The sequence below is a fragment of the Symphalangus syndactylus genome, chromosome 4 (assembly GCF_028878055.3).
Source record: "Symphalangus syndactylus isolate Jambi chromosome 4, NHGRI_mSymSyn1-v2.1_pri, whole genome shotgun sequence".
NCBI classification, from domain to species: Eukaryota; Metazoa; Chordata; class Mammalia; order Primates; family Hylobatidae; genus Symphalangus; species Symphalangus syndactylus.
Window position 1 is genome coordinate 144,563,883 of NC_072426.2, and position 72,089 is coordinate 144,635,971.

Sequence of the window (72,089 nt, forward strand, 5' to 3'; positions counted from 1 at the left end):
TTTAAATCATTGAGAATCGTAACTTTAAATTGAAACTTCCAATTGAAAAGCACTTTAAACTTTACTTAGGAATACAAATTATTCATTCTTAAATTGAGTTGAAAATTTATCTGTATGGATGTCATGGGTTTTGTCATTGCAAAGTCTAAGCAAAATTGAAAGAGCATGAAGTTTCTCCTTTCTTCTCTCGCCTTTCTATATTTCTTGCCTATTTCTTGAGACCCTAATTCCTGTATTCTCTGTATTGTATTCTACATTTTTAGTAGCATTACCCTCCCGATATTTAATGTGGAATTTTAGATGCTCAGAAGAACAAAAAGTCAATTATATAGTTTTAAGCACTAACAACCAGTCTAGGTATAGTACATTTTATATTTGAGTTGGGGTCTTTTGCCTTCAATAAGACTGCAAGGGCTGTTTGTAGTGCTCATTTATAAGGCTAAACCTAGTCTTTGATTTTAACCTTTATTATATGTCACATATATGTGGACTGAAGACAGAAAAGAATACTACTTAACAATGAAATTAAAATAAAGAAAATAAAAATAGGATTTAATCTCTCCACATAGGAAAAATTGTTAAAAATTTGGTGTGTAAACTTCTTATTTCTTTTTCCAGTGAGATACAAACACAGACTCAGACACATATTTATGGTAAAACTGGCTTCAAGGTTGTTATCTGTATGTCTAACACTGCAAATTTAACAAGATAACATAAGTCACCTTTAGGCTAATAAATATTCATAAACTATATTTTACCTTGAAGGACTATGTTATTATTTGGAATCTAACAAAGTCCCTAGAACAGGACTTCTTATTTGTACAAAAATACTATTATTCTATGCATTGCTGCTAAGAATGTCTTTACAGCTTATTCGTGTTCCACTCCTTTCACATATTTACTTCAGAAAAATTTTCAAAGTAAAAACACAGTTGTAAATCAATATTAAACCTATCTTTTTATCCCTTTGTAAATAATTTTGGGGATGATTTGAAGATAATTGCACATTCTTATTATAAAGTCAGAATTTTTCCACTGAAATAATTCATTTTACCCTTTAAGTTTTGGTCATTTAGTACATGGTTACTTTAAAGAAGAGATTATGAAAGTAATTCCTGGATTTTGATGAAAGCATAATTCCTACACCAAGTTACAAAGTCCCATGCTTGAGTAAGAGTTTCTTCTTTCAATATACACTTTCCTATTCCAGAATACATGCTGTTAAACCCTTCTTTTTCATCAGTAGAAACAGAAATAGATCACATAGAAAAGAATTGCTTGATTTTATTTTGCCTCTTGTGAATCCACTCTTATGCTTAACCTCAATTATAAGGAAGTCATTTTTAAAAACATAATATCTTCCTTTAAAATTTGAACCCAAATGTAAAGAATTTTTATTTTATTTCACATAATATCTTTTGCTTATATCTAAACTAACATACAGGTTGAGCTGTATTGAACAAACCAACATTATTCAGATTAAAAAATAATTGAAATTAGAAGACAATCACTTCATTTTAAATAACTGAGCAATTCTCCTTGGTTGTGAACGTGTGTGTGAGAGTGTTCCTAGAGATAGAAGAGGAGGGTGTTCATGGGGAGAAAGAAACAAAGAGAAAGTAATACCATACATGAATTAAAAGTGTGTGCATGTGTGTGTGTATGTAAATTATTGAGTATACTCAACAGTTAGAAACATAAATTTAAGTGAAAATTAAAAGTTTAAATATGTTCTAGATGTAAATGTAATGATTAAGACACAAATAGAAGCTGATAAAAATTCAATTGGTGCATAATGGAAAGAAAAGCAATAAAATAAATTAGTTCACAAAGCTGCCTGTGCATTCCAAAGTCACATTAGATTCCACGTGCAGCTTTCTTGAACGCTCATATTATCTCTGCACTCTCCATTTCCATCATGAAATCACATATGATGACCACTATTATCTCTGATTCCAGGAGAAGAAAGGTTTGATTCCTTAATAAATTAAACTGATTCCAAAAATGATGAATAAAAATGAGTCTTACCTCCATAACAGAGCAATGAGTATAACAAGAGAGCTCTAAGGCGGCAACTGCCTTGATGTAAGTTGGGTGCTAGTCCAAACGCTGGGCTGAGTGAGGGAAGATAAGTTTCCCTGAGACAAAATTGAAAAAATGTTGCCCTGAGAAAGTGGAGTAAATATTGAAAAACCAAACAAAACAAATCTACAACACAAAATAAACAAAATCAATACAATCAAAAAAAAAAGAAAGAAATTATGTTATTTTCTAGTAGAGTATATTTATTGAACAAACGGAAATGAGTGGCACATTCATTACACAGGAACTGTAGCTTCTTCTTGATAAATGTGGAACCAAACATAAACAAAAATATCACAATCCCAAAGCTGCAAACCACTACCAGGAGCCTGCACCTGGAATGCTTTGACTTTGGGGACATATTAGCACAGAGCAACCAGAGAACTTTGCTGTTATAGAGGCTATGAGACCATGAGATATGGGAAATAAACACGGAACTATTTTCCTGGAGGTAAATGTACCTTTAGAAATTACAGAAATTAAAATAAGGAGTCTAAGGAAAAGTTTTATTATAGAAGAAAGACTGAACTCTTAGAGATCAAACCACTATCAAGATTTAATAAGAAAAGAGATGAATGTTTTGTTTTCATATCAAAAAGCATGATAAACAGTCCCAACACGCTTAACAAAAGAGGTCAGCAAAAGGATTTGAGTACCTGTGGATTCGTTAGTAAGATACTAACTTAACCCACATTGAGACTATAATAACTGAAATCTCCCAAAAGAGAAATTGTATTTATAAAATGGTTGAATTATACTCTGAAGGCTCTTGGGCTTAGAAAATTATTCTTGATAAGAAGAAGTTGAAACTAAACAAATAAACTTAACAAGAAGACGAGAGAAAGGTAGACAGATCTTACAGTAGAAGTATGGGAGATCTGCATGAAATAGATTCATAAATTGAGAAAAAGGAAGGACATGGACTATGAAGAAGTAAAAATGCCTGGAAGATGGGGAATGCATAGGTTAAGACTGAAATGGTAAAAGAAGATATGGTTCAGAGAAGGGGAGCCAAGTAGGATTATATCAGAGTCCAAAGCTAATTTAGATGATGGAGCAACTATGAGAAAATATGTTCTGGAAGGATCTATTCCATCATCAAAAGCAGACATCTACTTATAAAAATATGACAATAGGTGAATTACTCCCCAAACCACACTGCCTTTTTCTCATATTTAAATCTATTAATTTTATTTCCTTTGGTCCCTATATTCCTGACACCATAATGCTGAGCCAGATGTGACCTCAGCCTTGAAGACCCTCTACTTTATTATGAACAATGATCATTTCTTGATAATTACTTGAAAGAAATAATTTCTTGAAAGTGATAATTTATGAAAGATTACAATATTTTTATAAATCTAAGTTACAATATATAACAGAGTCTCCACTGCTGCTGTGTCCTGCATAAGGGTTTCTTAAACCTTCGCTGAAGAGTGAAAACCCAACTATTTGTCTCTCTCTTTATTCTCTTTTTTTCCATTGGCAGAGATTGGTAGAACGCCTCCAGCTTGGACATGATCTTGCATGTTTTCTCGTCTGTTCTTTTGTTCTTACTCTTATGTCTATCCAAGCAGTCTAAATGATTCTGAACTCAGATTTCAGCATAGGGGGAAGAGATGGTGAAAACAAAAAGGTCCCATGCTCACGATTTTGTCAAGTTTAAGCATGTATCACAAACGATGCCCTTCTTGGCCCAATCCCGTGTCTCAGAGCAGTCTGCAATGAGAATTTAGGCAGAATCCACACTTACCAATAAAATAACTTTTTCTATATTAACTTGGCAACTCTGTTGTGCTTGTATTTTCCCAAGGGTTTTCATAGAAGGGATGTCTGTGGCCTAAGGTAGGATTTGATGTTCTTTGCTCTTCTCACTATAGGAATATGGCTAATTTACTATAATCGCTCATTTATTTTTCTACATTTAACATCCTGATTTATTTCTTCTCAAAGAATCTTCAAAAATTACTGATATTTGATTAATTGTCTTAATCTAAATATTCTTTGGAACCATAGGACTAAATTAATCCTAGTCAAGAAATTTGAGCTCTATTTGTAGGTACTCATTTTACTTGTCACTTTTAGATCTTCTTTCCCTAATATAAATGTTTATTTTGCCCAGTTCAGATGTAAATTTTAAAAATTCCATGTATTTATTATAAAGTCCACTCTTAAAATGGCAAAGTAAATATAAAATAAGTATATTTGATGGTGAAATAAATCAGATTTCAAAAAAATGATAAATTTGAATGTAACAGCTCCAGTGAATTTAACTAAAAATAACTCATGTCTTTAGCAGAGCATTGAATTAAATTGTATTTAAATAACCAATTACTACTGTATGACAATCGAATGACTTTCCGTCACAAATAGCTTTTAAATTGAAAAATAAAACTAGATACCAAACATAAAAACATGCTAAACATTGCCAATAAACAAATACGTGAAAAGTTAAAGTTACCAACGTGATGTGTGTAATCTAGGCAAGTTTTAGTATGGTTATTGCTATGTCAAAAACAAAATCTATAAATTAGATATTAAAAAATAAAGCTGCAAAGGTGTACATTAACCTAGCAATGATTGTCCTATCTGGTGATAGAAATCTTGGTGATGTTTTTTCTTCTCCTTCTCTTTCTTTTTCTCTTTCTCCTTCTCCTCCACTTTCTCCTTTATTCCTCTTCTATTTTTAAACTGATGATAGTGTGAATTGTTTTAGTAATTAAAAATATATACATTTTAACATCAAGAAAAACAACAAAAAATAATTATCGCATTACCTTTGTGCAACAGAAAAAAATTGGGGATATTATCATTGTTTTGGGTTGCTTTTTCTAGGTTTGGTAAAATTCTTAAAACTTGAATGCCTAGGCTTTCTTCCTCTTTAAGGTGTGAAGTGCTTTAATTGATCAAAGAATATAAAGAAAGAAAAAATATCTCGGTGCATGGCTTTTAAAAATAAAATTAAAGTAATGACAGCACAATCTATGCATTTATTGATTTTTTTCTCAAATTTACTAATTGCATGTCAGGTGCTACACTAGGTTCCTGGAATTCAAAAAGGTATAGCTACATCCCTGCTGAAAGATCAGATCCAACCAGCCTCTTGGATGTCTTACTACTCAAAAATGAACCGTTAGTTTCATCAGCAGTTTATTTGTCCTTATTAGTAAAAAGAGCCTTCTTTTTCTCTGCTATATTTATTTTTAGAAAATATACAAGTTCTCTATTTTTATTTAAAAGCAAGTTTTTAACATTTTATTTTTTATACTATAGATATTATATGTTCTTTAATTATGCTATTGAAAACTTCATGTCATTAAACATAAAATTGAGTTTAAACCATGTATCAGGATATAATTTTGAACATCAGCATACATCTTCTTCCCATCGTTTTTCTGCCTTTCCCTCCCCATCATTCAAGCAGATAATCATTGCCTAAATCAAGAAGAATGTACACCAGTCCCTCTGGGTTTTGGGTTCCAAAAGCACACACAATTAGGAAGATTCTAGAAAAGATGTGTGGTTAAGTACAAGAAGTTTCAAGGCCATGAAAATGTCTTGGCCAAATAGAGTAAAGAACGTAGCTTTATCTCTGAAGTGTGAGATTCCACAAAAATGGGAAATGAATGAGGAGACAGGATTGGGCTGAGAGTAATGCTGGCAGGAGTTTAATACTGAAATTAATTTTATCATTTTAAATAGCCTCCAGTTCCTCTACCTTGTTTCCTTTCACTAATTGATATCTCTAACTCTCAGTACACATATTGTGCATAGGAGGACACCAACCCAGCTCTAGAACTGGACACGGGATCAAAATCAGACTATTGTGCATTTGTAGTGCCACTGACTGGCTCAGAAATGGTTATTGGCTCAGAAATGGTTATGATCTCAGCCAGGTGAATAACAAACTACCAAGAACCTTTGTTAAAACAATTGTCAAAGAGAATTTCTCTCTCCATCAGGATAACTTAGGTAAACATAAAGAGAAAAAAATCTGCCCACAGATTCAGCCAAACAAGAGGAGAGCATATCTGAGATGGTGAAAGAAAGTGAATCAATCCTGTATTATTTTCTGATTCAGTCACACCTATGGGAGAGAAACTGGTTTTATGCACTGGTAGCAGTGAGAAAACAGAAACCCAGGGAGAAGATAACTCTGTTCTGTCTGTATTCTGGCAGAGTCAGAAAGTGAAATAGGTAAGTAAACACACAGAGAACCATAGAGCCAAAAATGCAATGCCAACTATTAAAATGAGCATCTCAACAGACTCCTTCAAATCTAAAATACCTGTGCAATAAATTAATAACTCTGAGAAAGTGTAATGACAACAATGGATGTGGGCTGGAAACGAAAAATAAATTGTAGAAAAAATAGTTTACCATCGTTGTACACGTGAGTTGACTAAGATTCATATACAATACATATTGTGTAGCCTATCAGGTTGAATGAAATTCTGAAATACTTCAGAAGTTTAATATTTCTCTGAGGGCATTTAGCATTTCACATAAATAGTTTCGACAAAGTTCTTTCTTGAGGCAAGAGATAGATTAAATGTTCTTTTGAGATTCTTTTCAGATTAATGGCTCAATAGTATTTGCTTTTATGTTCAGTATAAAGGTTAGTGCTTATACTTCAAAATCAGTGGCCTTTATGATTTCTAATATTCTGTGACAGTATTATTATTTATGTAGGAAAAACTTGAGTCTCCTTAAGCACAGCATAATAAAAGTTATGCAGTATAGAAGAATTAAATTTTCTTTTTCATCTTTGGTCACTATTGTTTTAGATAGCATGGCATACTTGTTCATAGCTCATCCAAAGCAAAATTGTGTAGCAAGTGAAATCGGTAAGCTTTTGTTGACTCTCTTTGTTTAAATAACAACTAGGCATCTATAATCACCATGGTGACTTTATGCTCTCTTCATTCTGACAAGGGCATGTGATATATTACATCACAATTAAGAGTCTGAAAAGACACAGAAAGACAGATCACAGTCCATACTTCCAGTTGTTAGCTGTAAGACTGGGAAAATTATTAACTCTGAAATTCTATGTCTTCATAAGTAAATTTACATAAGGGTTATTTCATTAAATAAAGTAAAAATATGTAGACACATTTTAGACCCCTTTTAATTTCATATACTTCTTAATCAAACTTTGCTGAACCTAAACTAATTCATTGAATTCAATATTAGATTAAAACAAAATCTCAGACTGAATCGTTTTTAAATAAAACAACCTAATATAAAAAAACCAAAATATTTCAAAACAATAACATAATGTTAAATGCTTTTTAATTACATTTAATCCTCATAACATTTCTCATGGGTTAGTATATTTCTGTTTTCCATATGGGAAAACTGCAGCACAGTAAATTTAAGTAACTTTGCTTAAGGTCACACATTTAGGAAGTACCCAAAATAGGATCTAAACACAGGCTAAGTCCAAAACATTAATTCTCAACTACGCTTTGCTATAGTCGTAGTTCTACTTATAATTGACATGACATTGAGATGAACCATGTATTTCCTCCCTGCTTCAAAATTCTTGTCTGTAGTATAAGGGACTGAGACAAAGTAATCTCTAAAGCACCTTCTGGTTGAAGAATTTCATTCTATAAGACAATAACTAAGCATGTGAGTGATTCATTAATTATTTATTCTCGCTCGCTGTCATTCTCGCTCTCTCTCTCAGCCAAGCCATAATTCCTATGTAAAAGGCATATAATCTACTATGATTCACTAATTCAAGTCTGTCTGTCTTTTCTGTTTCGAGGGTCATTATACTCTTCATTATTTAGAAGAAAAGTTGTCTTTCCTTAAGTCTGTTGCTAAACCTGTCCTCTCTATAATAGGTTCTCAGCCAATTACCTCTTTATCTACAATACTCTCTTTTCTGCAGTTGCTCTTTCAGTTCTTTCACTGCTGACAACCACATGAATCTGGGTATTAACATCCCACCTTCCCTGCAAGGTGCTGCTGGTCATAATGACATCAGTGAAGGATGATGTAGGAAGTGATGGGAAGTGAAGAGCTGGCAAGTTAAAGGGAAGTGCCATCTCTTCACTTCCCACCATATGAGCATCTGGTCTGTGCAAGAAAATTTACTGACTTACAGATATTAAGATAATTTGTACCACAGGGAGTGCTGTGAACTGACTTGGGTCAATTGTGAACAGACAAATTATTCACAAGTTTGTTTTAATAGAATTCAATAGATTCGTAATTAGAGTTAGGCGAGTCCTATAGCTTCCTCCCTCCCCGACCTCCCTCACAATCTCAAAATCAAATGAAATTTTATAAAAGCAAATTATGCCACCATAAATAACATTTTTATCAAACAATCTCCAAGTATTCATATTGTTTTCTATGGAGGCCCGTTGAAACTTTAACTCCTTGGTTTTTGTTTGTTTGTTTGTTTTGGTGCTAACAATGACCTTACATGAAATGAGCTCTTGAAATAATGGTTATAATAGTTTACTGACTAATTCAGCTAACTTATGATATTTGACAGCACAATCTTCCAAGGGTACCCTGTGGGCCGTGAATTGAAATTCAAATGGTATAGGTTGCAAGGTTCCCCAAATTCTAATACTCTTGCACATTCAAGCATCAAAGTATTAGTATATTTCTAAGCAATCAATACATCTGGGAACATTACTTATTCCTCAGTAAAAAGTAATTTCTCATTTTTGTTGTTAACTAACAGTTCCTTTGTGCATGTGAGGGTAATGTAGCTTTAGATATTTAGGGCCTTCTAAATAACCTAACCACCCCTGGAGTATGAACTGCTGATTAGAATACAGCATATGTTAGCAAACAACAAACATTTGGCAGAGGCTTTGAAGTTTTATGTTTTGTCTACAGCTTGGGTCTCATCTAGTTGTCATAGGATTCCCTCACTAGCCTATTCTTCAATTAAGAGGAGTCACAGATAACTGTGTCATCTCTCTTTACAGAGCATATTTCAAGATGAGAAGTAGGGACAATTGTTCTTTTTCTTTAACTTTCATTTAATTTGTTTATGACATAATAGAGTAGATAAATACATGTAGATAAACTGTGAAAGACCTTTACATGAAGTATATAATTAATACAACAGGGCTTTAGTGATGATAATGGAGCCAAACCATGGAAGACTGAGGCTGACAAGTCACAGATGTTGAGGAATCTAAGAGCTGTAAATTAAGAAAGATGTTGAAACAATCAGATAAAATTTAGACGTTGAAAATTACATTTATAAACAAGAATAACTTATTCAATATAGTTCTTTATGTGCTCTATGTAATTTATAAAAATACATTTTGAAAGATTAAAATCATTTCTTAAATTATACTAAGTATTCTTGTAAGCCCACCAGCCAAAGCACACTGGAGACGCAGCCAGAGTTAAATAAATTATTTTTATTTAGCCTCTTTAACAGTTTATTAACTAATTTATTCAACAGTTAAATAAATTATTTTATTTAGTATTTCAGAAGAGGTCTTAGAATTATCTCACAAAATGGAGTGAGGAGACACTTTTATTGGATTTAGTTTTGCAGTGAATGATTCTAAGGAAGGTAAAGTGAAGACCAACTGTGTTTTGGATGCTGTCAAGCAAACAGGGCATTTAGCAATTAGATAGTTCAGCAACATTTATTTAGGAGATGAGATCAATGAAGTTAGACCAAAGTGTCATTGGTTCAAAAAAAAAAGAAGCAATAACTCAAAAGGAAGGGTTGTTATTCATTTTACAATCATGGAGGGTTCATTGGAGAAGCATTGTTTATATAGCCTTGTTGAAGTCTCATGGTTAACATTGCTTTATGTCCTGTTAGGAATAGCACAACCTGTTTATCAACAGGGGTGGCTTTCACTTTTGAATATTTATGCTTCTCCCTAAATGACTCAGGATGGCCATTTACTCATTCTAAAATTGTTTGCTAGAAACTTATTATATGTTAGGATCTGACTAAGATATAAATCCTGCCCTTCAAAGGATGTTTACTCTACCAGGGAGGAGAAAGGTATTGATGGCAATTATTGTAGTATATTGGCAGTGGGAGCATTCAATGAGAGCATTATTGCTGCAAACTGACCCAGGCCAATTTAGTGGTTCAGCAAGCCACGGTTTCCCTTGGTAAGATCGTTAGGCTAATAATGGATAGACATCTTTAAGAACCGCATATCCAAGTGGAATGCCTGAGTAAAAGTAAGTCTAAGGCCAAATTTCTTCCAGCATACAAACATTACTAGGAATCTGGAAAAACAGTCATATACTTATTCTACATCTCTGAGAATTTCCATTTGCTGACCAAGGCACCATAATTTAAGCATTTTGCACAAGGATGACTTGGAAGTAGGTGAGAGAATCCATAAACAGAAGACCAGCCAGAGTTGTAACTCTGTGAAGTGGCAGATCCTTTGTGAAAAGGAGGGAGGCAGAGCCAGTAGGACTCTGTACTTTGAATAGTACTCCAACAGCATTGGTTGGGCCAGATTCTACACATTTCCATGCACAGCTTGAGATACATGTATGATATTTTCTACCTGTTAAAACTCTGAATATTCACTTCACCATAAAAATCTTCTAACATCATTTCTACTAATGAATAAACTAAGGTGCCAGATTTATTAACCAAGTTTAAACAATAGATTGCATTAACTACATTGCTTCTGACTCCATTGATTCATGATTGGAGTAAGCATAACACTATAAAAGCATTGGTTTCTGATTTGGTTACCTTAAATACTAACTAACCATGCCTAGGTTCTAGATTACAGGAGACATATACATACACACACACACATATGTAAAGCACACATATATACACATATACTCAAATGTACATGCACATATATACACACATACAAATGCACATATATACATATATACACACACATATATACACATTATTTCTCTCTCACATGTGAGAAAATTGAGGCATAGTAAATTTAAGTAACTTTGCTGAAGGCCACACATTTTGGAAGTAGCCAAAATAGAATCTAAACACAGGACTGAATAAGTCCAAAACAATAATTCTCAACTAAGTCCTTTGTGCTAGCTGTGTATATATGTGTGTACAAATAGATATATGTCTGTACATGTGTGTATATGTATATTTGTGTTTTTATATATTCAAATGTACACATATTTGTATATAGGTATGTATATCTTTATGTGTATAAGTGTGTGCATATACATATAAAATATATGTGTATACTATGTATGCACATGTAACATATATAAACATGTATACACACAGAGAAAAATATATATATACATGTATATACACAAGCTCTATAATTTAGATGTCTCTTCACAACTTACATAATCTTATCTAAGACTGTGTTAGATAGTCTTTTCTTAGATATCTTTGATACTTTTCGAAGTTTTCAAATAGATATTGACCCTAGTTTCAAAATCCCAGAAAAAGCCTCACCACAGGTAGGCTCCTTCTTCCAGTCTCTGAAATCTCTTATTCTATTTTCCATTGAATTTTCTCTTTCCTTCATTTGACCTTTCCTTTAACAAAGCTTAAGAGAGAGGACCAATGCCCTTCAAAATCATCAAACCAGTACTCCAGGTAGTTGGTACCAATCAATGATTGTTAGGAATCAAGATGAAAATCATTTTGATTATTGGTAGAGCTGATACGATCAAATGAGTATGTAATATTTCAAAAACGTTTGTAAAATAATTCTTGGATATATTAAACTTTAATCTATTTCTGTAGCCTAAAATATGGTTCCAATGTGCCAGTATATTAAAGAGCTTTACAAAACACATACCCTGGGCTTCCTTTGTAAAAAGTAAGCCAAATGTGTTCCTCAATGAGGAGCGAGTTCTAAGAAATCTAAAATTTATCCCGCATAACCTTTTAAGTAAAAACCTTTAAAGAATATTTTCCCCAAGTTCTTTTGGCCTTTTGTGAGTTTCTACTACCTTTTATGCTTGACACATTTTCACTATGTGTTTGCTAAGTTGTGCTTTAACATGTTATAGATTCTTCCATTCAGCTTCCAGTATGGGCTGCCTTTAAAAACAGCTGTGCTTCATCATCCTTTCTTTTGACCAGAGAATACTAAGTGGTAACCTGCTGTCATGCGGCTGCCAGAGCAAATTAGATGCTGTGATTCCTGTGTAGTGCCCCAATTACAAGTAAGGAGGGCACTTACCGTGCAGTACTTGTCTTGATGTAAGGGAGTCATAGATTTCAACTGAAAAATAGTTGTCCCTAAGAAGAACACTTGTATCTGCCTACAAATATCAGATACCATTTTGAAATTAGAAAACAGAGGGGTTTTTTTTAATAAGTGCCTAGCTTTTTGTAAATGTCAGTGCATATAAGTTATCAAAATGCCAATTACAGGAAAGAAGTTTGTATAATATTTTGAATTAATTTAACTATGACCTTGATAGAATATTTTACACTTGAATCTTTATATTGTATTAGGCCACCTTTTTTTATCAAATGGAATGACCTGGTTAATTCTACTTAAAATATTTTAAAATATATATTTACTTGCATGACACATATTAAAATGTTTATATGCATAGATACATGATGAAATCATATATAATATATACTAATATGCATGCATGCATTTTAGATTTTGGACAGATACTTTTATCTTGTTTCCTGTTCTCATGAGAACATCTAAATATTATGTTTCTACTCTTGCAGAAATCACCAATGAATTCAAATCCATTGTTTACTTTTGACGGTTGGCTGTTTTGTTTTACAATGTTTTGTTTTTGTTGTTTTGCTTCATCTTTGCGTGGCAGTAAATAAATAGCTAACGGCTATATAATATGCACCAGGAACTATCATAAGGACCTTTATGTGCATTTTTAAAATTTTATTTTCCAGATAACTCTAAGATTGTGCTTATTTTTCTTTTACAGACAAAATTGGGGATGGGAAGGTTAGATAACTGGTACTGGTACAGGATGGAGTAAAATAAATCAGAATTCTAGAGCCATGATACATAGTCCTGTCTGTCTGCTTTCTGATGACATCTTGTACAGCACCTAAAGAAATGGGGGAACAGGGACATTTTCTGATTCACCTTCAACCCGATGCTAATTGATAGAGAAGGAACACTTGATACCTCCTACACGTCATCTAACTTCATGCCATGATCTATTCCATGCTGCATTCTCTTTCTGTACTTTTGTTCATGTTGTTGCTCTTTCCCTTCCCCCATCCCAGCCTCTTCACTTGATGCCCATTCTTTAATTGTTTATTCTAAGGCCTCTTTTCTGAGTTAAAAGCCCCTTGATCATTCCAGACTACTTGGATCTCAAACTTTCCAAGCTCTTTTGCTCTTACTGACTGAAACATTCAGGCAGCAATTAGTAAAATGCCACTTGTCTTTTTAAAAACAAATAATTTCAATTTTTTATTATAGATTAAGGGGTACATATGCAGGTTTGTTACATAGATATATTGTGTAATACACAAGGTAGGAGGTATAAATGACCCCATTACCCAGGTAGTGAACATAGTACCCAATAGTTATTCACCTATTAAAAGGTATAACTTAATTTAAGATTTTACTTTTTATGCTCTGTGGCTATGAAGTAAAAAGCATATTTTCTCTAGCTATACTGTAGAATTGGTCTTCTGAGTCCTTATTCAGTATTTCTTATATGTGGATTTTTTGCCTCTCCTTCTAGACTGAATGATTTTGTGAGTAAAGACTGTATCCTCCACATTTTTTAATGCTACAGAATTTTAGTCCAACAAGAGCATAATAAAAAGTGTCCAAAAGTATTTGACGGATTGAACTGAATGCAGTACTCAGTAACCTTAGGGCCAGTCTGGCGCTCCAGACACTAGATTGCCCTACTTGTTATGCCACTAGGATTGACATTAAACTTTGCAAGCACGTACATGAGCAGTTCAATATAATTCCCAATATAACTCAATTCTGATGATATTTGGCACTACTGCACTTTCCAGAAATTGATGGAAAATGTCAATTCTTCCCTGTGGTAGTTTTGCCAATTTCAACTAAAGTGAAAAGTAGATGTGTTGCTGAGGAAAAGACTAATTTCTTCCAGAAAAATGAATGGGCTAATGAAGAAGGTGGTTTGCTTCTGAAAAACATGCATTCCGAAAAACATGCACCCTCAAAAGGATATAGTATAATACTGATATTAGACTGAGCAGATGAACATTGAAATATTTTCATTAATTAATTACCAGGCTGAATTCAGTTACTTTGACCAATTTAGAATTGCTATAACTTTGAGTGTAAAGTAAAATTCGTTTTGGTAAATTTAGGGGAAAAAGTCAAAAAACAATTTATTCTGCAAACCAATAACCTTTGGAGGTCTATTATGTGACAATCAATCCTTATGCTAGGCATGGAGGATTCAAATTTAATAAAGAACTAGTACTTGCAATTAAGGAAATGAAGATCCCATAGAGATAAAAAAATAAGTACAGTTAATTGTGATCATTGGCATAAAAGGAGAATTTGTGATCTGCACAAAGCTTGAAGCTCTAATATTAACCTTGGAGTTCAGGCAAAGAAGGCTACACAATTGTGAGCTAAGGTTTGAAGAATAAATAGAGGTAGAGGAAGATTATTATTTCAGCTTTGATATCACTATTGCTATGCAAATAATATATACTGTGGAAATATAGGTTATACAAAGTGGAAGTGGGAAGAAAATAGAGTTTGTAAGACTTGGTGTGGTAAGATGCATAGTTTAAATACCTTAGATAAACATTTAAGAAATTTCTTCAGAAAAGTGAGAGATGTTCTTATATTTTAAACAGACCTTCCAACAGGATAACTGAGCAGGAATGGTGGTGGAGTGGAAATGTTGGGCAATACAAGCAGGAAGAACAGTGAGAAGACATTTCTATCAGTGAGATACCACTGGCTGCAGATAATGAATATTAGATTAGATTGGTCAAGGTTGAATGACCTCAAAGAATTTTACTGTTGCCCTCCCACTTTTAAAACTCCAAAACTTCAACATGTATGCTATATTTAAGAAATTAGATAATTAATACATGGCTAATGGAAAGAGATTAAGCTTGTAGCAGAATGTTCTCTCAGGACATTCCAGTAAGAAATACTTTCTAGGGAAGTTAAATTATGAGCAAAGGTGACTTTTTAAAAATTGTGTTTGTAGAAGTGATTATACCCATATCTCCAGTCCTGCTCAAATCTCTAAGGCACTGATGAAGAGGTTCCGCATTCAACAAAGCCTGGAAAAACATTTTCCTGCATTTCCCACTTCTTTCCCTTTATCAGTGGAGATGAGTCCCGCCAAAAATAACTTAATTAAATTCTCTATGCAGAGAGAATGAGAGCAGGACACTGATTTAATTTTTTTAGGCCAAACTGCCTTGCTGGCAGCTCCTCCAGCATTTGCTCTGGATTCAGTGTGAGTTGCAAAATGTTACTTGCAGTCCAGTTCTCCTGGTAGCCTTGCACTGACTCATTTCTCCCAGCTTTCTCGTTTGTAGTTTTCAAGAAAAACTGTAGGATGTGCTGGGAATGCAATATCCTGAGATAAAACGAGATTGGAGAGAACAACCTAGGCTCTTTTCCAGTCCTCTCAGAAATAGGATAATCTTGAACACCTTAACCTAGTGTTTCACAGGACCCCAGGGTATAAAACCCATGCTGGGCTGTTTTGGGGGGTCCCTCAACTGCGGCGCAAGGGAAGCACGCACAGATGAGGCTGCATTGATCCCAGGAAGCTTTCCTGAGCCTTGAGGGTTCAGCTTGCAAGGAATCACAGGCTTCCGTTGCCCCTTGCTGCCTATCTGTAAGCGATAAATCCACTTATTTGTATGAGTAAGTTCTGTTTTGCCGGATTCAGACAAGCTGGTAACCAGTGCACAGTGATAAATTCCCAGTTCCCACTGATCTCAAATTACATAAAGATGATTCTTAAATATAAACAAACTTTAAAAATTAAATGCATGTGAATATCTACTTCAACGTTACCTTTTTGGTGGTTTGAGAAAATTTCAAGAGTAAATTTTACTCTATCAGTTTTCTATAACATTTTTCTATGTCTCTGACTCTATGTTCATGTAAAAATTTATATCCTGGTTGATTCAGGAGGGGTTCTTCTAATGTCTAGCTTTGCTGTTACTTTTTTATGTGATTTTGATATCTATCCAAGTTTTTTATATTGGTCTATCTATATGCCTTGAGACTTTCTTCACATGAAATTCTTTTGTAATAATGTTATTTGAATGATGGTATTACCTGTGAAAACAAATCAGATATTCTAAGTTAAGTCTAGGGTCAACAGTATATTTGCTTTGAGATTGGGGGTACAAATATTTATAATTTCTTAATCTGAGTTTTCTCATGTATATTAGATTTCTATGCTACTATTAAAATTTACCAAAAACTTAATGGCTTAAAACAACAACATGCATTTATTATTTTACAGTTCTGGAGATCAGAAGTCCTAAAATGAAGGTATCAGCAAGGCTATCTTCCTTCCAAAGATTCTTAGGGGGAATCAGTTTCCTGGCCTTTTTCAGCTTTTCCAGGTAGCCTACTGTCCTTAGCTTCTAAACCGTTCTCCCATCATTCCAACCTCCACTTCCATCATCACATCTCCTTCTGTGACTCTGGCCTTCCTAGCTTCCTATCACAGTGACACTTGTGATAACATTAGGCCCAACCAGATAATCTAAGACAAGGTTTCCATCTCAATATCTGTAACTTAAACAATCCATGAAGTCCTTTTTGCTATGCAAGGTAACAGTCACAGGTTTCAGGAACTAGGACATGGGTATCTTTATATGTTTATGTGGGGGTGCAGGGGGTGTCACATTTTTTGTCCGTAACAACATCTTCTAGAATTGGAAAACTGACACTTTTCCTACTTATTTCTATGGCTTGCCATTACGCTCAAATAAAATAACTTATGAGAAAGCTTTATGCAATTCGTGAAGGTGTAATTTACTACAGAAGAACTCGTCCTATTGATCCCACTTCATGTTTTTTCATTTACTACATAAAGTATTTTCCCTTTATATTTGGATCATTATATGAATCGATTCCAATTCTGTGATTCATACAACTTCTTGTAGTACAGTGTGCTTTACCATAAAATTGTGACTTCTTCTATTTCCAGAAAACCTTATGAAGAACATGTTAATAAAGGATACATATGAAGTCACAGTGTAAAATGCAGTATTACTGTAGATTATTTTAACACAGAAAATGTTGATGCAGCAACTGAAATTAGGAAAGAAGAAAAGGAAAAGATTGTCATTTTTGCCAGAGTTCGCCTAGCCATCAGCCAGTGCCACAATATGATTTTCTTTATTTTTCCAAACTACATAAGCAAACAATGCAATGAAAATATATGGACACCCTTTGGTATATATTAGCATTGTTACTTCTTTGTGTAGTAGCCTTATAATCAATTTATACTCATATATATAATATATGTATATAAATCAATTATATACAAACAAGTTTGAAATTACATAGATAACTAATTTCAAGAGAAGAGATGTTTGCCTGTTTGATTCACATGTACACTTATCTAATTGTCTGATAGATAATCAAGACCATCTGGTTACGTAGCAATGTACCTCTTTCAAGTTGTTTGTGTTTGAGTTCAAAGAAACACAAAGGGAGTGTAATATTTTCATTGGTTGCCTTCACATTATAAAATTAATTAAAATGTCTGCCAACTACCTGCATATGGATGATCATCTTTTGTTTGTCAGTAATTTAAAGCAAAATTAATGGTCCATAAAATAGATGACTAGTTTAGCTCATAACTCATACAGAAATTTTTCATTTAGAGAACCATTATATTATGAAATAAAGAATACTTATTCTTTACATATATATAGAATATGTAAATAACTCTTGCAACTGAACAACAAAAATACAAATAGCCCAATTGAAAAATGGGCAAAGAACTTGAATAGACATCTCTTCAAAGAAAAAATAGAAATAGGCCGGGCGCGGTGGCTCACACCTGTAATCCCAGCACCTTGGGAGGCCAAGGCAGGCGGATCACGAGGTCAGGAGATCGAGACCATCCTGGCTAACACGGTGAAACCCCGTCTCTACTAAAAATACAAAAAAAAAAAAAATTAGCCGGGCGAGGTGGCAGGCGCCTGTAGTCCCAGCTACGCAGGAGGCTGAGGCAGGAGAATGGAGTGAACCCTGGGGGGCGGAGCCTGCAGTGAGCCGAGATCGCGCCACTGCACTCCAGCCTGGGTGAAAGAGCGAGACTTCTTCTCAAAAAAAAAAAAAAAAAAGAAAAGAAAATATAGAAATAGACAAAAAACATAGGAAGTAATTCTCAATCCCATTGGTCTCACTGGGAAACCATAAATTTAATCCACAATGAGGTACTGCTACACATCTACTAAGATGGATATAATTCTTTTTAAAATGAAAAAAGTAATGGTGAAAATATATACAAATACATAAAATTGTTCAGCCAGTATAGAAAACAATTTGGTGGCTACATAAAAAATTAATTAGAATTAACAATTAACCCAGTAATTCCACTTCTAGATACACACCCCAAAATTAAAAACAGGTACTCAAATACTTGTATATGTATGTTCACAGTTCACAGTGCAATATTCACAATAGCCAAAAGATAGAAATGACCCAACTGTCCATCAGCAGATGAATGGAAAAACAAATTGCAATATATAATCTTAATGGAATTTTATTCAGCCATAAAAAATAAATGAAGCATTAACAGATAACGCAATGTGGGTGAACCTCAAAAACATCTTGCTTAGTGAAGGAAGCCAGCCAGTAAGATCACATATTGCATGTGATCTGAGATATGACTTATTTGAAATATCCAGAATAGGTACATCTTTAGAGACAGATTGATGTTTGCCAGTGGCTGGGGCAGAGATTGGAATTCAGGGTAACTGTTTAATCAATGCAGAATTTTATTTGGGGTGATAAAAATGTTTTGGTACTATATAGAAGTGACAGTTACATAACATTGTGTATGTTCTAAATGCTTTTGTGCACATTAAAATTATCAATTTTATGTTATATTAACTTTACCTCAAGAAAATCCCACTTTACCTCCATAAAATAACCAAGTGTGATAATGGGCAAAACTTTTGAAGACAATTTATGGAATATATATATAATTAAATATATATTATGAAATATAAATATATTTTCCATTCATAGATATATATGTGAATAGAAAACGTGTACATGGAAATATGTAATATTATTAGTTATCAGATAAGTGCAAATCAAACCACAATAAGATATAATTATGCACTTGGTAGAATAGCTTTAAAAATTGACAATACTTAGTGTCTACAAGTGGAGCAACTGGAATTCTCATAGATTCTACAAAGAAAAAAAACGGTACCCCACTTTAGAAAACAGTTTGGCAATTTTATAGAAAGTTAAACACTAAGTGGCATCACAATTTTAGTCTAGTATTTACACAAGTGAAATAAAAACTTACATTCTTACAAAACCTACCTGTATTTGAATGGTTCCAGTTTATTTTTAAAATAATTACTCCAAACTAGAATCAACCGTAATGTTCAAATGTTGAGCTAATAAACAAACTACAGTGTATTTAAATGAGGCAATAATACTCAAAAAGGAAAAAAAAAAAAAAACTCATACGTGCAAGAATCTCAAATTTATTATGTTAAGTGAAAGTAGACAATCTGAGAGTCTAGTAAGATTATATTTCTATGACATCATGGAAAAGGTAAGAGTATAGAGATAGAAAACATAGCAGTGGCTAACAAAGATTGAGAGTGTGAGGGAGGAGTTGTCTACAACAGACATGCAGGAATTTGGGGGTTAGAACCACTTTAAATTTTCATTATGGTGATGGTTACACTACTATATGCATATATCTGTACTCACAGAACTACATTAAAAGTGAATTTTCTTTGTATGTAAATTGTACTTTTAAAAAGCTCATTTAGAAATTTGAAAATCTTTCATTTAATATACATACTCTTCAATTGTTCAGAATCTCCCCATCAACACCCCAAATCTGGATTCCATTTCCTTTACTGTTCTACAAATCCTACATCTTTCTTATCAAGTTGATTCAGTGAGTGGCATCTCTCAAGCATTTCTATTTCAAGGGTGACTTGAGTTTATTGCAGTCATTGTCATGACTTCTCACTCATATGAGTGTCAATATTCAGAAACTATTGAACAACTAATAAGAGCCATGTGAAGTGATATAAAGATGTAAAAAAAAAAGTATAGTCACACATCCCTCCAAATGGTTCAGTCTTCTGTTTGAAGGCATACAAGTAGCCAGGTAATTTCCATGCAGTCAGTGATACCACTGATGTTCAAGTTGTGACCAGGTGCTCCAGGAATGTAAAAAATAAAAAGGTGGGATAAGGCACGCAATCCACATTAGATGTGGTAGAAAGGGTGAGTTCTGAATGATGTATTAAAGAACATATACTTTACATCACTAGAATAGATTTGCTATTGTCTATAATCCTCATGCCTATGTTAAATATACTTATATGTGGCTCCTGCAAATTCGAAAAGCAAGGTGCCTGTGTGCTTCCTAATCTGGAGACGTTCTCAGACAGCTGCCTTAGCGAACAAGGTGATTGGTCTTCTTTGTGATTTTGCAGTTAGCTTTTGATAAACTTCCAGTTTATTTCATTAATGTAAACACTTCAGAGACTAGTACATCTTCTTAAATAAATACTTGTCACTCATCGACATATAAAAACTTATATTCACTAACTTGTGTCGCTTTTTATTTCTGTCTTGATGACTTAGAGATTCCTTATCATGTACACCACATGCTTCCGTTGGAACGAGTTGGTCTGGTATGGGAAATGAGTTTCTAACAGATGAGGTTTTGAACAATTTTGCTGCCACTTCATTTCTCAAATTTATTTACATGATATGTGTTTTTTGTTTTCTTTAAATATCTTATTTGTTTAACCATCATTTTTGACATTGTGCTGTGTTCTAGACCAGGGTAAAAAGTCAAAGAAAGCATAGTTTCCATGTGTGCCTTTAACTGTGGTATTGAATTTGATCTTTTAATTCACTGAATAAATAATGAAGTAACCAAAAGAGAGAATATAGGAAGAGAAGTCATTGAATATTAAAGTTATTCTTATATATATAAAGATTATCAATTATCATTTTTGTAAGCCATTTAAATAGAGCTATTCAGAGTAATGCTAGACAGAGATAATTTATAGAGCTGTAAGGGAGAAGAAAACAAGACATGAAAAAACATGATGTTGGTAAAGAAAAAGGAGTAAAATGGAGGCAAAAAAAGGAATAGTAATGGAAATGGAGGCTGAGTAAGGACAGGGCTCATAATAAAGTTCAACCCTACTGAACAAAGGTCAAGTGAACAATGATTTCAAGAATGTGAACTGTTACTACTAATAATAACACAGAAAAAGAAAATGTAACAAGAATTTTAAATGAGCCATGGACATTGACAACTAGTCTTTGTTGACCTTAGCAGGAAGAATTTCAATAGAGTATTTGCATCAAATTGTTGGAATGAATGAAGTGTCAAAACATTAAGCCTAAGCTGCATTTGTCAAAGATGTATATACTCCATGAATATGTAAAATTATATAAAGAACCACACCAAGATGTAATTACTTGATTTATAAGAACATTAATCAACATAAAAAAATCATAAAGTTTCCTTTAAACAAGCAGATGTGAAATCATGGTAAAAAGAGAGGTCCAGTGTTTTTTAGTTATTTCATTGAAAACAACGCCATTCCTGCTTTTTAAAGCTCCTCCCTTTTCCCCACGGAGGTTTAGAGCCTGAAAATTCAATTTTCCCAACTCACCTACCAGGAGAGTTTTTGTCAGATTCCACCAATGAATGGCCAAATGTAGACTAGGATGATGGAAAAGAGAGAAGCCATTATTCTTCCATGGCAGCTTTGCGAAGTCCTGTGGAAAACAGCAGACATCCGACATTATGATTTATCTGCAGCTTTTGCATGTGTCCTGAGAATAACTAACATTGGTACTGTTGGCAGCGGATGTCATCAGTGGTGGCTTATAATAGTTCTGAACTTTCTCCCAGAAAATACCCAAGTGGGTGCTAGAGAACTTTGAGTCCATCCCTGCAATTCCAGATTCTCTGTCCTGTATTACTCTAGCTTCCAACTGTTTAAGCCTCAATTTTCCTATTTTAAGCCACTTCCTTCTCAAAACACCTAAAGAAGCTTTTGTTTTCCTAAATAAACACCAACTGATAAAATATGTATAAAATGATATTGCTATATTTAGTGAATAAAAATGCTCCAAATTTCAATAATACATTTATTACTTAGGTAAGGCAAAATAGTGTTTACTTATAGTATTCAAATTACTAGAAAGTTTTTAGATTTTTTTCTTCCACAATGACTGTGTCCTTCAGTGAATTTTCCCCCATAGAAATAAAGAAAATACAGGTGAACTGAAAGCATTCTCAATTTTGCTTTCATGAGAAACTCCCTTTTTAATTTCCAAATTTGTATTTTCACAGTCTGGATTTTCTTGCAATTGCCCAAATACACTTACAGCAGCTTGCTCTTTTCATTATAATTAATGTCTTCCATGAGTTGAGACTAGAAAAAAAATCCCTGTAAAATCTTATTGATGAACATATCTAAAAATTGGTTCATTAAAATTCAATGAGTCTTTGTTGACTAATGCCTAATAGACATTAGTTAATTTAGAAAAACCATAGCATCTGTAATTTTTTACTTTTTTGAACTCCAAAGATGTTAATAGTTATTACATACTTTCCTTTCAAAAGAATATTTAAAATAATGTGGCAATTAATTGATTATACTTGGAATTCAATTACTACTACTAAATGTATGGATACCTAGTGTGAAATAACTGTTAGCGAATTAAAATATGTTACATTTTCACTTTCCTAAAGTCCTTCATCATTGGCCACTATCCTCAACTCTCAAAAAACCATTTCTGGCAGTGAATACTTTATTATATCACTGTTTAATTACTTTGGATATGATTTCCTAGAGAATTATCATTGATTTTGTTTTCTGGCATAATTGTTTCTTAATAATATAGATTATGATGGCTGGTAGCTGACTTTATAAAATCTTTGGGTATTTACCACAATTGAAACCTATTGGAATATTAAATATTCTAATGGATGCAATTTTATTTTCTTTAGTAACAGATGAGAATGATGATGTAGTCTGTTAGATTCTAAAAGCAGAGGACTATATTGTGTTCCCTTTTGTATATTTAACAAAAAAATAGTGAATTCTAAGAAGTTCCTTATTAAATGTTGTCATACGAATGGATAACTGATTTTCAAATATTTTAGCCAATTACAGAAATAGTAAAAATATTTATCTTCTCTTTTAATTATGTTTTCTAGATTAAATAATGTGGCCCATGTTATACAAATTAATAGATTATCTACTGCTACCTCCTGATTTGCTATTACTAATGCTGAGCAATATCCACAGCCTCCTTAAGAATACATATTGGAATTGAAGAAAATCCTAAAAGTCTCCCCAGTAAATATGGGTAAAAAGCATTAACCCTCATATTAAATAGGGAAACTTAGCTTGTTCTATCTTCCAGAAATACAGCTGAGAGAAGAAATGTAAAGTGGGAAAAGCAGAGTCTTCTATTTAGAATGTAAGCTGTAAGGTCTCCATGTATGTCTGTGTGTTTAGCTATATAGGTATGTATGTATGTTATGCATATGTGATATTTATCTAATTGTAGATGGTATTAAAAATGAACTTATAAAAAATTTTAAAAAGTTCTATTCAAATTGGTTTAGAGATAAATAAATGCTTATATAAATTAAATATTCCAAACACTCCCAGAAACATAGAAAGTAACCCATATACTTTTTTAGTTCATGTATTTTGAGTAAATCTTTAAAGACTAATTTAATATTGTTGGTTTAATAAAAACAGCCATGTTTTCCAAGATATTAGCATTAGTACAGTATGAGCATACATCGTTGTTCTACTTGGTTTTACTAGCCAAAATTATAAATTCATCCTAAGAAAAAATATACAAGTAAAGGTGCAGTAAAAATGAATTTCTTGAAATCCAGTACTTTATGCATGTTAAACATATAGTAAAACAATTGAAAAAACCTATGCATTTAACTTTTTGTAGTTTGTGTGTGTTTTATACTTGTCTCGCATGCATGTGCTATAAAAACAGTCAACAGGTAAGAAACTGGAGATGGTGGCTAGCTTTGATTAACATTATACATCTGTCTAAAAAAAGTTCCAGATAATTTCTGAGTAAGATAAACTATGGAAACCTTAATTACCAAACGTAAGATTCAGTTTATATTCTTTTGACATCTTATTTTTATATGGTATAAGGGTATTAAAGATATTTAGTTCTGGTAATAAACATGTACTTTTTGACATATCGAAAAATTATACTGTGAGAAAATTCATACCAATAAAATTGTCAGATAGTATAATTGTAAAGTTTGCTAGTTATCTACAGAATTCTGGTAAGCAACAGACAACTTACAAATGTCTACTGCCTAACTTTCTCTGTTAAGGAACGATTACTAATAGTTAAAATTATAATCAACATATGAAAATAAAACTACTAAATATATAAGGGAAACAACTTAGTACAAAAAGTATGAAAGGAATATAAATGTAGTTTGACAAGAAAAAGTATATAAGGTATTAAGAATGTGTTTAGGACAATAATTCGTCCTAAACTAAAACAATCGGTTTTTCCAGAATGAGAAGAAAGAAAAATACACGACAAAAACTGAATATATATGGAAAGTTAGAGAAGGTTTGTGAAAAAAAATTATTTGGCCAAATTGGCAAAGATTGAACTCATTTATTTACAACATTTTAAAAAATTAAGTTTATTATCAAAAGTAGATTGATGCAAAACAAAAATTTGTCTTTTTTCTGTTCAAATTATAGCTTTATTGGATTACTGTTCTGATTACAGTATTATCTTAATGAGAGACTGTGAAAGGTTTTATTTACCATTTAATTCATCTGCATAGGAAACCAAGATTTCTGTTCTATCAGATGAATTTCCGGTGCTTTATGTTAACCTTCATCATGTTCTTAATTAAGAGCATGCAGACTGCAGTTTTCAAAAACTAATTTTTAACATATTTTTTACAATTTTGTCCTTCCAAAATCAAATCCTAAATAAAAGATTGTTGTTCTTTAATTGACATTGAGATTCCCAAGAGGTCGCTGAATAACCTCAAACAATTTATTCTTTTGTTGTGTAAAAGAGAGATGTTACAAATTATTTGGTTTATTTGATATGTTAAATTGCATGAAAAGTGTTGTCAAATAAAAAAGATATTCAGCCTACTCTACATGATATTTGTCCGGGCAAATATTATTAACACAGTTATTTCAGAAATTGTACAAAGTTCATAGAAATTTGTTAATGCTATACCTAGCCATGACACATCATAGTGAGGGGTGACAGCATGCTCGCAGTCCTCACAGCTCTCGCTCTCCGCGCCTCCTCTGCCTGGGCTCCCACTTTGGCGGCACTTGAGGAGCCCTTCAGCCCACCGCTGCACTGTGGGAGCCCCTTTATGGGCTGGCCAAGGCCCGAGCCGGCTCCCTCAGATTGCAGGGAGGTGTGGAGGGAGAGGCGCCAGCGGGAACCGCGGCTGCGCGCGCCGTTTGCGAGCCAGCTGGAGTTCCGGGTGGGCGTGGCCTTGGCGGGCCCCTCACTCGGAGCAGCCGGCGGGCCCTGCCGGCCCTCAGGCAATGAGTGGCTTGGCACCCGGGCCAGCGGCTGCGGAGGGTGCACTGGGTCCCCCAGCAGTGCTGGCCCACCGGCGCTGCGCTCGATTTCTCGCCAGGCCTTAGCTGCCTTCCCGCGGGGCAGGGCTAGGGACCTGCAGCCGGCCGTGCCTGAGCCTTCCCCATCCGCCTCCGTGGGCTCCTGTGCGGCCCCAGCCTCCCCGACGAGCGCCGCACTCTGCTCCACGGCGCCCAGTCCCATTGACCACCCAAGGGCTGAGGAGTGCCGGCACATGGCGCGGGACTAGCAAGCAGCTCCATCTGCGGCCGGTGGGCGGGATCCACTGGGTGAAGCCAGCCGGGCTCCTGAGTCTGGCTCCCGCCTTGGCCAGCCCAGAAAGGGGCTCTCACAGTGCAGCGGTGGGCTGAAGGGCTCCTCAAGTGCCACCAAAGTGGGAGCCCAGGCAGAGGAGGCGCCGAGAGCGAGCGAGGGCTGTGAGGACTGCCAGCATGCTGTCACCTCTCAAGACCACCAGCCCACCGGGAGGAACGAGCAACTCCAGACGCGCGGCCTTAAGAGCTGTAAGACTCACCGCGAAGGTCTGCAGCTTCACTCCTGAGCCAGCGAGACCACGAACCCACCAAGAGGAAGAAACTCCGAACACATCCGAGCATCAGAAGGAACAAACTCCAGACGGGCCGCCTTAAGAGCTGTAAGACTCACCGCCAAGGTCTGCAGCTTCACTCCTGAGCCAGCGAGACCACGAACCCACCAGAAAGAAGAAACTCCGAACATATCTGAACATCAGTAGGAACAAACTCCGGACACGCCGCCTTTAAGAACTGTAACACTCACCGCGAGGGTCCGCGGCTTCATTCTTGAAGTCAGTGAGACCAAGAACCCACCAATTCCGGACACAATAGTATAATGTTACCAGTAATAATTTCAATTGTTATGCCACAAAAATAACTGGAAATATAACCTGTGATGTCATAAACCAAATATTTTGTTAAACTCTCATCAGATCTTTAACCATGGCGATTTAAAGCTATTTGTCATCAAGAAATAATTTTAATTTTATTCTGATTCTTCCCTAAAAGTTCTTGTAATTAACTACTAGCCAAAGTGCTTCATTTTTAACAAAATGTGACTGTCTCAGAAACCACAGACAGAACTATGACAGTTAATCTGGAATACAGGCTTCTCATGGCATTGCTGAAATAACTCTGAGAACACACCACTAGACTGTGTACGGACTTTTAGAACTACAGTAGAGAAACTAATCAGTTCATCAATTAGTTAACCCAAGATAAAGCAGAACAAGAACTAGTTACATGGGACTGAATGAACTGATGAAAAATGATTGTGATTTTTATGCTTCCTTGGTATATAGCTGGTTCTTTAAAGATCTAGGTTCTAAATATATAATAGACCCCATTTGCTATATTTATGAATACCAGATAATTATGTATTTTAGACTTACTACATCTCCTTAGCCAGCAAAGCTTCAAGAAATTGTGAGAGTTAATTAAGTTTGTCCATTGGGAATCCTGTGGACTTGCATCTGGAATTCAAATTTGAATTTCAGTTTTGAATGTCATCACCTGAAGGACTGCTGAACTGGAAATATGTAAACATTCTGTTTCAGAATAGTGATATGGTAAGTGTTTACTCCAAAGATTTTAAAAGTTATGTTTCACTACAATCTTTATTCCCTTTTCATATTGTCTTTTAACTCTATTTGATTAAAGAAACACCACAGTGCTATTTGAAGTCTCTAATTGTATAAGAAGTTGATAGAAATGCTCAGTCAGTATGTCATCGTCGCAGAGAGATATATTTTAAGCCTCTAAGAGGCCAGCGAATACCAGATACTCTCATTTTGTATGTAATTTTTAGTTTCTACAAGACTCTCACCCATTTATGCAAAAAAACTTCCTTATTAGGATAACTACAAAGAAATGAAATATCTGTGTGTATCTAACTTACAAAAATAGAGCAGGTAAAACTAGTTAAATATCACATATGAATTTGAATCTTATTATAATGTTTATTTGCCATATATTGTCAGTGAGATCATGTTTCATTAACTTGGTGCCACTTTTCTACCTCTAATGTCTCTGAAATCTTTATATAGAGATAGCAATGTAAAAGAGTGTTACTCTTTCTTAGTCTTACATAATAGTGCATTTAAAACCCAATGACATCTTAGAGTCAGTGAAGTCTGCTATTATTCTGAGACTTTTCAGGAGCAATTGCTATAATATTAATAACAATAATTTTTAAAACCTCACTGGGTTTGGGAGATGAGGCTTCTTTTTTCCAGCCATGATGGGTTCATACGGAATTTATTTATCCTTCTGCTTCAAACAGTTAAACACAGAACAAAGTATGTGAGGCAAGTGTTTGTAGACATTGGACACTAAATAGCACAAGGCAGTTCTCTCTTAGGTGAAGTATCACTTAAGCTGTAGAGTTGTCCCATTTTACTGCCTGGAGAGAGTTCATAGGACACAGCATAGAGAGAGTGAACCCAAACATATTCCTGCAGGCTCCTCAATTGAGGATACAGAGTTGAGAATTTTGGGAGAACAAAGTAGCTGGAATGCACAAGCCAGAGAATTGAAAAACAGAAAAGAAAGGCACGAACAGGAGAAAGATACAGAGAGAGAGCTCCAGAGTCTCCTTTTCCCAAGACCAATATCCTATCAAGGACCTTGATTCTTACCTATTCTTCAGCTGATTGGTAATCCACACATATGTATTCACTGAGATGCCTGGTTGGCAGTGTTGGCCATTGGAGTCCAAGGAGGCCAATTTACCTTTGCCTGTAAAGGGTGAAGACTAATCCACAAGTCTCAAAGCTAGGAAGATTGGTCACAGTGGACTAGGGAGCTGGTCAATAAAAGATTTAGTGGCAGGGAAAAGCTATAAGGTCCTTGATAGGATATTGGTCTTGGGAAAAGGAGATTCTGGACTGGTATTGTGTGCTCAATTAAAAAAAAAAAAAGTTATATGTTAATGTAGTTAAAACTATTTGGGACACAATGTTTGACTCTTAGAAGATATATACAATACCACATGGTATGGTAGCCTGGTAACAATGAGAAGCAGTGGGGGGCTGTGGATTAATGAAAATGTCTAGACCTCCACAACTGGTTTCAGGGACCTTCTGGTAATTGGGGCAGAAGGTGTGGTCAGTGATGCTAGATGAATGGATAAAAGCCTCCAGAAATAAGTGAAAATTATTTAACTAGTTAGCACTTTGATTTGTTCAAGTGTGTCATCACAGTTATGGGTATACTCCTAGATTTGAGTGATGTTATATTAGGTAATTTCTTTGCCAGACCTTATGAGAGTAAGAATTGAGACTTTTTATAGGAATAATTAGGTTTTCCTTAAACATTGATTTTAAGTTTGGGGTACAAGTGCAGGATATGCAGTTTTGTTACATAAGTATACATGTGTCATGGGGGTTTGTTGTACAGATTATTTCATCACCCAGGTATTAAGCCAGCCTAGTACCCATTAGTTATTTTTGCTGATCCTCTCCCTCCTCCCACTCTCCATCCTCCAGTAGGCCCCAGTGTCTGTTGCTTCCCTGTATGTATCCACGAGTTCTCATCATTTAGCTCCCACTTATAAGTGAGAACAGGCGGTACTTGGTTTTCTATTCCTGCATTAATTTGCTAGGGACAATGGCCTCCAGCTCCAGCCAAGTTCCTGCAAAGGACATGATCTCATTCTTTTTCGTGGCTGCATAGTATTCTATGGTGTATATGTACCACATTTTCTTTATCAAGTCTGTCACTGATGGTCATTTGGGTTCATTTCATGTCTTTGCCTTTGTGAATAGTGCCGCAATAAATATAAGTGTGCATGTGTTTTTAAAATAGAACAATTTATGTTCCTTTGGGTATATACCCAATAATGGGATTGATGGGTCAAATGCTATTTCTGCCTCTTGGTCTTTGAGGAATGTTCACACCATATTCCACAATGATTGAATTTATTTACACTCCCACCAACAGTGTATAAGTGCTCCTTTTTCTCGACAACCTTGCCAGCATCTGTTATTTTTTGACTTTTTAATAATAGCCATTCTGACTGGTGTGAGATGGTACCTCATTGTGGTTTTGATTTGCATTTCTCTAATGATCAGTGATTATGAGCTCTTTTTCATATGCTTGTTGGCTGCATGTATAGCTTCTTTTGATAAGTGTCTGTTCCTTCTGTTCCTGTCCTTTGCCCACTTTTTAATGGGGTTGTTTTTCTTTTCTTGTAAATTTGTTTAAGTTCCTTACAGATGCTGGATATTAAACCTTTGTCAGATGCATAGTTTGTAAAAATTTTCTACCATTCTGCAAGTTGTCTGCTTACTCTGTTGATAGTATCTTTTGTTGTAAAGAAGCTCTGTGGTTTAATTAGATATCATTTTTCAATTTTTCTTTTGTTCCAGTTGCTTTTGGCATTTTCATTATGAAATCTTTCCCCGTGCGTATGTCCTGAACGGTATTGCCTAGATTGTCTTCCAGGGTTTTTATAGTTTTGAGATTTTACATTTAAGTCTTTAATCCATCTTGAGTTAATTTTTGTATATGGTGTAAGTAGGGGGTCCAGTTTCAATTTTCTGCATATGGCTAGCAGTACCACAGCATGGCACAGCTCTTCTAAGAAAGCATGGCCAGACTGCTTCATATATATATATATATATATATATATATATATACACACACATATATATATATACACACACACACACATATATATATATATATATATATATACACACATACACACATACATATAAAGCAGCCTGGCTGGGCATGGTGGCTCATGCTTGTAAATATGTATGTGTATATATATATATATATATATATAATTGTACTTTAAGTTCTAGGGTACATGTGCACAATGTGCAGGTTTGTTACACATGTATACATGTGCCATGTTGGTGTGCTGCACCCATTAACTCATCATTTACATTAGGTATATCTCCTAATGCTATCCCTCCCCACTCCCTCCACCCCACAACAGGCCTATGTGTGTGATGTTCCCTGCCCTGTGTCCAAGTGTTCTCATTGTTCAGTTCCCACCTATGAGTGAGAACATGTGGTGTTTGGTTTTTTGTCCTTGCGATAGTTTGCTGAGAATGATGGTTTCCAGCTTCATCCATGTCCCTACAAAGGACATGAACTCATCATTTTTTATGGCTGCATAATATTCCATGGTGTATATGTGCCACATTTTCTTAATCCAGTCTGTCGTTGTTGGATATTTGGGTTGGTTCCAGGTCTTTGGTATTGTGAACAGTGCTACAATAAACATACGTGTGCATGTGTCTTTATAGTAGCATGATTTATAATCCTTTGGGTATATACCCAGTAATGGGATGGCTGGGTCAAATGGTATTCTAGTTCTAGATCCCTGAGGAATGGCCACACTGTCTTCCACAATGATTGAACTAGTTTACAGTCCCACCAACAGTGTAAAAGTGTTCCTATTTCTCCACATCCTCTCCAGCATCTGTTGTTTCCTGACTTTTTAATGATCACCATTCTAACTGGTGTAAGATGATATCTCATTGTGGTTTTGATTTGCATTTCTCTGATGGCCAGTGATGATGGGCACTTTTTCATGTGTCTGTTGGCTGCATAAATATCTTCGTTTGAAAAGTGTCTGTTCATATCCTTCACCCACTCTTTGATGGTGTTGTTTGTTTTTTTCTTGTAAATTGGTTTGAGTTCTTTGTAGATTCTGGATATTAGCCCTTTGTCAGATGAGTAGATTGCAAAATTTTTCTCCCATTCTGTAGGTTGCCTGTTCACTCTGATGGTAGTTTCTTTTTCTGTGCAGAAGCTCTTTAGTTTAATTAGAGCCCATTTGTCAATTTTGGCTTTTGTTGCCGTTGCTTTTGGTGTTTTAGACATGAACCACTGCTCAACAAAATAAAAGAGGACACAAACAAATGGAAGAACATTCCGTGCTCATGGATAGGAAGAATCAATATCGTAAAAATGGCCAGGCTGCTTTTTTAAAAAGGTATCCCAATCCAGTTCCTCCTAAGTGAGACCTCTCAACCAGGGCCCCTAGGCAGCTCCGACAAGTGAGTTCAGGCTGGCCACAGGTCTGTATCCCACTGTGATGGAGCTCCCAGAGGAAGGATAAGGCTGACATCTTTGTTGTTTTGCAGCCTTCTCTGGGGATACCTCCAGGTACTGGAAAATCAGAGGCAACTAGGGACTAGAGTGGACACTCAGTGAACTGCAGCAGCCCTACAGAAAAGTGGCCAGACTTACAAGAAAACAAAAACAAGAACAAAACTCTATCCGAAGGTCAGAAACTTCAAAGATTGAAGGAGGGTAAGCCCACAAAGATGAGAAAGGATCAGCACAAGAACACGGAAAACTCAAAAAGCCAGAGTGCCCTCTCTTTCCTCCAAATGACTACATCACCTCTCCAGCAAGGGTTTAGAACTGGGCTCAGCCTGAGATGTCTGAAATGACAAAAGTGGACTTCAGAATATGGATAAAAACGATCTTCACTCAGCTAAAAGAGCACATTGTAACTCAATGCATGGAAGATAAAAATCATCATAAAACATTGCAGGAGCTGACAGACAAAACAGCCAATACAGAGAAGAGCATAACTGACCTGATAGACCTGAAAAACACAATATGTTAATTTCATCATGCAATCACAAACGCAAGTATTAATAGCAGAATGGATCAAGTAGAAAGAATCTCAGAACTTGAAGATTGTCGTTCTGAAATAAGACAGGCAGACAAGAATAGAGAAAAAAGAATGAAAAGGGATAAACAAAACCTCTGATAGATATGGGATTATGTAGAGACTGAATCTATGGTTGATACACCTGAAAGAGATGGGGAAAATGGAACAAATTTAGAAAACATATTTCAGGATATAATCCATGAAAACGTCCCAAACCGGGAGGCCAATAATAATTTTTATTGAGATTTCAGTGTGTATTACTAGCTAAATCCGTATTTCTTACTTAGCTCTTCCTGTTGAAGCATTGTGTTAGCTTTTCATTGTCATCCAGGAGTTCAAACAATTAAGAAAATCAAAGTGGATTTTGAGGGATAGGATTTAATTTTACACAAATAGGTTAGAATTACCAGATAAAATTATGAGTGCATTTATTACTTTACAACATTTTGATAATGAGGTAGAACCCTGGAAAAGGGAATTTGCTACATTGCATAATTCCTAAGATAAATTATTCCCTTCAGCTGACCCATTATCTTTATTTTCTTGTCACAGATGTCTTTTAAAAAATGTTCACGATCTTATATTTCCTCAGCTAAAATTCATGCTACAATGTAGATATATGCTTTCATTTTTCAAAAATACCATTACTAAGGAAAATTTACTAAAAATATTACCATATAATTCACCCTTTAAGTGTTCAATGATTCATATTTAATGGCTTTTTAGCGAATTTGTAGAGAAGTGCAACCATCACCACCTTCTCATTTTAAAGCATTCATATTACTACAGGTATTTCCTTGAGTCATTTTCAATCAATACCCATTACCACACTCTGTCCCAAACCCTTATTCATCAATATACTCTTTCTATAAATTTTCCTCTTCTGCAAACTTCACGGAAGTGAAAATATACAATAGTTTTATTTTTGTATTTAGCATTTTCACTTAACATAATGTTTTTTTAAGATTCACTGACCTTATACATTGAATCAGTAGTTTTGTCTTTTTTATTACTGAATAATATTCCATTGTATTGATATATTTTGTTCATCTATTACCAACTGTTGTATATTTGAATTGTTTCCGCCTTTGGAATATTATAAATAATGCTTTTATGAGCATTTGTATGCAATTATTTTTATGAAGATGTTATCATTTCTTTTGGATAGATCCCTACCAGTGCAACAGTTGAGTAATATGAGAAGTTTGCATTTAAGTTTTTAAGAAAATACCCTCCCACCTGTAATCTCATCACTTTGGGAGGCTGAGGCGGGAAGATCACTTGAGGTCAGGAGTTTGAGACCAGCCTGGGCAAGATGGCTAAACCCCATCACTACTGAAAATACAAAAAAAGAAAAAAAGGTAGCTGAGCATGGTGGCACACACCTGTAATTCCAGCTACTGTGGAAGCTGAGACAGGAGAATTGCATGAACCTGGGAGGCAGAGGTTGCAGTGAGCTGAGATGGTGCCACTGAACTCTAGCCTGGACAACAGAGTGAGACTCTACCTCAAAAATTAAAAAAGGAAAATGTCAAAGAGTTTACCCAAGTGGCTATACCATTTTAAATTCCATATCAAAGTAGGAGGGGCTCTAGTTTTTCTCTATAATAACCAATACTTAGTATTGTCTTTTTTATTATAGTCATTCCAGGGGTGTATAGTTCTATGTCACTGATTTTTTAGTTTATATTTCTCTAATGACTAATGATTTATCTTTGCCCTTCCACCCTGCGATGTTTCCTGCCATGTTATGATGCAGCAAGAAGGCCCTCACAAGATACCAGGACCCTGGTCTTGAACTTCTCAGCCTCCATAGCTGTAAGCTATTAAATTTCTCTTCATTATAAATTTACTCAGCCTCAGATATTTTTAATAACAGCACAAACAGACTAAAACATTGGGATATTTATTTTATGATTTAATTTATAATTCAATGCAATTTAATGTATTTTTTGGTCAAATTAATCCAGGTTTGGTCATTAGCATATTTTTTACTTAGCTTCATTGTCTCTTTGATATATTCCCATTGGTTTTTTTTTCAATCCTTCTTACTTTTGGTAACTACAAGATATTTCAGACTCATCTTGTTTATTTCCTGGCCCAGTCCTAGAATCAGACATTTATCCGTGGAGCCCTGGCTAACTTTATTGGAGAATGGTATTAGAAACCAAAACCAGGGCACCAGCGATGCCCAGATCTCTACATATTTCTATATAAACCATCTGTATCTATATTAAGCTAAGCATTAGTTTATACTGGTGTCTCTAACTTGAATTCACTAACACATGCATGAATCATTTTAGACTTGTCTTGTTATTTGTATCTTTTCACTCCAGCAGAAACATGAGGCTCCTCCAACTTTCAACATCCATTTATTTAATTGTTCAATTCCAGTATACATGTATAGCAGTCTCAGACTTGTTAACCTACGTGCCCATAGGAAGCAAATTTACCAACTGGACTGTAGCATTTACATGCATTTCCTTTTGAATTTAATCTACATACACATTGCCAAAGTTACGTATGTCTCCATCATTTACCCCAGCCCCTTCAGAGAGAATGTTTCTCATCTTAGCGATATAGTTAGATTCTTTGGTCACAAACATTATTTATTCCTAATATGCCTCAACCTCATAAATATATATTTTTTGTTACATACATTAAGGTTCAGTCTTTGTGCTGTAAAGTTCAATTGGTTTTAACACATGCTTCATGTTATGAATTCATTGTTACAATATCACAGTGAATACATACATACATGCAGAATAGTTTTCCTTCCCTAAAAATCCTCAGTCCCACACTTCATCTACTCAACCCTACCATCCTTTCCCTAAACCCTTGACAAGCACTTATCTCTTTACTGTTCTTATATTTTGTCTTTACCAGAATATTATATAATGGGAATCATCCAGTATGTAGTTTTTTCAGGTTAATTTATTTCATTAGGTAATATTCATTTAAAATTCATGTATTTTTTGTGGTAGCTTGATAGCTCATTTATTTTTATTGTATATAATATCTCATTGTATGGGTGTACCACAATTTGTTTATTAGTTCACTCATTGGAGGTTATATTGGCTGCTTCCAGTTCTTGGCAATTCTGAATAAAGCTTCTACAAATATTGACATGCAGGATGCTGTGTGGACATAAGTTTTCAAATCAGTTAGGTAAATACCTACGTGCATAATTGCTGAGTTCTATGGTAAGGCTATGTTTGGTTTTAAAAGGAACTGTCAAACTGTCTTCCAAAGTGGCTGTACTATTTTGCATTCCCACCAGCAGGAATGCAAGTTATTGTTGTACCATATCTTCACCAAGACTTAGTCAGCTTAAAAAAAGAAATAAAGTGCTATAAATGAAATAAAACTTTACATATCTAATAAAATTTTTCTAGTGATATCTGGCTTTAACACATGCTTCATGTTATGCTGTTTATATTTGCAATTCCCTAATAATAAATGATCTTGAGCATCTTTTCATAGACTTATTTTCTACCTACATATTTCTACATATTTTCTTTAGTGAGGTATCTGTTCAGATCTTCTGTCCTCTTATTAATTTAATTTTTCATTTTCTTATTGGTAAATTGTCTTATTTTTCTATTTTAGATTTGTCTTTATTAGGTATATGTTTTTGCAATTTTTTTCTAATCTATTTCTTGTTTTCTCATTTTCTTAACAAAAAATTTACAGAGTGAACATTTTTAATTTTAATGAGTGCCAATTTATTTTTTTCATAAATTATGTTTTTTAATGTTAAATCTAAAATGTTATTGCCAATATTAACTTCAAATTATTTTCTGAACATAATTTGAATGAGATGGTAGCAGAAACCTATTCATAAATAAACTAAGCATTATATTGTTTTAGAGTTTATAAAGCAAATTGAAACAATACAAATTAAAATTTGAATCTCATCTAAAGTCAAAATACATTATTACAGAAAATCCATGTGAAATAATTCTTAATATTTTGAATACCAGATACAGTTTCTAAAAACTAATGTTAAAGCAAAGTATGTTGTCAGAGGATCTTGTTCTGAAAAATGAAGCAATATAGACCTGGCAATATTAGATAGACCAAATGTAATAATGGGCTTCATTCTTTCCTTACGTTATTCTTTTTAGGGAATCTCATCCAGGGCTATGACTTTAAATAGTATTTGTAGAATGGTGATCCCTAAGTTACAACACCAGTGTTGAATTCTTTTTGAACTCAAATTCTTCCAGACACCATGGTATTTACATTGTAATTTTTCTTTTTATTTATTTTGTTATTATACTTTAAGTTCTAGGGTACATGTGCAGAACATGAGGATTGTGACATAGATATACATGTGTCATGTTGGTTTCCTGCACCCATCAACTCATCATTTACATTAGGTATTTCTCCTAATGTTATCCCTCCCCCATCCACCCACCCCCTGACAGGCCCCAGTGTGTGATGTTCCCTTCCCTGTGCCCATGTGTTCTCATTGTTCACTTCTCACATATGAGTGAGAAAATGTGGTGTTTGGTTTTCTATCCTTGTGATAGTTTGCTCAGAATGATGGTTTCCAGCTTCATCCATGTCCCTGCAAAGGACATGAACTCATCCTTTTTTATGGCTGCATAGCATTCCATGGTATATATGTGCCACAATTTCTTAATCCAGTCTATCATTGATGGACATTTGAGTTGATTCCAAGTCTTTGCTATTGTGAATAGTGCCTCAATAAACATATATGTGCATGTGCCTTTATAGTAGCATGATTTATAATCCTTTGGGTATATATCCAGTATTGGGATCGCTGAGTCAAATAGTATTTCTAGCTCTAGATCCTTGTGGAATCACTACACTGTCTTCCACAATGGTTGAACTAGTTTACACTCCCACCAACAGCGTAAAAGCATTCCTATTTCTCCACATCCTCTCCAGAATTTGTTGTTTTCTGACAGTTTAATGATCACCATTCTAACTGGCGTGAGATGGTACCTCATTGTGGTTTTGATTTGCATTTCTCTGATGACCAGTGATGATGAGCATTTTTTCATATGCCTGTTGCCTGCATAAATGTCTTCTTTTGAAAAGTGCCTGTTGATATCCTTTGCCCACTTTTGATGGGGTTGTTTGTTTTTTTCTTGTAAATTTGTTTAAGTTCTTTGTAGATTCTGGATATTAGCCCTTTGTCAGATGGGTAGATTGCAAATTTTTTTTCCCATTTTGTAGGTTGCGTGTTCACTCTGATGAGAGTTTTTTTTTTCTCTCTCTCTCTGCAGAAGCTCTTTAGTTTAATTAGATCCCATTTGTCAATTCTGGCTTTTGTTGCCATTGCTTTTGGTGTTTTAGTCATGAAGTCTTTGACCATGCGTATGTCCTGAGTGGTATTGCCTAGGTTTTATTCTAGGGTTTGTATGGTTTTCGGTCTTACATTTAGGTCTTTAATCCATCTTGAGTTAATTTTTGTATAAAGTGTAATGAAGGGATCCAGTTTCAGCTTTCTACATGTGGCTAGCCAGTTTTCCCCAACACCACTTATTAAATAGGGAATCCTTTCCCCATTGCTTGTTTTTGTCAGATTTGTCAAAGATCAGATGGTTGTAGATGTGTGGTGTTATTTCTGAGGCCTCTGTTCTGTTCCATTGGTCTATATATCTGTTTTGGTACCAGCACTGTGCTGTTCCGTTACTGTAGCCTTGTCATTATAGTTTGAAGTCAGGTAATGTGATGCCTCCAGGTTTGTTCTTTTTGCTTAGGATTGTCTTGGTTATGCGGGCTCTTTTTTGGTTCCATACGAACTTTAAAGTCGTTTTTTCAAATTCTGTGAAGAAAGTCAGTGGTAGCTTGATGGAGATAGCAATGAATCTATAAATTACCTTGGGAAGTATGGCCATTTTAACAATATTGATTCTTCCTATCCATGAGCATGGAATGTTCTTCCATTTGTTTGTGTCCTCTTTTATTTTGTTGAACAGTGGTTTGTAGTTCTCCTTGAAGAGGTCCTTCACATCCCTTGTAAGATGGATTCCTAGGTATTTTACTCTCTTTGTAGTAATTGTGAAAGGGAGTTCACTCATGATTTGGCTCTCTTTGTCTGTTATTGGTGTACAGAAATTCTTGTGACTTTTGCACATTCATTTTGTATCCTGAGACTTTGCTGAATTTGCTTATCAGCTTAAGGAGATTTTGGGCTGAGACGATGGGGTTTTCTAAATATACAATCATGTCATATGCAAACAGAGACAATTTGACTTCCTGTTTTCCTAATTGAATACTCTTTATTTCTTTCTCTTGCCTGAGTGCACTGGCTAGAACTTCCAACTGAAGATGTTCTTTGAAACCAATGAGAACAAAGACACAATGTACCAGAATCACTGGGACACATTTAAAGCCGTGTGTAGAGGGAAATTTATAGTACTAAATGCCCACAAGAGAAAGCACAAAAGATTTAATATCAATATCCTAACATCTCCTACATAAAAATATGAGACATGTAAGAGTTTTCAAAGAAAAAAAAATTCTGTATTTATAACCATAAGTTAAGTTCCAATTCCAACTACAATGATAAATAAGCCTTTTAATATTCTATTAGAGATATTCCACTAGAGATATTTGGTCAGAATAGTATTTGAAGAAATAAATTTTTAGCACCTCTCTGAGCAGGTATCTGGGAAAGGAAGAAACAGAGGTCAAAAAAGGGCTCTGGATTGTGGTGATTCTTATGGTATTTAATGTTTTTTCTGTTTTTCAGCACTAAAGAACTTTTCATAGACCCACCTCTACCTTTACATTGACATTTCTTAATTTTTAGGATATATATATATATCCATATATATAATATCAATGTGCAGAAATCATGAATGTGCCACTTGATAATATTTATGAGGCGATTTTAGTGATATAACTGTCACTCAAAGAAAAATTATCAGCCACCCAGCTCTTAAGGTCTGTCTCAGACAATACTCCAAAGTATAAGCACATTTCTGACTTCTAGTCCTATGAAAAAACTTTGTGGAAGTGGAATTATATAGTATGTATTCTTTCGTCTGTCTTTTTTCTTCAACACTATGCCAGTGAAATCTTCTGATTTTATTTTATATCGCTGTAGCTTCTTTCATAATTGCTGACTAATGTTTTTATATTTTCTACTATTGAAATTCAATGAGGTGTTTTGCAATTGAGATTAACTAATGTGCTATGAATATAATTTCGTATGTATTTTGTTATAAATATATACAAATTTCCTAAAATGTATTCCAAGAAATGGACCCAATGACACTCCTGATATGCATATATTCATTTAGCAAATAATAACAATTTTTAAAGATGAATTTACCAGTTTACACTATCACCAATCTCCATTTTGATTCCTTTAAAGGCATGTGCATTTGAACTTGCATTGCTTTAAACTATGTTATACAGACAGCTACCAAATTTTGCTTGTTGATACTAAAGCCCTACTAGAACAATTTCTAAAATTAACATTTTTTTAACATTTTTGTGTTTTTCATTACTTAAATTCAATACTGGTTCTTAATTTGTTCTTGTTTTGTTTTGTATAGTAAGTAAATGAAATTTAGAAAATATATTAATTAGCTATTATAATAATGTTATTACAAAGAACCACAAAATCTCAGAGGTGTATAAAAATCAGCACTTACTAGTTCACAAATCTTAAGTTGGTGGGCAATTTGCTAATGTAGGGGGAGCCTGAATGGGTCTCTGCTGATCTTAACTCAGATTGAACTTAGGATTCTGCTCCAGTGGGACTGTCTTTCTCCTCCTGGGAGGAGAATATATATATATGTCTATATATATATAAAATTACTTGTGCAGATTCTGAAAAAAAATTAGTTAAGACACCAGGCTCCAAATATTTGAATTAAGTGACTACCCTATCATGTTTTATTCAAGAAGTAAGGCTTCATTATATAAGATTTTAGAACTGACTCTTCATTTTGGCTTTCAGCTGTGTATTCAAATATGTACCGCTGATGGTGCTTCCCTTGTGACTGATATGATGATGAGACTAAGAAGTGTCTTTCAAGAAATATTGTCTGACAGTATCTTGATTAAGATGAGCTTTAATTAAGATAAATAAGGCTGCTTTTTCGTCTGTTTGGCATGATGAGCCCTGAATTCTCGAAATAATGTTAAAAGTATTTAAAAAATTCCATTTTCTTATTGAAAACACAAATTAGATTTAGAGTGTGTAACTTGCCCACATGCACTGTAAGCATGGCCCTGTTAGAAAGCACTGATGCTGCAATTTCATTATAGTGATCTCTCAATAGAATGGACTTGCTGAGTACAAAACAGCATACAGGGATGCCAGTCAGCAAGATTGGTTCCAGAAAAAAAGAAAAAAAATGTTTTTAAACAAGGTTAAGCCTAATTGGTGCTGATATGCTCTTCATTTATTAGACAGTGTTATCATCTTTTCTGTATTAATTCATTCGTATTCTCCAAAGCAATTACACAGTACATTAAACTTTGACTTTCACCACTTGTACTTGATAGGAATAACTTTTACTAGTATCTGTATTCGTTTTATGTTGCTATGTAACAAATTTCCATAAATGTAGGGTCTTAACACAGCAAAAAATTAATAACTCAGAGTTTCTATATGTCAAGACCAGGCACGGGTTAAGTAGATCTCCTGCTCAGGGCATCCCCATGCTGAAATTCAGGTGCTAGTTGGAGCAGTTATCTTACCTGGGCTCAGGGTCTGCTTCCCAATTCATTCCAGTTAATTGCAGAATAGGTGCCTTGCAAGTATAGTACTGATGTGTTCATTTTCTTGCTATCTATAGGCGAGGCACTGCTCTTAGCTTCTACAGTATCAACAATATCAATTCATATAGTCACGACTTTATCTGTGAAAGAAACAAAGAATACAAAGTATGATTTCAATTCATAAAAAGCAAAGAGTAAATCTTTAAATCCCCATTTTAGAGAGCTTAATCTTTAACAGCATAAAGTTTATGATAGAACTTACTATTCCAATGTTAGATAATGTGGACAATGTGTCCTACTGAATTATGTGTGATACCTTTTTCTGACTGTTTTCAAGGCATAGGCCCATTGTTGTGTTTTTCGTAGTTGACTTGAAAAGACAGAAAAAAACATGAGAGTAGAGACCTCATAAGTTCTTCTAGCTGAAGTTACCCAAACTCCAGCACTTTGGGAGGCTGAAGTTGGTGGATCACCTGAAGTCAGGAGTTCAAGATTAGCCTATCCAACATGGTGAAACCCTGTCTCTACTAAAAATACAAAAATTAGCCAAGCGTGGTGGCACACACCTGTAATCCCAACTACTTGGGAGGCTGAGGCACAAGAATCACGTGAACCCGGAGAATGGAGGTGGCAGTGAGCTGAGATCATGCCCTGCACTCCAGCATGGGTGACAGAGTGACAGAGTGAGACTCTGTTTCAAAAAAAAAAAGAAGAAAAAAAAGAGAAAAAGAGAAAAAGAAAGAAGAAAAAAAGAAAGAAAGAAAGAAAGAAAGAAAGAAAGAAAGAAAGAAAGAAAGAAAGAAAAGAAAGAAAGATGAAATGACACAAATTCTGCTACCCAGGGATAAGTCTTAGCAATGGCAAAACTTCAGAGGGGAAGCTCACATAGAAGCAGGTTAGTTCTAAAGAATCAGGGCTGTAGCTTGCACTAGCCAGAGATTGCAGAAAAGTTTCCACATCTGCTGATAACTTTATAAATTTTACTGATGGACAAATAAAGTACAAAGTGGTTTAATTATCACTTTTGTGTGAAGTGAGTCTTAGGACAGTCTGCATAACCCTTGGAAAGAGACAATCTCAAGAATGAGTTTATTGTGAACAGGTAATAGAATAAAAATGTAGTTGACTTGTAAACTATAGAAATGCAACATATTTTATTTATATGAGTAGTGAACTTAAATTTATATGTACTATTATTCAGTGTCTTCTGTGATATGCTTGTGTAAGATAATCTTTGAAATATACATCCCTCACATCTCTCATCTCTTCCATTTGTTTTTTCTTACAATGGGAAATTCCTTTATTGTGTTTCTTCAATCACCTAAACTTAACTTTAATATAAATACAGGAAAGCGTTAAGGTAGCTACAAAGAAATCAATTGCTTGCTTTTTGTACAAAGAGCTTAGAATAAAAGCCATAATTATAGCCCATTTAATGATTTGAGGAAGGCATTTTCATTCCTATGGAAAAGATACCAGCTTTTAAAACCCCAGCTGCTCAATAGGATTTCTTAGTATTTATAGATCTCTGTTAATGCAACTCCACATAGAGAATCTGTGGAAAACAAAATGACTTAATTAATGTTACTCTGTAAATTTTCTTATTTTTTTAAATACAGAACTTGCCCTAAGTGTTCTTTCATCAGTCTTTGACATTGTTGATTATGCCCTTCCTTTGCCTTTATAGTGCATTCTTCCATTTTTCTAAATACATATGTGGCCATTTCTGAATATTTTTCAATAAATGTTACTTTCTTAACATTTAAATATTGATATACTTTAGAGCCTACCCATAAGCCCACTCACTCCCTTTATATATCTTCTAGCATCATTATATATGTATTTTTTCTCTTAATTTATATTTCTAGTCACGGTATGTCCCCTGAGGCCCAGACATTTATAATTAATATTAGAATGTCTAATAAGCACCTCAAAATCAATATGCCCTAAATTAGTTCCTCTCCCATGATTTCCTTCTGAATAAGTGATAGTAGAGACTCATAACTGCTTCAAAAGCAAACACTTTTCATTCCCTCTTTCCAGGAAACCAAACAACTAGCAAATCCTATCCATTCCAGATTTAAAACATTTTTCATGTATGTCTACTTCACTGGGTCCTACCCAAATCCAGATCACTAACATCTTTTGTGGTATCTAATGGACATAGCTGGACTTTCTACCTTGCGTATGATATCTACAAAATTCATTCATCATCACACTCTCTAAGATACAGATGTGAGCATGTGACTCATTTACCTAAAAGACTTCATTTATTCCCCATTTCCCTTCAAAGTAAAATCCCAAAACTTAGATATGGGAAATAAATGGCAGACAGGAGGCAGGTCTAACTTGCAGCACCCACTCAGCCAGAAAGACCAGCATGTGGAGGCTCACATCATGAACTTTTACTCCGAAAATGGGAACATACCAGGAAAGCCGAAGGAATCCACAGACACTTTGAAGGAGGTGGATTGCTCTGCAGGCTCTGTGGGACAGTGGAGGAACTGTGAATCGGCTTGCTTTTTCAGCGGGAGGCTTGTGGCCTGGGGCAAGTTCTGAGCCTGGGGTAGCTCACCAGCTACCTGGAAATAAACTCAGTGCTGTTCAGGGAGCATGGTGGGAGTGAGACTGGCCTTTTGGGCTGTGGGCTACATAGGAGCTGGGTGAGGCCTGTGGCTGCCAGCTTTCTCCCATTTCCCTGGAGACCAGTGTGACACAGAAGAGGCAAACATAATCCTCTGTGAACATAAATTCATTTGCCTGGGAAACACAACCCTTACCCCACAGCAGCCACAGCAACCCTGCCTAAGGAGAGCCTGAGCTCAGACAATGCCTAACCCTGCCCCCACCTGATGGTCTTTCTCTACCCTACCTGATAGCCTAAAACAAATGACATAATCTCTTGGGACCTCTGTGGCCCTGGAAAATGCCTGATCCTCCTTGTACCACCGCAACTGATGTGCTATTGAAGGTGACACCTCCTGGCTGGAAGTCAGCCACATAAAACCAATGCACTTAACAAAAATACAACCAAGGATTCTCATAGAGTCCACATCACTCCCCTACTACCTCCACCAGGGCAGGTGCTGGTATCCACAGCTGAGAGACCTGAAGACAGATCACATACAGGACTCTTTGCAGACACTCTCCAGTACCAGCCAGGATACTGGTATCTAGATCCAGATGAGAAATAACAATCACTGCAGTTCGATTCTCAGGAAGCCCCATCCCTAAAGCAAGAGGTAGAGCACCACATCAAGGGAGCGCTATGTGAGACGAAAGAATCTGAGCAGCAACCCTTAATCCCTGGATTTTCTCTCTGACATAGTCTACCAAAATGAGAAGGAACCAGAAAAATAATTCTGGTAATATGACAAAACAACGTTCTTTAACACCACCAGAAGATCACAATGGCTCACCAGCAATGAATCCAAAACAAGAAATTGACAGAAAAAGAATTCAGAAGGTCGATTATTAAGCTAATCAATGAGGCACCAGAGAAAGGTGAAGTACAACATAAAGAAACAAACAAACAAAAAAAGATGCAGCATATGAATGGAAAAATCTCCAGTGAAATAGCATAAATAACAAACAATCACAACTTCTGGAATTGAAGGACACACTTAGAGAATTACAAAACACACTGGAAAGTCTCACCAATAGAATCAAGCAAGTAGAAGAAAGAACTTCAGAGCTCGAAGACAAGGCTTTCAAGTTGACAAAATCTGGTAAAGACAAAGAAAAAAGAACTCAAAAAAATGAATAAAGCCTCCAAGAAGTTTGGAAATATGTTCAGTGACTAAACCTAAGAATAATTGGTGTACCCAGGAAAGAAGATAAATCTAAGAGTTTGGAAAATATTTTTGAGGGAATAATAGAGGAAAAATTCCCCCGCCTTGCTAGAGATCTAGACATCTTTACAGAGGAAGCTCAAAGAACACCTGGGAAATTCATCACAAAAATATTATTGCTGAGTACATAGTCATCAGGTTATCTAAAGCCAAAATGAAGAAAAGAATTTTAAAAGCTGGGAGGCACAAGCTTCAGGTAACCTATAAAGGAAAACATATAACATTAACAGCAGATTTCTCAGCAGAAATCCTACAAGCTAGAAAGGATTGGGGTACTATCTTTAGCTTCCTTAAACAAAACAATTATCAGCCAAGAATTTTGTATCCAGCAAAACCAAGCTTCATAAATAAAGATACACTCTTTTTTCAGACAAACAAATGCTGACAGAATTGCCACTACCAAGAAAGCACTACAAGGGGTGCTAAAAGGAGATCTAAATCTTGAAACAAATACTTGAAATACACCAAAATAGAACCTCTTTAAAGCATAAATCTCACAGGGCCTATAAGAAGATAACACAATAAAAAACCAAGGTATTCAAGCAACAAATAGCACTATGCATAGAATAGTACCTCACATCTCAATATTAACATTACATATAAATGGCCTAAATGCTTCACTTAAAAGATACAGAATAACAAAATGGGTAAGATTTCACCAACCAAGTATCTGCTGTCTTCAAGAGACTCAACTGACACATGAGGACTCATACAAACTTAAGATTAAGGTGTGGAAAAAGATATTATATGCAAATGGACACCAAAAGTGAACAGGAGTTGCTATTCTTATATCAGAGAAAAGAAACTTTAAGGCAAACAGCAGTTAGAAAAGACAAAGGGGGACATTGTGTGATAATGAAAGGACTAGTCCAATGGAAAATACCACAGTCCTAAATATATATGCACCTAACACTGGAGCATCCAAATTTATAAAACAATTACTGTTAGACCTAAGGAATGAGATGGACAGCAGCACAATAATAGTAGGGGTCTTCAATACTCCACTGATAAAATTGGACAGGTCATCAAGAGAGAAAGTCAACAAAGAAACAATGGACTTAAACTATACCCTAGAAAAGACTGGACTTAACAGATATTTACAGAACATTCTATACATTCTATTTATTAGCACATGGAACATTTTCCGAGATAGACCATATGATAGATCACAAAACAAGTCTAAACAAATTTAAGGAAACAGAAATTATATCAGTATTCTCTCAGACCACAATGAAATATATTGGAAATCAACTCCAAAAGAAACCATCAAAACCAGGCAAATACATGAAAATTAAATAACCTGCTCCTGAATGATTGTTGGATCAACAACAAAATCAAGATGGGAATTAAAACATTATTTTAACTGAGTGATAAGTAACACAACCTATTAAAACCTCTGGGATACAGCAAAAGCAGTGCTAAAAGAAAAGCTCATAGTCTTAAATGCCTACATCAAAAAGTCTGAAAGAGCACAAAGAGATCATCTAAGGTCATACCTAAAGGAACTAGAGAAACAAGAACATACCAAACCCAAATCCAGCAGAAGAAAATAAATTTAATGAAGATTAGAGTAGAATTAAATAAAATAGAAACAAACAAAAGATAAATAGAACAAAGAGCTGGTTATTTAAAAAGATAAATAAAATTGATAGACCATTAGCAAGATTAACCAATAAGAGAGAGGATCCAAATAAGGTCAATTAGAAATAAAATGGGTGATATGATTTATACAACTGATGCCTCAGAAATATAAAAGATCATTCAAGGCTACTATGAACAACTTTACACACATAAACTAGAAAACCTAGAGGAGATGGATACATTCCTGAAAATATACAACCCCCCTAGATTAAACCAGGAAGAAATAGAAACTCTGAACAGACCAATAACAAGCAGCAAGGTTGAAGTAGCAATTAAAAAGTTACCCGCAATAGAAGTCCAGGACCTGATGAATTCACAGCTGAATTGTATCAGGCATTCGAAGAAGAATTGATACCAATACAGTTCTCTATAAATCATTCTATGAAGCTAGTATCACCCTAACACCAAAACCAGAATAGGACATAGGAAGAAAAGAATACTACAGACCAATATCCCTGATGAATATAGATTCAAAAAATGCTCAGAAAAATACTAGCCAAATCCAAGGTAATCCATATCAAAAAGATATAATAAATGTGTGATATGATAAAGCATAACAAAAAGATTATCCACCATAATCAAGTGGGATTCATACCAGAGATGCAGGGATGGTTTAACTTCTGCAAGTCAATGTGATACCCCACATAAAAAGAGTTAAAAACATAAATCACATTATCATCTCAATTGACACAAAAAAGCATGTGACAAAATCCAGCATCCTTTTATGATTAAGACCTTGAGAAAAATTGACAAAGAAGGGACATACCTTAAGGTAATAAAAGCCATCTGGGACAAACCCACAGCCAACATTCTGCTGAATGGGGAAAAGTTGAAAGAATTCCCACTGAGAACTGGAAGAAGACAAGAGTGACACTTTCACCACTTCTGTTCAACATGGTACTGGAAGTCCTAGGCAGATCAATCAGACAAGAGAAAGAAATAAAGGGCATCCAAATCAGTAAACTGGAAGTAAAACTGTCACTGCTCACTGATGATATGATTGTATACCTAGAAAACTCTACAGACTCATCCAAAATCTTCTAGAACTGGTAAATGAATTCAGCAAAGTTTTAGGATATAAAATTAATGTACACAAATCAGTAACTCTGCTATACACCAACAACAACCAAGCTGAGAATCAAATCAAGAATGCAATCATTTTAACAATAGCTGCAAAAAGAAAAAATAAATTAGGAAGATACCTAACTAGAGAGGTAAAAGACCTCTACAAAGAAAACTACAAAACACTGCTGAAAGAAATCATAGATGATACAAAGGGATACACAATCCATGTTCATGGATGGGTAGAATCAATATTGTGAAAAGGACCATACTCCCAAAAGCAATCTACAAATCCCTTGCAATTCCAATCAAAATACCACCATGATTCTTCACAGAACTAGAAAAAAAAATCCTAAAATTAATATGGAACCAAAAAAAGAGCTTGCATAACCAAAGCAAGACTAAGCAAAAGGAACAAATATGAAGGCATCCCATTAACCAACTTCAGACTATACTATAAGGCTATGGTCACCCAAGCAGCATGGTACTAGTATAAAAATAGGCATAGAAATCAATGGAAAAGAATAGAGAATCCAGAAATAAAGCCAAAAACTTAAAGCCAACAGATAATCAACAAAGCAAACAAAAATGTAAAGAGGGGAAAGGACACCCGATTCAACAAATGCTGCTGAGATAATTGGAAAACCACATGTAGAAGAATGAAACTGGATTGTCATCTCTCAACCTATACAAAAATCAAATCAAGATGTATCAAAGACTTAAATCTAAGACCTGAAACCATATAGATCCCAGAAGATAGCATTGGAAAACTCTTTTAGACATTGGCTTAGGCAAAGACTTCATGATCAAGAACCCGAAAGGAAATGCAACAAAAACAAAGACAAATAGATGAGACTTAATTAAACTAAAAATCTTCTTCACAGCAAAAAAAGTAATCACCAGAATAAGCAAACAACTCACAGAGTGGGAGGAAATCTTTGCAATCTGTACACCCAACAAAGGACAAATACCCAGAATCTGCAAGGAACTCAGACAAATCATCAGGAAAAAAACAAACAATTCCATCAGAAAGTAGGCTAAGGACATGAATAGACAATTCTCAAAAGAAGATATAAAAAGGGCCAAAAACATGAAAAAATACTAGACAACACTAATTATCAGGAAATGCATATCAAAACCACAATGCAATAGCACCTTACTCTGCAAGAATGGCCATAGTCATATAATCAAAAAATAATATATGTTGGTGTGGATATGGTGAAAAGGGAACACTTTTAAACTGTCGATGGGAATGTAAACTAGTACAACCACTATGGTAAACAGTGTGGAGATTCCTTAAAAAACTACAAGTACAATTACAAGTTGATCCAGCAATCCCACCACTGGGTATCTACTGAGAAGAGAAGTCATTATCCAAAAAGATACTTGCACAAGCATGTTTATAACAGCACAATTCACAATGGAAAAAATATGGAACCAGCCCAAATGCCCATCAATCAATGAGTGGATAAATAAATTGTGGTAGTTATATATACCATGGAATACTACTCAGTCATAAAAGAGTACAAAATAATGGCATTTGCAGACACCTCTATGGAACTGTAGACCATTATTCTAAGTGAAGTAACTCAGAAATGGAAAATCAAACATCGTATGGTCTCATTCATAAGTGGGAGTTAAGCTATGAGGATGCAAAGGCATAAGAATGATATAATGGACTTTGGGGACTTGGGGGAAAGGGTGGGTGGGGGGTGAGGGATAAAAGAGTACACATTGGGTACAGTGTACACTCCTTGAGTGATGGGTGTACCAAAATCTCAGAAATCACCACTGAAGACCTTATTCATGTAATCAAACATGATCTGTTCCCCAAAAATTCATCGAAATAAAAAAATGAATATATGAATAAATACATAAACATTTCAAGGAACTGAAATTTCAGGAATAAAGTTCAAGGGAACTTTTTTATAAAACTTAAATAACTCTCCTGCCTTTTGTTTTGTTGAAGTTGAGTTTAATCTGTCTCCTACTGCAATTGTCTTGGCTTATATTTCAATAGTTTTGAATAGTCTGCCATACCTGTTTCTACCTCTATGCAGTGAAATGTTTCCTTTACAGCAGAGAAACATAACAATCTTGTGATGTGGCATAACTGTAACGACCCCATGATCATGATAACTATCATGTAAATAGCATGTGCCAGACAGCAATCTTCTAAGTTCTCTATACATATTAATAGATTTAATCTCTATAATTGCTCAGTAAAGTGAATTCATCTATTATCCCCCTTAATGGATGAAGAAACTGGAATATAGATAGACTAAGAACCTCCCTAATATACACATACATTTTTTTTTTTTTTTTACCAAAGACTTTTTTAGGGCAGTTTTAGGTTCACAGCAAAATTAAGAGGAAGGTAAAGAAATTCCAGTGTAACTTCTGCCCTGTATATTCACAGCCTCCCCGTTATCAACAAACCTGATTAGACTGGTACATTTGCTACAATTGAAGAACCTATATTGACACATCATAATCACCCAAAGTCCACAATTTTACATTAGAATCCACTCTTAGTGTTGTAAATTCTATGGATTTGAACACATGCACAGTAACTTATATGCATCATTATAGTGTCATACATAGTATTTTGTATTAAAAGTACTCTATGTTCTGCCTATTCATCCTTCCCTTCATCCAACTCCCAACCTCAGGCAATCACTGAACTATTTACTGTTTACTGTCTCCATAGTTTTGCCTTTTCTAGAATGTCATGTAACTGGAATCGCAGTATGTAGCTTTACATTAGTCCTTTTTTATGTTGTTGTTGCTATAAAGGAATACCTGAGACTGGTGAGTTTATAAAGAAAAGAGATTTTTTTTGGCTTACAATTTTTCAGGCTGTACAGGACATGATGCTGGCATCTGCTTCTGGACAGGCCTCAAGGAGCTTACAATAATGGTGGAAGGTGAAGAAGGAGTAGGTGAGTTGCATGGCAGCAAGAGAAGCAGGGGAGGTGCCACATATTTTTAAACAACCAGATCTCATGTGAATGCAGAGTGAGAACTCACTCATCACTAAAGGGATGGCACTAAGCCATGCATGAGGGATCCATCCCTGTGATACAGTCACCTCACACCAGGCCCCACCTCCAACACTGAGGATTACATTTCAACATGGGATTAGAAAGAAACAACCAGACCATATCAAGACTTTTCAGATTGACTTCTTTCATTTACTAATGTGCACCTAAGGTTCCTCCATAACTTTTGTGGCTAGACAGTGCATTTCTTTCTAGCACTGAATAATATTTCATAGTATGGATGCACCATAATTTATCTATTCGTCTACTAATGGACAATTTGGTTGTTTCCAAGTATTGGGGATTATAAACAAAACTTTTATGAACATCTGTGTGTAGGTTTTTGTGTGAACATAAGTTTTCAACTCACATAGGTAAATACCAAAGAGCTTAACTGCTAGACAATTAGGTAAGTGTATGTTTAACTTTGTAATAAATTGCCAAAGTATCTTCCAGTGTAACTGCACCATTTTGCATTTTTCCCCAGCAATGAGTGGGAGTTCTTGTTGCTCCACATTCCCATCAGCATTTGATGTTGTCAGTGTTGCACATTTTGGCCATCCAATAACTGTGTAACAGATGAAGTATCTCATTGTTATTTTAATTTTCATGTCCTTGATAACATAAGATGAAGGGCATCTATTCATGTGCTTATTTGACATATGTATATATTCTTATTTATATAAGGTGTCTGTTAAGGTCTTTGGCCCATTTTTTAATCAGGTTTTTGGTTTTTTTATTGTTGAGGCTTAAGAATATTTTGTATGTTTTGGATAACACTTCTTTATCACATGTGTCTTTTGAAAGTACTTTTTCACAATCTGTGGCTTGTCTTCTCATTTCCCATGATATACTCTTTTACAGAGCAGAAGTTTTTTATTTTAATGAGTCCAACTTACTGATTTATTTTTTCACTGATCCTGCCTTTAGTGTTGTATCTAAAAACTTATTTCCAGCTGAGTGCAATGGCTCATGTGTGTAATCCCAGCACTTTAGGAGGCCAAGGCGGGTGGATCACCTGAGGTCAGGAGTTCAAAAGCAGCCTGTCCAAGATGGTGAAACCCCATCTTTACAAAAAAATACAAAAGTTAGCCAGGTATGTTGGCAGATGCCTGTAATCCCAGCTACTCAGGAGGCTCAGGCGGGGAAATTGTTTGAACTCAGAAGGCGGAGGTTGCAGAGGGCCAAGATTGCCTCACTGCACTCCAGCCTGGGTGACAAAGCAAAACTCTGTCTCAAAAAAAACAAAACAAAACAAACAACAACAACAAAAACTTATTTCTAGTGGTTTCTGGGAGGAGGCAAAGCAAGATGGCCAAATAGAACACTTCAGTGATCATTGCACCACAGGAATACCAAATTGAACAAGGATCCAGACAAGAAAGCACCTTCATGAGACTCCAAAAAAAGAAAAAAAAATCAGCTGAGCAATCACAGTATATGATTGTAACATAATATCAAGGAAAGAGACATTGAAGAGGGTAGGAAAGAAAGCTTAGAGAGCTTTGCACAATATACATCACCCCTCCCTCAACCCCAGGCAGTGCCATGTGGAGAGAGAAGCTGTGTACTTGTGGGAAGAAGAGCAAAGTGAGTGTGGGACTTCACATTGGAACTCAGAGCTGTCACAGCAGAACACAGCACAGGGCAGATTTCTACTAGCACCTATGGAAGGAACATTTACACCAGCTGGAGGCCAGAGGTAAATTCTCCACCCAAGCAGAAAAAACTCCAGTCCTTGCTTCATTACCAAATAACTACATTGGCCTGGAACCCAGAATGAATTTGAGCAGCAGTCAGGCCACAAAGACTGAAGCCCTTGGAAAATTCCCGATGCTGCAATGGTCTCAGAGGCAGGAGATGTGAGGTGTGACCCAGTGTGACATCAGCTGTGGTGGTCGAAAAGTTTCTGCATTACCCCTCTTCCAAATCCAGGCCATTCAACTCAGGGAGAAACTCCTTCCACTTGGGGAAAGGAGAGGGAAGAGTACAGAGGACTTTGTCTTGCATTTTGGGCTCAGCCACATATAATAAAGCACCAGAGAGATTCCTGAATCCCCCAGTTCCAGGACTTTGCTCTTGGACAATATTTTTAGAACCACTCTGGGCCAGAAGGGAAACTGCCACCCTGATAGGACAAATACAGTCCCAGCAGGATTTACCACTCACTAACTCAAGTGGCCCTGAGCCGTCTATAAACATTAGCAGCAGCCAGACAATAGTGGCCACAGGCACTGGGTGAGCCCCAGTTCCGTGCTGGCCTGCAAGGTTTAGGTGCAACATTGTGCAGTGGCAGCCATGGTGGCCATAGGAGGGCCCAGATCACTCTTTCTCTGACTCCAAGCAGCCCAGTGAGGAGAGACTCCTTCTGATTGAGGGAAAAAGAGAGAAAAGAGTGAGAGACTTTGCCTGGTAACTCAGAGAATTTGCCTTTATGGTCCTCAAGTCCACTAAGGCTGTGCATTTAGGGGGGTCTGTGGGACTCACAGTGTTCCTGGGCTAAGGGAGCTCTCTAGTGCTGAAACAGCTGCAAAGGCTTAGGTCACAACACTCAATTCCCTTTGAATTCTTGGAAAGCCTTCTCAAAGAGGACAGGTACAAAGAAGCTAAGACTGTGAAGATTTGATAAATACCCAACTCTTCAATACCAGACATTGACAAGTGTCCATAAGAATCAAGTATATCAGTAAAACATTATCTCACCAATGGACTAAATAAGGCACCAGTGACCAATCCTGAAATGATGGAGATATGTGACCATTCAGATAAAAAGTTCAAAATAACTGTCTTAAGCAAGTTCAATTAATTTCAACATATTGCAGGGAAGGATTTCAGAATTTCATCAGAGAAATTTAACAAAGAGATTAAAATAATTTTTAAAATGAAGCAGAAATTCTGGGAGCCAAAATGTTCAACTGGGAAAATGAAAAATAAAATGTATAAAAGTATTTCAACAGCAGAATTGATCAAGCAGAAGAAAGAATTAATGAGCTCAAAGGCAGGCTATGTGAAAATATTCAGTTAGAGAAGACCAAAAAAAGAAAAAAAAAATGCAAAGGATTAAGCATGTCTAAAAGATCTACAAAATAGTCTCAAAAGGGCAAATCTAAAAGTTACTTGGCTTAAAGAGGCTGCAGGCAGAGAGACAGAGATGGATCAGTGTAGAAAATGTATTCAAAGAAATAATAACAGAGAACTTTCCAAACGTAGAGAAAGACATTAATATCCACGTACAAAAAGGATAAAGGATACCAGGCAGATTCAACCTCAAGGCATATAATAAAGTTCAAAAGGTGGATTCAAGATGGCTGATCAGACATAGCTAGAGTGCACCACTGTCATGGAGAGGAAACAAAGTGTTGAGAAAATGGTGGCTCTTCAAGTTTCGCATCTTGGAGACCACATCAGTATTCATCAAAGAAGCGAGAGGATCCACAGAGAACAGAGAGGAGCAAAGTCACGCAGCTGCCCACCCAGCACTGGCCTGGAGCTGGGAGAAGCACCCTAACATGGGGAAAGGGTGAGTAAGTGAAAGCCACTGGGGATCCACACTTTCCACACAGACTTTAGCAAATCTGAGCATGGGAAAGAGAGAAGAACCCTCTTGAGCCCCGCAGAACTCTAGACTGACTCAGAGAGCGTTCTGGAGTTTTTCAAGAGGTACTGCTCAGGCCCATGTGGAGCCCAGCAAGCCTGCTTTCCCTATGCAGCCCAGTGCCAGCTGCTGTGGCCCTGATAGAGGCCACAGTTGCAGTTTGAGGTCACTTCTCCAGCCCCTCAAAGCTGAGGTCACTGAGGTCAGTCTGACTCACTTCTCCAGCCCCTCCAAGCTTAGGCTCAACTGAGCTTGGGCTTGCTGCACTGCAACCCACAACCACCTAAATCCTGCAGGTGGGCACACATCTGCACTGCTCTGAGAGGAGACCGTGTGACCCCCCAACCCACACTGCTCTGGGACAGGCAAGGCCAGCTACTTTGAGCTTCCAACATAGTGACCCATTGCTGCCTGAACTCTACGGATGGGCCCAGCTCTGCATTCCCCTAGGCACTGCAGTGAAGGTAGACCATGTGACCCTCCACCTTGGTTGCTCTGAGCCACACGAGGCTAACTGGTTTGGATTTCTAGCACAATGGAAATCATTGTGATGGGTCACAGCTCTGCATTCCACTGCCACAAAATTCCCAGAGGTAACATACAATGGTACCTTTGCATGTTCTCAGCAGGGAAGTTCAGCATTGTTTTGGTGGGAGAGAAGTACAAGCATGCAATGCACCCCACAGCCACGAGTCTTCATTACCCCAGGTGAAGTGTACTGCCTTCTCCAGTGAAAAGCACACAACACAGTCACCCTGCTCCCTCCTGAACATTTCAGCTGTGGCACAGAACCCTTTTGAAAACTCAGTGCCCATAGGCCTGTGATGTTCCCTGGGGGTCCCACCACCTAATTGTTCTGCTTGCCCCTGTCTGACAGTTTGGCTGGTTATCTAGTGACCAGACTGATCCCCTCACCATAGCCAGCACCTGAACTCTGGTCTAGCCTGACCCGATTCCAGCCTATTTAGGCCTCAGCATGTGTGTTATAAATGCACAGTTGTGCATTTATAAGCCTGGGAACTCAGAAACTACCTGCCTCTTTCCAAATCTCCTGGCACCTGACCAATTCCCTCAGGGCCTTAGGTGAGGCCATACTGACTATCCTACACCACCATGACCAACACCCACATGCACAGGCCCAAAGGTGGAGTCATCCCTCTAAAAAAAAAAAGCAGCTGTTACTGCCACATAGAAGAACAGGTAAACCTTAAAGCTATCTGTATCAGCTTGAGTGACAAGGTTATGCACTAAAACCACTCCCACAGAAAGTTGCAAAACTGGCATTTCCTATGGCCCTCAACCACATTGCAGTCTGAAGATAGACTACAGTGAACTAGGAATCAAGAATCCTGCAGCAGGGGTGTGGGAGGAAAACAAATTAGATTCCTGCCTACCTAGGACAGGGAGTGGATACAGCCTTCTCACTCCACTGCTGCAGAAAACTCATTGCATTTCACCAGGAGCTTCTCCCAACAACTTTCATCAAGGCTGGTGCCTGCACTCATCACTGGAATATTTGTGGGCAAGCCAGGGGCTTCCAGCACTGCCCAGCTCTGTCCCAGCACCTGCATGAAACAGTAGCTCAGGACACCAGGCACTCTGTTGTCCAACTCTTCACCTGAAACAACAGAGAGTGCCTCACAGTAAACAAAGGTCAGGCACATATTCACCTGCTTGTGTAATAGCTGGCTCATACTTGTAAACACCACCTACTATTCTATAGGTCAAGTCGCACAACCCAACACAAAACTTGCTGACAGAAGTGCATAGGAATGTAGAATCAAAATGAAAAGACACTACCTAACACAGCCCTCAGCAAATGAGAAGGAATCAGCATAAGAATTCTGTCACTGAAAAATATAAATGTTGAGGCATCACCAAAGGCTAACTCTAGCTCTTCAGCAGTGGTCTCTAACCAAAAAAGGAGTCAGAGAAATGACAGGTGGAGAATTCAAAGCACAGATTGTAGAGAAACTCAGTGAGCTCCAAAATAAGGTTGAAAATGGATGCAAAGAAACCTGTAAAGCAATCCATGAAATGAAGAGGTAAATATCTTAAAAAGAAATCAGTCAGAGCTGTTGGAACTAGAAAACTCACTTAAGTAATTTCAAATACAATAGAAAACTACAAAACAACCAATACACTAAACCAAATGAAAGAAAGGATTTCAGGGCTTTCAAACTCATCTAGCCAGACAAAACTACAGATTTTTTTAATGTACGGAGAATCTCGGAAATATGGGCTGATGCAAAGTGTCAAAACCTGTGAACTACTGGCATTCCCGACAGAGAAGGAGAAATAGTAAATAACCTGAAAAACATTTGAGGGAAAATTTTAAGATCATTCCTCTAATCTTGCTGGAGAAGTAGACATCAGGATATAAGAAATCCAAAGGCCTGCCAAATACTATACAAAATGAATTTCACCAAGATGTATAGATACCAGACTATGTCAGATAAATGCTAAAGAAAAATATATTGAAGACAGCTAGAGAAAAAGGTCAGATAACATACAAAGCGCAACCATTAGGCTAACAGCAGACTTCTCAGGAGAAATTCTCAACCCAGAAGAGACTGGGGGCCTATTTTCAACATTCTTAAAGAAAATAAACTCCAGTGAAGAATTTCATACACCACAAAATAATGTAGTTTCTTTAAAGGGTCTGTGTGCTATATACTTAGGTGTGGTTTAGTGGCTGCCAATATTGTTATTTCATCTATGTGTTTAGAATTCCCTTAAGGATCTCTTGTAAGGCTGGTCTAGTAATGAATTCCATTACCAATTGCTTATCAAAAATATTTTATTTCTCCTTTGCTCAGAAGCTTGGTTTTTCTGGTGTATGAAAACACCAGAATATGAATAGGGACTTCTCAAAAGAAGACATATATATGTACAACAAATATATTGGAAAAATGCTCATTATCACTAATCATTAGGAAGATACAAATCAAAAATACAATGAGATGCCATCTCACACCAGCCAGAATGACTACTAACAAGAAAAAATAAATAACAGATGCTGGTGAGGTGGCAGAGAAAAAGGAATGCTTACACACTGCTGGTGGAAATGTAAACTAGTTTCAGCCACTGTGGAAAGCAGGAAGAATCAATATCATTAAAATGTCTATGCTGCCTAAAGCAATTTACAGATTCAAAGCTATTCCTATAAAACTACCAATGACAGTCTTCATTCTTCACAGAACTAGCAAAAACTATTTAAAATTCCTCTGAAGAAAAAAAAAGCCTGAATAGCCAAGGCAATCCTAAGTAAAACGAACAAAGCTGGAGGCATCACGTTACCCAACTTCAAACTATACTACAAAGCTACAAGTAAACAAAACAGCATTTTACTGGTACAAAAACAGGCACATAGACCAATGGAATAGAATTGAGAGCCAAGAATGAAGGCTGCTTATCTACAAAAACCTGATCTTTGACAAAGCTGACAAAAACAAGCAATGGAAAAAGACCCCTTATTTAATAAATGGTGCTGAGATAACTGGCTAGCCATATGAAGAAGATTGAAGTTGCACCCCTTCCTTACACTATACACAAAAATCAACTCAAGATGGATTAAAGACATAAATGTAAAACCCAAAACTATAAAAACCCTGAAAGACAACCTAGGCAATAACCTCCTGGACATAGGAATGGGCAAAGATTTCATAACAAAGACACGAAAAGCAATCACAACAAAACAAAAAATTGACAAGTGGGATCGGATTAAACTTAGGAGTTTCTGCACAGCAGAAGAAACTATTGGTGAGTAAACAGACAACCTGCAGAATGAAAGAAAATGTTTGCAAACTAGGCATCTGACATAGGTCTAATATTCAGCATCTATAAGGAACTTAACCAAATATACAAGAGAAAAATAAACAACCCCATTAAAAAGTGGGCAAATTACATAAACAGACACTTCTCAAAAGAAGACATTTATGCAGCCAACAAGTATATGATAAAAAGCTCAACATCACTGATCATTAGAGAAATGCAAATCAAAACCACAATGAGATACCATTTCATACAAGTCAGAATGACTATTATTAAAAAGTCAAAAATAGATTCTGGGAAGGCTTCAGAGAAGAAGAATCACTTATACACTGTTGGTGGGAGTATTAATTAGTTTAACCATTGTGGAAAGCAGAATGGTGATTCCTCAAAGAGGTAAAAGCAGAACTACCATTTTACTCAGCAATCTCATCACTGGGTGTATACCCAGAGGAATATAAGTCATTCTACCATAAAGACATATGCATGCAAATGTTCTTTGTAGCGCTACTCACAATAACAAGTTAAATAACAAACAAAGCATGAAATCAACCTACATGCTCATCAGTGATAGACTTGATAAAGAAAATGTGCTACATATACACCATGAAATACTATGCAGCCATAAAAAGAGTCTTTTGCAGGAATATGGATGGAGGTAGAGGCAATTATTCTTAGCAAACCAGTGCAGGAACAGAGAACCAAATAATACTGCATGCTCTCACTTATAAGTGGGGGCTAAATAAGGTCTGTTTGAGGGGGAAGGGTGTGATGAAGGAGAGGAACAGAAAAGGTAGCTGTTGGGTACTAGGCTTAATATCTGGGTGATATAATAATATGTACCACAGAGCCCCATGACACGTGTTTACCTATGTTACAAACCTTCCCATGTGCCCACAAACTGAAAATAAAAATTAAAAAGAGACAGGTATAATAATTATATAATGATGAAGGGTTCAATTCAGCAAGAGGATAAAACAGTTGTAAATATATATGCACTCAATGCTGGAGCATCCAGACATACAAAGCAAATATTATTAGAGCTACAGGGAGAGATACATTCTAATAAAATAATAGCGGGGGACTTTAACAGACCATTTTCAGCACTGGAGAGGTCATCTAGACAGAAAATCAAAAAAGAAACATCAGACTTAATATGTACTGCAGACCAAATGGACCTAATAGACATTTAGGAAGATTTCATCCAACGACTCTTGAATACACATTATTCTCCTCAGCACATGGAATATTCTCAAGTATATACCATGTATTAGGCCACACAGCAAGTATCAAAAATTCAAAAAATTTGAAATCATATTAAGTATCTTCTCTGACTACAATGGAATAAAACTAGAAATCGATAACAAGAAGAACTTTGGAAATTACACAAACACATGGAAATTAAACAATATGTTCCTTATCAACCACTAAATCTGTGTAAAAATTAAAAAAAATAAAAATGCTTGATACTAATGACAATGGAAGCACAACATATCCAAAACCTATGGGATACAGCAAAAGCAAGACTAAGAGGGGAATTTCTAGCAATTTCCATCAACAGATACATCAAAAATAATAAAATTCAAATAAACAACCTAACACTGCATCTTAAAGGACTAAAAAAAAAGAGCAAACCAAACCCAAAACTAGTAGAAGAAAATAAATAATAAAGATGAGAGCAGAAATAAATAAAATTGAGACGTAAAAAAGAATACAAATATCAATGAACTAAAAGTGGGGTTTTTGAAAAGATTTTTTAAAAATCAATGGTCTTTTAGCCAACCTAAGGAAAAAAGAGAGCAGATCCAAATAAATAAAATCAGAAATGAAAAATGATACAGTATATCTGATCCCAAAGGAATTCAAAGAATCATTAGAGGCTATTATAAACAACTATATGTCAATAAACTGGAAAACCTAGAAGAAATGTATAAATTCCTAGACACATAGAACCTACCAAGGTTGAACCATGAAGAAATCCAAAATAACGAGACAGAAGCAGTGATAAAAAGTCTTCCTTTAAAGTAAAGCCAAGGACCTAATGTTTTCACTGATGAATTTGACCCCAAATTTAAAGAACCAATAACAATCCTGCTGAAACTATCCAAACACTGAGGAGGAAGGAGTACTTCTGAAGTAATCCTATGAAACCAACATCACCCTGACACCAAAACCAGACAAAAATATACAACAACCACAAAAAGAAAACTACAGGCCAATATCTCTGATGAACAAGGTTATAAAACTTCTCAAGAAAATACTAGCAAACTGAATTCAACAACACATTAAAAAGATTATTCATTATGTTTAAGTGGGATTCATCCCAGAGATACAAGTATGATTCAAGCTATGTAAATCAATGTGATACATCATATCACATACCGGAAGTTTTGCCTGCATTAAAAAATACAGTCAGGTAGAGTAACCTAAGTGTCAGCAGAAAAGTCACTGAGGTCTCTACAAGAATGGTTAAGTGGAGAGGTAGAGATCAAAAACCAAAATCAGATTAGAAACTTAAAGACTAAACAAAACAAGAAAACATAGCTATGCTACTAAAATAATGAAAAATTGAGATAATTAATTACGTCCTGCTGCTGGAATTTAGTAGCTTAGAAAAAGAGTCCTGTGGCTATCAGTTTAATACCTCCTTTGTCTTTTGTTTATCTTAGAGAAAATATCATTTCAAAAGATAACAGGTTTTAAAACAAAGGAGAATTAATTAATTATTTGTTCATAATATACACTCAAGATATTTTTTAAAAACATTATTATTATGTGAAAAAATCAACTGAACAAAAGCCATCATTTTGAACAATGATAAAAAATCATGATAAAAATCTCAACAAATGAATAGTTGACTGCCCTCTTTCCATGTTTGCTGCCTATGTCTTTTTATTTATTTATTTATTTTATTTATTTTTTTTTTTTTTTTGAGACGGAGTCTCACTCTGTGGCCCAGGCTGGAGTGCAGTGGCGCAATCTCGGCTCACTGCAAGCTCCACCTCCCGGGTTCAAGCAATTCTCCTGCCTCAGCCTCTCCGAGTAGCTGGGACTACAGGCGCCCGCCACCACGCCTGGCTAATTTTTTTGTATTTTTAGTAGAGACGGGGTTTCACCGTGGTCTTGATCTCCTGACCTGGTGATCCGCCCGCCTCGGCCTCCCAAAGTGCTGGGATTACAGGCGTGAGCCACTGCGCCCGGCCTTGCTGCCTATGTCTATAACCTATATCATCCAAATTGATAAAAATCATGCTAAACATAATTTATGAATTTCAGCTCTGACAGCCATGTTGAGTTACAGAAATATTCTGCAAATTTGTAAGTTCATACGTTCATACTTTGGTGATCTCAGGCCTTCTGGTGCCTCTTATACTTGGAAAGTGACTGTATAAATTGTACAAAAACTGTTCGTGTTTCAACTATACAGCCATAAAAAATGATGCATTCATGTTCTTTGTAGGGACATGGATGAAACTGGAAACCATCATTCTCAGCAAACTATCGCAAGGACAGAAAACCAATCACTGCATGTTCTCATTCATAGGTGGGAATTGAACAATGAGAACACTTGGACACAGGAAGGGGGAACATCACACACTGGGGCCTGTTGTGGGGTGAAGGGAGGGGGGAGGGATAGCATTAGGAGATATACCTAATGAAAATGATGAGTTAATGGGTGCAGCACACCAACATGGCACATGTATATATATGTAACAAACCTGCACGTTATGCACATGTACCCTAGAACTTAAAGTATAATAAAAAAATATATATATAAAGAAATATATAAACAGTTTGGTATTTATATTTATATTTAAACAGCAAAAAACAGTACCTAAATTCTTTGAGACATAAGAGGAAAAGACATAAGAAAAAAGGCCAAGGAATTATGATAGAATATGTGTAATATCTGAGTCTAAAAAGTCAGATACATGAAATAACCAATAATTTAAAGATTCACAGTGCTTTCTGCCTGGATCCTGACACATCTATGGCTCTAGAATTCTTATATGCCCTGCACGCGATGGTTCACCCTCTACACCTGCTTTTTAGGTAAAGAAAATGAGCCACTTTTATACTTTGCTTATTATCATATTACTAGCCTTGTTATCCATAACCACATCAGAGTCTCCTGAAACTTTGCTCTACTTTTCTCATGTAGTTTTATTATTCATACAAAGCATACTTTTTACAGCAGAATTTAATACTAGAATATATACGTTTGTGTGTATACATATATAGTATATTTATGTATATATATAGTATCCTGTGTGAAGAAAAAAATTTTTCTTCGATTAAAATACTTATTTTTCTGAATACAATGACCCTGAACAATATTTTCGCTTGATTTTTAAAAAGATAAGGTGTTTAAAATATATAGACTCTTAAAATTTTTGCAAACGTTGCAAATGTGTTGCAGACTTTCTGTAGACATAAATCAGTTAAAGGTCAACAAATATTATGCTAATTTATGTCATTTGTTTAGGCCAATGGTTAATAATAAATATATCCATAAGAAAGCTGCAAATTTGTTGTCTCTCCAAAGATACATGTTTTTAAAACAATTTTAAAATTCCAGCCAGAATATTCCAAAGTTCACTTTCCTTTTTCTCTAAAATTAGACTGCCAGCAAACACTGATGTGAGTTATGGAGCCTGACATCTAATTAACACAGTCTTTACAGGTTTAATGAGCAGTGATAAATTTCTATCCTTTCTTTGGCACATTTTAATTAGTTGTAATTATGAGTGGAGTGACCTGAAAAGATTGTTTTCCCACAGAATCACAGTAAATTTGTATAATTTATATTTGCAGGGACAGAATGTGTTTTTATGACATGAAAAACCAAAAGGTTATTTAAGCCATTATAGTAGTCATATAAAATCTTACCTAAAGCTCAGATAACTAAAACACTGGACATTCATATTTTACTAACATCAGGGGAGATGCTTCATAAACACATTTATCAAGATCATTTCTCTAGAGAGTTGTTCTTTGCAACTTGTGTGCAACCTGAACTCAGATATTTATACATATGTATATATACATATATATACACACACACATACTATATATACTATGTTCACCTTATTAGTAAGGAAAACTATATAAAAACTATATACATTTCCTATAATTCTTAATATTATTTTAAAGAATGATATGACATGATATGCTTTAAGGAATAGAATAAAAGAAAAGGTCTTCAATATTCATTAGGAATAAAATGTAAAAGAAGGCAGATATTCTCCTTAGTGTTATAAAGATTCCCATGTAGCAGAAGAGAAAAACAAACAGTTCTCATAAATGCCAACATTTGGAGGACACCAGGTGCACACAATGGCAAAACCTATATTGCAACTGAAGCATCAGTGAAGACTCTGAGGAGTGATTGTGATTACTGTGATGATGATGACATGAAAAATAATAATTAACACTCTCTTTGTGGTTACTTATTGCTGGACATTGTTATAAGAGTTTACACAGTTCTTCAATAACTGGTAATTTTTAGGTATGGGAGAACTAGTCAGTTGAATTTTCTCATATAAGATAAAGTTGCAGAGACCATGGTAAGTCTAGTGGATAGCAGATTATATTCAGTAATTTACATTTGGTAGAATACCCCCAAAATATACATTCAATCACTTTCAAAAAGAGAAGGGGTTTATTTTGGCCTTCCTTTAACATTTCTGCATTTCAAACATCTTTTGATGCCTACTAAACACCATCAATGCCAAGTTTGAACCAAAGCTCCATTCCCTACAACTTTCAACTTCTGCCCTGTTTCCTACACTACAATCTACTTCAACTATCATCTTTACAAAGGAATTAGTATCCTAGTCACCTTAGGATAATTGTATAAGCTTCCTATCCTCATAGGTTTCCTTCAGAGCAGGATCCTGCAATTACATTTCTGCCATTGTCAATACGACATACGTATTTTGTACCTATGAAATGTCTTCCTCAATCATTTCTGTAATTATTTCTGTGAGATGTTATAGTGGATTTTACTATACAAATATGGCTGCAGCATAGCTTTCATTCTGCAAATTAATATATAATGGGACCTCGATATTGTTCCCAAAAATCCTCATATATGTACCTTCATTTGAATGAGCAGGGGGTGACATGACTCACTTGTAACCAATAAAATGCAGCAGAAGTTACACCGCATGCTTTCTGATAATGGGTTAGAAAAAGCAATGCAAATTATGCCTTGCTTGCTGGAACACTCTATTTGAAGCCCTGAGCCAGTGTATAAGCATTATGACTACCCTGAGGCTAACAAGCCAAATAGTTCATCTGGAAAGATCCCATAGAGAGGTCACGTGACCACATTAAGGGAGAGAAATGCCTGGCTAGCCATTATTAGCTCCCGGGCCAGCCACCACGTGATTACAATTGCACATGAGAGCCTGACCCAAAACTACCCAGCCCGGTCCATCCTAAATTCCTACCATGCGGCTGTAAGCGATAATAAGTCAATTGTTTGAAGCTAATAAGTTTTGACATTATTTGTTACTTAAAAATAGATAAATACAAAGAAATTATTGTATTACACTTTATAACAGGCTGTGCTGTGCTGTCCAAGTGTTCCTAGGATCCTTTATATATTGCAGGGCCATTTTCCCACTCTTTCTACTTTCCTTTACTTCTTAGTATTATTGCCTAACAGAAATCTTCTGTAAAAGCTGTCTTTAAATGTGAACACTAAAAGGAGGATATTGTAGTTGCACAGCTACTGTCTTGATTCAACTGCCGGTAGATTCTAAGCATATTCCTGAGAATCAAAGGCTTTCATGGCCCAATCCCTGCTTGGCAGCTGTAATGCACTATGGCTTCTGGCAAGTCACTTAACATCTGTGGAACATCTTTTTCCTCAGCAAAAAGACAATAATACTTACCCACCGCACAGCAGTGTTGTATGGTTTAGACAAGGTTGCTCTCTGAAAATATGAAACACTGTAATTTCAAGATAATATTATAAACCTACTACCCCATTTTCATTTCTGACCATATGGAGTGGGACCTATGAGAATTTGGTATCTAGTGTTCAAAGTTTTCACTATTTAAATTGTCACCTTACAACCTACTACATTCCTCACTAACCATCTAAATACTAAAAGAAAAAAATGGCTAAATAAAAATCCATGTGCTATCCTGAAATGAGTGCTCTTTTGGGTTTCATTTTCCTAACTTTTCAGGACATTTGCAAAGTTTTATAAGGTTTTAACAGTCTCAATCTATCTTGGATCTGCAAGAGAAATTTTACTCTACTTTTAAGCAGTCCATGTCAGGGAACAATTTGCTATGGAAATCTAAGGTCCTGATTAAGTTTTAGTCAAATTGTCTTTAAAAAATCACACTAATAATTCATGCTCCATTGGTTATTGATATACATTATTTGGCTCAAAAACATATTTCTATTAAAAAGGCTTGGATTATCTATACAGATTTTTTTTTGAAAAACTAAGGACTTAGAATTAGGTAAATTAGTTCCTATTTATTTATTTATTTATTTATTATTTTTTGAGATGGAGTCTTGCTCTGTCTCCCACTCTGGAGTGCAGTGGCATGATCATAGCTCACTGCAGCCTCAAATTCAAGTGATGCTCCCGCCTCAGCCTCTTGAGTAGCTGGGACTGCAGGTGCATACCAACACGCCTAGCTAATTTAAAAATATTTTTTAAAGACAAAGTGTCACTATGTTGTCCAGACTGGTCTCAAACTCCTGGGCTCAATTGATAGACTCCTTCCTGCCTTGGTCTCTCAAAGTGCGGGATTGACAGGCATGAGCCACTGCACCCAGGCACCATTTAATTTTAGGATAGTGCACATCATGGAAGGAACACATAAGAAATACTGAAAATAATGGTTTGATATAGTTTAAACAAACACTGTTTTAATATAACTTGGCCAATATTAAGGGAAGGGGAATTAATCCATGCCTTTATTGTACTTCAAACCTCTAATTAATTTAAATAACAATATAAACCAAATGTAGCAGTGTTTAAATTGAGCTGACTATGCCCCCATGCCCACACTGGTGCTAAAAATAAAACAGAAATGTAAAATTGTCTTTTAAGTGAGAAATTAAATTTCATGTATTTTGTCATTAAAATATTTATAGTTAAAAAGAGTGAGAATTTAATCATTTTTTTCCTAATAGACAATGCCCATATTGGCTAATAAATAACCCATCCTTGGACCTGGGTATTTGTAAGAAAATTAGACTATTTAGCTTTGACTCATGTGGCATTTGAGTGTTGTTAATCTCTCTTGTGTTCCATAATGTATTTTGTGTCAGTTTCATCGCAAATCTGAACTCTCTCCATAAGAACTATTAAGACATAGGTGGAATGCACTGAAATTTACCTAATAATCTACAAAAAAAAAAAAAAAAATCAGGATTCAGCATAGCTTTTGCTTGTTTGTTTGTTTCTGTAAAAAATTTAAGGTCTTTTGTTATTTTAAAAACTAAAATATCCTGGCCACGGCTCAGGACTCCCCAAGCAGGCAGTCTGCAGTCTTCTGCTGACAGATGCAGGAGAAGCTTGTTGTCCTCCATCTGTCACCAAATTTCCTCTACCTCCTGCTACTGTTCTACCATCACCAATCCGTGGACCATGGAGCTTCTACCTATGGGGCACCCCAGCACTTTTCTTTAAGATTAAAGCCAGAAATCCATCCTCTGAAAGGACATTATGTCATAGAAGACTTTCACAGTTGGAGTTGGAACTTGAGAAACAGGATTAGGCGACAGCTACATACGGCCCTCAGTATGACAGGAAGCTCTGCATCCTGAGGAAAACCAAACACATTGCCTAATCCCATACCATCTTCTTCATACAAACCATAAATTCTGGCTCTCATAATTCAAATCTATATTCACCACTGAGTAAACAGAAGTCTCAATTTTTATTGAAGAAAATCCTACATTAACTGCCGTTGCTATCCAATTTAGACTCCCCTTAACACACCTAAGCAAATAATCAAAATCCCATTGCAAATTTCAGAAAAAAAGTTAATATGCTAAAGATTGAGTTAGGAAGTAGGATGATAAAGTCAAGAGATTCTTTATTTAGTTACAGGGTAACTAGAATCCACACAGTTTTTCTATGAGGTGTTGTGATTATTCTCAGTAAAGTAAGTAATTTGAAGCTAGGCATTGAATGAAAAATAAGAGTTTAACTGTTTCAATACTATGGGTTTGGAAATCTAAGGATGCTAATGTATATCAAAATAATTAGTAAATACAATTATACTTTAATTGGATTCAACATAGACTGGAAATCTTTTTAATTTTAGCATTTTTGTTAAAGCAATGATCAACACTTTATTTTGAAGCTGGGGGTATTTGCAACACACGGAGTGAACACATAAGAAATACTGGAAATAATATATAAATATAATTTAACCAAACATTGTTTTAATATAATTTGACCAATATTAAGGGAAGAGGAATTAATCCATATCTTTAGTGTACTTCAAATATGTAATTCATTTTCATGGCAATATCATCTAAATTTAGCAATGTGTAAATGGGGCTGACTATGTTCCCAGGACAACACAAGACCTTAAAATAAAACAGAAATGTAAAATTCCCAATGTTACATAGTAAGCAACTCCTATTTTTATCAGCTCTATATTTATAAATTATTCTATTATTTACAATATAAATTTAAAATCATGGTTATGCCTCCCTAAGCCCTACTGGCTATGCAGTTATAAAACCAAACTCCATAATACTGCAGAACACTGTACAATAAAATATCTACACAATACTGTGCAAATAACATTTGAAAAATGGATCACATTTTTGATATGGAATAGGTTCTATACATATATGTTTAGATATACACACACAACATATATATATACACACACACGTACATATACATACACATACTTATCTAGAGAATAAAGTAAATAATAGTGAGCTAAAAATAAAATGTAGGGCTTCCTCACTGTCAGTCTCACTTTCAGTGAAAATTAGACTGTCAGTTTTATTGACAAGTGTCCTGGAAACACATTAGTTTTGAATTCAACCAACTACAGTTTTTATCGGAATAATATCAAGTATATGGGAATGTCTAAGCATTTGGCTATTTAGTTTAAAGATCACAGTGGAAGAAGCTGTGACATTATATTAATTGCTGAAATATTTCTTGGTTCTTTAAAAAATAATGTTTTCTATATTTTAGAATTATTCATTAATTTGAGTAGTAAACCTCTAACATTCAAAAAGAATAAACTAATAGCCTGAAATATTTTCGGTAAAAATATGTTATATTTCATTTTGCAGTATTTGCCATTTCTATGTGTTCTTCCATCCAACCTTCAAAATGTTAATCCCAGTGTCTCCTCCTGGATTTTTTTTTCTAATCTATATTTCCTACTAAACTATGAGATACAAAAGAACGGGGGGCATTTTATCTTCTAAATCTGGCTCAATGCCTGGCCTTACGAAGTATTCAGTAGCTATTTCTCCATAAATGAATATGCTTATTATATAGCTATTATTCTAATCTCCACTAACAGTATAGTCCATTTGATCAAGTAATCCTTTTAGAGAATTTGGCTTTTTATGAATCTTTAATTCATATAGTATGAATGTTGATATTGTTATTCAATCAGAAAATTACTTCAAACAATGTCTATTTGTTTTTTTTCCTACTTTGATCCTCCAGAATTTTACTCATCCTATTTTTAAAATTATAAATCTCACCTGCCTAATGCTTGTTGTAATTATCTTTATTGTGCTATTAGGAATAGGCTTAACATTTCTGGTTACTATAAATTATATAAAAGCAACACGACTTTGCAACTTACATTTGATGCATAATTTTGAAAATCAGTTATTTCTCCTGTATTTAATAATTAGAAGAACAACTACATTTTATGTTTTAGAGATACTTTGTTTGAATACAAGTACATTAAAAATATAGTATATTTCAAAACAGTAATATTATTGTCACAGATGAGAATATCTATTGGAAATAGTGATATAATTCTTGGCATACTCTAGCAATAGCTTATATTATGTTTAGAAAGTAATGCCCTGGTGGAAGTCAGCTGGCTGACCCACGACCTACAAGGGCACAATATAATGGAATGGGTGTTACATTTCAGAGCTAAGTATTTATGTTTGTAGGTCAGGCAATTTGATTTTGCTAGTCTTCCGAAGTGATCTAGCTCTTTGTCACTGACTCATTTTTGTTGAAATCCCACTAACATAATATTCGGAATGACTGTTTTCTCCAAAGAAAAGTACTATAATCAACCTAACCTGTGCTTGCTACCCAGCATGTCTATTTTTGACGGACAAGATGAATGAAGAATGATTATTATTGAAAGTCATCTTTAAGAAGAAAAACAAGGGGAGTTAATGATCTTCAAGACTATAAATCTGATAGCCTGATAATACAGCTCCTAAAGTAAAGTTTGGCAAATTAGGGCCTGCAGGCCAAATCCAGTCTGCTGCTTAAATATATACAGACAACCGAGATAGTAATTGTTTTTATATTTTAAGATGGCTCAGACAATCAAAAGAAGAATAATATTCCCCAACACATAAAATTTGTATAAAATTCAAATTTCGGTGCCCCAAAATAAAGTTTTATAGGGACACAGCCATACTCATGCATTTAGAAAGTGGAGAAGACAGGCTTTAAAACAAGGCCAAATGACTCCAGCGCCTATAATCCTAATCACTGTGCTACATAATTACAAAATACATAATAAATATGTCCTGATTTTACATGATGGATGTTAAATTTTAAATTAGTCTAACATTCAATAAGAATATTGCATAACTGTGCTATCAACATACTCTTGTTAGCCTTTATCTTTTATATGTATTTTAAAGTAAAGCTTTACAAAAAGTAAAATGTCCAAGTTATTTAAATTGTATCTAATTTTAATAAAATATTTATTGCATTCAACACTATCATAGCACTAATTAAAGATTATGGTTCTGTGCAAAGATTAGGTAATGGAAATTATACCCTTTTCCCTATTTGGTCTTGTTCTAATAAGTGAGAAAAAACATTTACACTTGTAAGTTATTTTCACCTCAGTGCTTTTAGCAACATTTGAAAGTACAGAATAAATGCTATAAATTAAATTTCCTACACAAATTGTGTTACCTAATTGTTACTGACTGATATAAAGTTTTAACTTCACATTTAAACATGCATTTTCTATATTCTCAGATGTATGTTTTAATGCTTTAATTTTCTCTATTTTGCAATTTTGGTAAAAAATAAAATCTGATTTTTATGTAGTAAAAGTTGACATATATATATAGACAACTTAAATCCCAAGCTAGATGGTAAAATCTAAAAGTAAAAATAAATAAATATTGGTAACAATTTTGTTGCTTTTGTACTTTCAAAGTATTATAACTAAGATTAAAGTCACTGAAAAATAAAATATTAAAAACATCACTTTCCATAAAGAAAACATCTCTAGATACAATTAAACAATTTAAATCTAGAGGACAATAACATTTACTGAAGAAGATGGTTTCACTCAGTATTAATTCAGTAATCACTGCATTAACTTCTCTATTAACACTTACCTGTGTTAAGGTCTCTATTGTTACCGCAAATTGAGTGGCTTACATCAACACAAATTTGTTGTCTTACAGTTCTGTAGATGAGTAATTCAACATCGGTCTACCTAGAGTAAATCATGCTGTCAGCAGGGTGTGTTCCCTTTCGTAGGCTCTAGGGAAGAATCCATTTCCTTGCCTTTTCCAGCTCCTAAAGTTTGCTGCATTCCTTAGCTCAAGGCCTCTTCCTCCAATTTAAAAGCCAGCAATACTGTTATCTCTGTCTGCATTTCTTTCATAGTCACATCTTTCTTACTTCTCTTATGCCCCATTCCTTCCCTTTAGAAACCTGGCAATTTCATTGTGCCTGGCTACATAATGAAAGATAATCTCCCTATTTTAAGGTCAGCTGATTAGCAAGTGTACTTTCATACTCTACCTTAATTCCTCTTTGCCAATAACATAACATATTCATAAGATCCAGGTATTAGCATGTGGATATCTTTGGGGAGACAATTCTGTTTACCACCATAACTTATCCTTGGTTTCAAATTAAACCTTACTGATTCTAGATTCTTTTATTCAAGCAGCAACTATCAGTATTTATTTCTGTTTATTAATTTTTCTCTTTATTTTACTTTTATAGATGATGGATCCACAGATATTGAGGTAGTGGCAAATTCCATGATGGGACAATGTAGGGTAAGTATAGAGTTAGTGATTGGCACTTAGCTGATCCTCTATTGTCTATCTCTGGACCTCCACAGAAATTCATTTTGAAAATATTTTCAACAGTGTTCAAGACACATAAATAAGGAATATTTCATAGTGACCTTAACTTAATGAAAAAGAAAGAGAAAAACTATTGGTCAAGTTTGCTAAGGTGACTCTATTGGCAAAATGTTGATGTGGGTCAGGGTCTAAAAGTGTGAAAGGTACATTTGGGGACAGGAAAACTTATTAACAACATTTTGAATTGTCATTTACATTGGTCAAAGTCAGCTTGTTAACACAATTCCTGTAATCAAAAGGAGAGAAATTATGAATAAAAGTAGTAGCATAAGATCAACCAATGTCTGACACAAAACACCCTAAATCTTCTGAAAAACTCAGAAGGTTGGAGAAACCCCACTATCCTCGCTCTGAGAACACGTGTATAAGCCAACCAAAACAGAGTGGATGTGCCTTCCAGAATGTGGAAAACAGTCAATTTAGATGTAGTCAGAGGGATTCAGCCAGCTCATCCATCTTCCAGGAAGCCTCTTGTCTCTATATGACGTATTACCATGTCTCAGCAAAGTTTCTCATTGCCCTCTCCTATAAAACTGAGGC

General features: G+C 35.4%; 1 long non-coding RNA gene across 2 annotated transcripts; it reads right to left on the minus strand.

Moving 5' to 3' along the window:
* Positions 1–4,671: 4,671 nt before the first annotated feature.
* Positions 4,672–43,879, minus strand: LOC129480347 (uncharacterized). Of its 2 annotated transcripts, XR_010120429.1 has the most exons (5): positions 43,672–43,879; positions 41,223–41,383; positions 21,896–22,001; positions 17,228–17,297; positions 14,878–14,964 (listed from the first exon to the last, which is right to left on the minus strand). It is a non-coding gene; the product is annotated as an uncharacterized lncRNA (long non-coding RNA). The 2 variants fall into 2 exon arrangements; XR_008657002.2 differs by lacking the exons at positions 14,878–14,964; positions 17,228–17,297 and adding an exon at positions 4,672–4,773.
* Positions 43,880–72,089: the final 28,210 nt, after the last annotated feature.